Source organism: Hypanus sabinus, chromosome 18 (assembly GCF_030144855.1).
Source record: "Hypanus sabinus isolate sHypSab1 chromosome 18, sHypSab1.hap1, whole genome shotgun sequence".
NCBI lineage: Eukaryota > Metazoa > Chordata > Chondrichthyes > Myliobatiformes > Dasyatidae > Hypanus > Hypanus sabinus.
The window spans coordinates 30,363,824-30,435,912 of record NC_082723.1 but is presented as its reverse complement, the minus strand read 5'-3'; the positions used below and the strand labels follow the sequence as shown (position 1 = coordinate 30,435,912).

The 72,089-nt window shown below is 45.7% G+C and overlaps 1 protein-coding gene across 1 annotated transcript; it reads left to right on the top strand.

Annotated features, from left to right (window-relative positions):
• Window positions 1-19,937: 19,937 nt before the first annotated feature.
• si:ch211-243g18.2 (uncharacterized protein LOC559906 homolog) lies at window positions 19,938-38,477 on the top strand. Its single transcript, XM_059993964.1, has 8 exons — window positions 19,938-20,864; window positions 25,363-25,445; window positions 27,983-28,139; window positions 30,269-30,433; window positions 31,987-32,112; window positions 34,823-35,040; window positions 36,195-36,235; window positions 38,162-38,477. The coding sequence occupies exons 1-8, from the start codon at window positions 20,475-20,477 to the stop codon at window positions 38,275-38,277; spliced, it is 1,296 nt and encodes a 431-aa protein (XP_059849947.1). The 5' UTR covers window positions 19,938-20,474; the 3' UTR covers window positions 38,278-38,477.
• The last annotated feature ends 33,612 nt before the right edge of the window (window positions 38,478-72,089 follow it).

Here is a 72,089-nt window from a genome sequence, read left to right as displayed (position 1 = left end):
GAAGGTTTTAGGTGAAGCCAGCTGGGTGGGAAAGGTAAAGGGCTGGAGAGGAGAGTGGACCATGGGAGAAAGGACCATGTGGAGGTAATAGGCAGGTGAGAAGAGGTTCAGAGGCCAGAGTGGGGAGTAGAAGAAGTGTGGAGGGGGTGGGAGAATTTTGTTTTCTTTTACTGAAAGGAGAAATTGATATTCCTGCCATCAGGTTGGAGGATACCCAGATGGAATAAAAGGTGTTGCTCCATCACACTATGGGTGGCTTCATCTTGGCACAAGAAGAGACCATGGACCAACATGTCAGAATGGAAATGGGAACTTGACTTTTTTCTTTAGAAATGACTTGTAGGTGATTCCAGTATCATTGGCATTAGGTGAGTCAATGAAAGAACAATAAATGCTTGTCAACAAACAATAAATACTTCTATAGAAGTCTCTTTCTACCTGGAGGCACAAATCTGAAGTTAGTTACAGCCTCTATAAATCTGTCAGCATTGTACCCAGTGACAATATCCACAACATTCCTGATAAGCATATTCTTTTTTCTCAAGAAACAGAATCCTTTAATTTCCACTTCACAATAACTGGGCGTTATGTGTGGAATAGGGTGGGACTGGCATCAAATAACAGCTAACGTTGGAAGAAATTAATATTAAATCTGGCGCTTGGATGAGAAATATCAATTATATCTTGGGGCACTTACTTGGGCCAAATCAGTGTCACCAACATTATCACCAAAACAGAACCTGGGAATGCTGGGAAAGGCAGTAGATCTTACATCCTGAACTGGCTGGAGTGGAGCTTCTCACAGAATCTCACAGCACTTAGACAGGACCAGGTACAATTACAACTTAAAATCTTTCTGGGCAAAGAGGCATGGAGAGCGCGAGCTGGCTGATTGGAACTGGAACTGGAATTGGTTTATTATCGTCACGTGTACCAAGATACAGTGAAAACCCTGTCTTGCACGTGGTTCGTGCAGATCAGATCATTGCACAGAGTATTCGGGTACCCTTCATTGGTTGAGGTCAAGCACAGACGTTGCGTCCCAGATGTCTACATGGTGTGCACACCAGTACACAAGCCAGGGCAGTACGATGTGGAGTGAGCTACTGCCCAATGCAGCAGGCTTCCCCTCCCCCACGCAGCTGATGAATCCAAAGGAACAGCAAAGACCAATAAGGTTTGGCACCACCAGCGTCGCAGGAGTTGCCAGTCGGCGTTGAACTCAACACAGGATCGCCTCAGCTCCGGATTTTGCCTCAGTGCTTGCTCCCGGAGCCTTCCACATGAGTGGGTATGGCCTCTCGGTGGCGGAGGTTTGACGTCAGAGTTTTCCTTCTCCTAGATGAGCCGCCAGCTACAGCTGATAAATCCCATCTGCCCGGTGACTGGTTTCAAGGTGCCAGTAGCCCACCTTTGTCCCTGTCAGTAGAAACGGTTCCACCGGGCTTAGCAGCTAAGCCACACGTGAAGGTCAGGAGCTGGATTTGGTTGTCAGAGGCCACTTGAGATGCACTCCACTGGGAGCATCTCATTTAATAGGTAGTGGGGGCTTATCCCCACTACCACCCCTGACCATAACAACCTTAAAGAGCCACACTGAGGTAGAAAGGCTAAAACCATAACGTGTGTATGAATCTTCCACATTACCTTTGGTATTGGAGTTGGGTACTGGTTTGGTATTGTCACATGGACTGGGATACAGTGAAAAGCACATGCTGTTCTGGAGTACTTACATGCTGGTCATACAGATCAGATCATTACACAGTGCAGTGAGGTAGAGCAAGCTAAGACAATGACAGTGCAGAATAAAATATAACAGCCACAGAGTGCAGTGCAGGTAGATGGTAAGGTGCAGGATCATAATGAGGCAGATTGAGAGGTCAGGAGATCACATTATACTGGGGAACGATTTAACGGTCTTATAACACTGGGGTAGAAGCTGTCCATGAGCCTGGTGGTAAATGCTTTCAGGTCTTTGCGTCTTCTGTCCAATGGGAGAGAGGGAGCGTCTGGGATGAGTGGGGTCTGTGATTATTCTGGCTGTTTAACCAAGGCAGTGAGAAGTGTAGACAGCATCCATGGAGGGGAGGTGGCTTATCTGATGGACTGAGTTGTGTCCACAACTTTCTACAGCTCCTTGCGGTCACAGGCAGAGTAGTAAAATTCGGAGTTCATGCCCAAGTCTTTTAGCATGAAGAAGAAACATTGCTTGATTGATTGATTTTATCAGAGGGAGAAACCAGATGGAAGGGAAATGTGCAAAATCTTGTAAAGTTTAGCAAGCTTATTTCCGTAACCTGAAGCAATATGCCAAATGGTTTCTCTCTCTGAGAAACATTGATTAGTGGTCACTGACAAGATTCACAATCTTATCAATATAAATAATAATTAATTTATAGAGCACTTATCATACAGACGATGTAATTCAAAGTGATTTACAATAGGATAAAAGTACCATCATGAAAATAAAAAAATTAAATTAAAAAAACAAAAAGATCTTATTGAGCTGGTGTTTGGAAGCCTTAAAGCATGTGTACATCCAAGGACTGGCTGTGATGATTATTGTACGAGTGAGACTGGAGTGAGGTGCCGAAGATCTGGGAGTGGTGGTGAGCTGAGCCAACCTCCCAGTAACTGGGCAGCCCTTCCACACCACACCATCAGCCCCATTGATCCTGAATTCCGGTGCTGTCGGTGCGGAGTTTGCACGCTCCCCCTGTTACCCACCAGTCCGGGGATCAATACCGCAGATCGAAACCCGAAGACTGAAGACCGAAGACACTGAAGACGAGGCCCGACGGCCAAAGTCCTGGGACTGCAAGACCACTGGAGACCTGAGGCCTGTGGGTGGGCGGGAGGACAGTGGCCTGTTTTGCTGAACATTGTGGGCATGTTACACTGGCACTGGAATGTGTGGTGACACTTGTGGGCTGCCCCCAGCACATTCTCAGGTCGTGTTGGTTGTTGATAAATCAGGAACAGCTTCTTCCCCTCCACACTGTGAGATTTCAGAACGGACAGTGAACCCATGAACACCACCTCACTAGTTTCTACTGCACCCTCCCACTGGCAGACTAGGTGCTTGGTTAGGGTGCAGAATTGTTATTTTGCTTGTGTTTAACTTTCCTGTGTTGCTTATAACTTTACATAAGCACCTATCTACCTGTAGTTGTTCGGTAGATTGTTCTGAAAATCGTAGTACCAAATAGCTGATTCTTTTTTTCTAGAATCGTTTCAGTGTTTCTGCAACAGGTGTCATGCCTTTTAAACCTGGCTATTTTACAAGTCAATTGTTATCACTGATTGTGTGGCCGAGTGGAGGTACAACTCGGCCAAAGGGGGTGTAGGGCGCTCCTTCCCTCCGCTAGCCAGTCAGTCACCCTGGGCAAGGTGTAGCACCTGCTTAGCCCCCCGATCAGGGTCACGTGAAACCATGGGAGCAGGCGGTGGATGGTCGTACGAGCAGCTGGTGCAGATCACAAGTCCTGGTTATGCGACCACTGACACCAGGCAGGCAATCTCTGAAGAGTATTGACAATGGTTGGGGTCACCCGTCCTGTAAAGACCTGTCCAGGAGAAGGCAACGGCAAACCGCTTCTGTAGAAAGATTTGCTCAGGAGTGACCTCACAGCTACTTGTGTATTTACCGCCCCAGTCAGATTTATTATCACTGACGTATGTCATGAACTTCGTTGTTTTGCACCAGAAGTATAGTGCGAGACATAAACAATACTCTAAACTATAATAACTATATATATATGTATATGTGTGTATATATATATATGATAAAGAAATAAAGTGAGCAAAGATAATGAGGCAGTGTTCATGGATCATTCAGAAATCTGATGGCGGAGGGGAAGAATCATTGAGTGTGGGTGTTCAGGCTCCTGTATCTCCTCCCTGATGGTAGCAATGAATGAGTGTACATTCCAGATGGTAAAGGTCTTAGTGATGGATTCCTCTTCTCGAGGCACCTCCTCTTGGAGATGTCCTTGAAAATGGGGAGAGGTGTGTCTGTGATGGAACTAACTGAAGTTTACAACCCTCCACAGCCTTTTGCAATCCTGTGCACTGCACCCTTCATACCAGCCAGAATGTTATTCTCTGTACACCTCTGGAAACTTGCTGGAGAATTTGACGACATGCTAAATGGCCTTAAGCTCCTAATTAAGTCGAACCATCGGTGTACCTTCTTCATGATTCCACCCCAGAACAGAGTCTCTGAGATGTGGACGCTCAGGGGCTTGAAGCTGATCACCCTTTCTACTGCTCAGTCCTCAATAAGGATCCAGAATGGAGCAGCGATGAAGACTGGAAAAGTTGACAAGATGAGACACAAGAGGCTACTGATGTGTATAAAATGGAAACTCATGATTCTGTGCATTGGGAATTCTATACCAGGCTGGGATTTTACCAGCCAGAATCTTCACCATACACCTATGGAAATTTGTAAGACTCCTTGGAAGTATAAAGAAAATTAACTGTAAAAAAAAACAAAATTTCTGAAACATAGTAATACTTTAGTTTAATAACTCAGGTTGTACCTAACTTTAGTAATATACACAAAGGAAAAGCTTCTTCCTGTCCACCATCAGATTTCTGAATGTACAATGAACCCATGAACCCTACCTCAGTATTTTTTGCTCTTTTCACACTACCCTTAATTTATATATATATATATATGTATATTTCTTATTGCATAGTTTTTTTATGTATTGCAATGTACTGCTGCCACAAGACAATAAATTTCACAACATATGCCAGTGATATCAAACCTGATTCAGATTCTAACAACTCTAACATGGTAATTGTCAACAATGTTCAAAAAAAAATTGGCATCACTTGGATGAGAAAATCTGCAGATGCTGGAAATCCTGGCAACACACACAAAATGCTGGAGGAACTCAGCAGGCCAGGCAGTATCTACGTTGGGTCTCAACGATACACAGGAGGCCACACCAGAAGCACTGAACGCAGTAAATTACCTCAACAGACTCACAGGTGAAGTGTTGCCTCACCTGGAAGAACTGTTTGGGGCCCTAAATGGTAGTGAGGGAGAAGGTGTAGGGGCAGGTGCAGCACTTGTCCCACCTGCAAGGGTAAGTGCCAGGAGGGAGATCAGTGGGGAGGGATGAATGGACAGGGGAGTCACATAGGGAGCGATCCCTGCAAAAAGCGGTAAGTGGGGGGAAGGAGGGAAAGATGTGTTTGGTGGTGGGATCCTGTTGGAGATGGAGGAAGTTTGGGAGAATTATGTGCTGGATGTGGAAGCTGGTGGGGTGGTAGGTGAGGACAACAGGAACTCTATCCCCGGTGGGGCGGTGGGAGGAGGGGTGGAAGAGATACAGTTGAGATCGGAGTTGATGGTGGAAGAAGAAAAGTCCCTTTCTTTGAAGAAGGACATCTCACTATTTCTGGAATGTAAAGCCTCATCCTGAGAGCAGATTCAACAGAGAGAGAGGAACTGAGAAAACAATGGGAAGGGGTATAATCCAGATAGCTGTGAGAATCACAAACAAAAGATTCTGCAGATGCTGGAAGTCAAGACAAACACACACAAAATGCTGCAGAAAATCATCATGTCAGGCAGCATCTATGGAGAGGAATTAACAGTCAAGGTTTCAGGCCGAGACCCTGCTTTTCCATAGGTGCTGCCCGGCCTGCTGAGTTCCTCCAGCATTTTGTGTCTGTAGCTGTGGGAATCAGCTGGTTTATAAAACATACCAGTAGATGAACTGTCTCCAGAGATAGAGGCAGAGAGATCGAGAAAGAGGAGGGAGGTGTTGGAAATGGACCGGGTAAATTTGAGGAGAGTGTGGAAGTTGATTAAATCGACAAGCTCAGCACAGGTGCTGGAAGCACCACCAATGCAGTCGTCGATGTAGCGTAGGGAAAGCTGGGGAGAGATTCTGGTGTAGGCTAGGAACAAAGATAGATTGCTTCACGTAGCCAACAAGAAGGCAGGCGTAGTTGGGATCCATGCAAGCGCCCAAGGTGACAGCTCTGGGTACATTGTGTTCTTGTCTGGTTGAATGTGTTCATCTGTTCCAGTGAAAATTGGATCGCCTGACAGGTGTAATCTCTTTTGCATTTGCCTGAATTAATGTAATTAGGCTTCATTTCACCCTTCAGATTGCTGATGCTGGCATTACTCTGAGCATTTAATCTTAAACCCTCGAGTGGGTGATAATTGGAAGACATTCCTCTTGGTGTAAGCATCGGGTAGGGCTGACTCAAGGCAGAAACACATCTAACCAGTCCAACAGCGAACATCACTTTTTTGTGTGTTTTAATTCACAGTAATGAAGAACAGGGTTTTGTGTAACTAGGGACATGATCAAGTCAAGGTCAGTTTAATTTGAAGCTCTCTGCTGGTCGGGGTCGACCATGGGTGTTATGTCCTAGCTGTCTACAGGATACGCAAGCCAGGCAGCACGATATGGAGAGCAAGCTGTTGCCCCTGCAGCTGGCTCCCCCTCTCCACGTAGCTGATGAATTCAAAGAACAGCAGAAACCCAATGCAGTTCGGCACCAGTGTTGAACTCAACACAGGACTGCCCTAGGGCCTCCAGCTCTGGACTTCTCTTCGAGGTTTACTCTGAAGCCTTCTCTGTGAGTGGGTATAACTGCAATGTAACAGAGGTTCTGCGATCGCAGTTTTCCTTCTCTTGTATGAGCTAACCAACCACGGCTGATGAGCCCCATCTGCCCAAAATGACCAGCAACACGTCTTTGTTCTTTGTCTTGTCAGTAGAAACAGTTCTGCTGGGCTTAGCAGCTAAGTCAAACATGAAGGCTAGGAGCTGGGCTTGGTTGTCAGAAGCTGTTTGAAATCCTGCCGTTGGGACCATTTGATAGGCAGTGGGAGCTTATCCCCACTACCTCCCCCAGCCTTAAGGAACCACATTTTACTTCTGTTGATGAAATGCAGATGCTGAAAATCTAAGATAAAATCAGAAGATGCTGGGAAGACTCCGCGTCTGTGGAGGGAGAATCAGATCATGGTACTTCATCAGCTCTCTCAGTTCTCATCGGTTCCCATTACTTCTATTACACTGGATTCGGGTTAGTTGAGTCTTCTTTTAGTTTGGGGCAGCCACTTATTTGGGCCAAAATGTACTGGTCCCAATGTGTCCCAATTAACTGCATTTTTTCAGAGTTTAAAGGCATTAATTACCCATTCCAACTCTCCAGGAATTGCAAACGTGTGGAGCAAGAACGATGACAGGGCAGTACGATTTCACGGAGTTATGTCAGTCAGGGTGCATGCTGGGCAACTAAATTGAGCCCACCGAGACGAAAATGTGGACTCAAACAAAAATGCAAAGGCAGGGAGGGCCTCCTATGTGTAGTAGGCTCAATTAATTCACCCCGCGCTCAATCAGCCACATTCTCGCAATCAATCTGATATGGTTCATCAAGTATTGGTGGGTCTGGAGTCAAAACTAGATCAGTGCGGACTTCCGTACCTGAATACAAAGGTGAGACATAACCTTCAACCTCCTGATATCCTCACGCACCTCAACAGACTATAAGACTCACTTTCAAGGAATCTATAGGGTCTCAAGATTCTACAACTCATGTTCTCTGTATTATTGATTGAATTAAATATTTGTTATATTCTTTTGTATTTGCATAACTTGTCTTCCTTTACACTAAGTTCTTCTTCTGGGTAGACATGGCTGGATCTGAACAAAACCCTGGGGCAGTGCCCCAGCATGCTGACTGCTGATTGGTAATTTATCCACCCATATCCCACTCTCCCGGGGTAATGGAGAGAAGATATGTCCCTATCAAAGGAGGTGTAAAGTGCTCCTTCCCTCTGCTAACCTGCAGGTCACCGTTGGGCAAGGTGTAGCACCTGCTTAGTCCCCCTGATCAGGGTTATGTGAAGCCATGGGAGCAGGTGGTGGATGGTCCTACGAGCAGCTGGTGCAGATCACAAGTCCTGGTTATGTGACCACTGACGCCAGGCAGGCAATCTCTGAAGAGTATTGATAATGGCTGGGGGTCACCCGTCTTGTAAAGACACTGCCCAGAAGAAGGCAATGGCAAACCACTTGAGTAGAAAAAATTGCCAAGAACAGTCATGGTCATAGACCAGGATCACCCATGTCATACAATGCAGCACATAACGAACAAATGAATCCCACCCCCCCCCCACCAAGTCAGTCGGAGAATTACCAGGGCCACGTCATGGTTTATTGAACCCAGCAACCAGCAAACACGAAACTACACCTGTAGTTTAATTAACAGACACAGGCCCTTTGGCCCAATAATGAACCCAGGCCACCCAATTACACCATGTAATCACTAACGCATACGTCTCAGGAAGGTGGGAGGAGGCCAGCGCACAGTCACAGGGAGAATGTACAAACTCTTTACAGGCAGCGAGTCGAATTGAACCATAGTCGCTGGCGCTGTAAAGCATTGTGCTAACCCCCCCATTGAAGAGAGATGGCTCCTAGTTCGCAAGAATACTTCAGTCAACTCGTACTCTGAGGACCTGCCAGAGGTAAAGGCATTTTGTCACACCAGGACTGCAGTGAGGGGGAGCCAGGAGCTGGGGAAATGGGGAGGCAACAAACTGCATAGAAGTCTGAGGTGGTTAACAGCTGAGCCATGGGAGGACCAAGTAGAGTCATGGAGTCAAAAAGCTCTACAGGACTAAACAGGCCCTTCGACCCATCTAGTCCACGCTGATCTTTTTTTTGCCTAAACCCATCTACCTGCATCCTAACCATAGCCATCTACAACATTCCTGTCCATGTACCTATCCAAACTTCTGGAAAATATAGCGCTGCATAGGCCTTTCGGCCCATCTAGTGCATGCCTACCTGAACCACCCACACCACATAGCCCTCCCATCCATGTGCCGATCCAAATTTCTCCATTGTTCTGCATTTTAAGTTCCCAAACAGAACTTAGAACAGGGATGGGGAGGAAATCCTTTAACCAGAGAGTAGCGAATCTGTGGAATTCATTGCCCACAGTCATCAGTGGAAGTCGAGTCATTGAGTATATTTAAGGCAAACTTTGATAGGTTCTTGATTAGTCAGGGCATCGAAGGTTTCGCTGGGGTTGAGAAGGAAAATAAATCTGCCCTGATGGAATGGTGGGGAGACTCCGAAAGGCCCAAATCTGCTCCTTTCTCTCATGAACGTCTCAAAGGGTTAATCATCAGTGATGCAAGGCCAACCAGCATCAGTTAACACTTGTTAATATGATTTGAACATGTTGTGACTTGTCATGATGAAGTCAGACATTTCAAAGATGAGTCAGTCTTGGCCATGTGCATATCATTAATGTCATTAAAGGGAACCCTTGGGCACTCAAAGTAACCATACCACACCCCACCTGGCATCGTCAAAATATTTGCATATTTATTTGTTTAGAGGTACAGCGTGGAACAAGCCCTTGGGCCCAATGCTCAGTAACACAGGTTTATTTACAAAGACTAATTAACCTACATACCAAGAGATCTTTGGAATGTGGGAGGAAACCAGAGCACCTAGGGAGAGCCCACACAGTCATGGGAAAAGCATATTTACGGACGGGGCCAGAATTGAACACTGAACTGAACCCCCAAGGAGAGCTGCCGACAAGACCTGCACCGTGGTCATCTCCAAGGCTGAGGTATGTTTAACGTTCTAATGTATCAACAGCCGCAAGACAGCGTGGCTGGATGGCATCCCAGGGCGCATCCTCAAAAGTGTGTGCTGAACAGCTGTTGGCGTGTTTACCGACATTTTTAATCTCTCTTTCTCCCCATCTGCAGTGCCCTCCTGTTTCAAATTGTCCATCATTGTCCCTGTAGCGGAAAAAACCAAAGTAGCATGCCCGAACAATTGGCTCCCTGTCGCACTCACCTCAATTATAAGCAAATGCTTTGAGAGACTGGTTAAAGGCTACGACTGTAGCATGCTACTGCCCAAGCTGGATCCCTTACAATTCACCTACCAACGGAACTGGCCTACTGAAGATGCCACAGCCACAGCACTACATACTGTCCTTACACACCTGGAGAAGAGGGAAACATATGTTAGAATGCTGTTCCTGCACCACAGTTCAGCATTCAACACCATAGTTATCTCTAGACTTGACAGGAAGCTCAGAGATCTAGGCCTGCACCCCACTTTGTGCATCTGGAACCTAACTTCCTATTGGATTGCCAACAGGTGGTAAGGATGGACTCTCTCACCTCTGCCCCTCTGACCCTCAACACAGGTGCCCCCAGGGTTGTATTCTGAGTCCCTTTCTCTACTCCCTTTACACCCACGACTATGCTGCCACACTCAGCTCCAATCTGCTGATCAAATCTGCAGATGACACGACATTGATTGGCTTATTTCTAGCGGTGACGAGACAGCCTACAGAGGAGAGGTTGACACCCTGACACAGTGGTGCCAAGATAACAACCTCTCCTTCAATGTCCAAAATTCAAAAGAGCTGATTGTGGATTGCAGGAGGAATGGAGACAGGCTCACCTCGATCAATATCCATGGGACTGTAGTTGAGAGGGTGAGTAGTTTCAAGTTCTTCGGTGTACATATCAGCAAAGATCTCACCTGGACTGTACACACCGGCTTTGTGGCAAAAAACAAAGCACAGCAGCGTCTCTTCCACCACAGGTGACTCAAGGAGTTCAGCATGAGCCCCCAAATCCTCAAGATCTTCTACAGGGACACCATGGAGAGCATCCTGACTGGCTGTATCACTGCCTGGTATGGGACTGGCACCATCTTTGATCGCTGAGCACTGCAGAGAGTGCTACAGACAGTCCAGTGCATCTGTGGATGTGAACTTCCCTCCATTGAGGACACTTACAGCAGCAGGTGTGTAAAGAAGGCCTGGAAGATCATCGGGGACCAGTCACCCCAACCATAAACAGTTCCAGCTGCTTCCGTCTGGCAAATAGTACTGCAGCGTTAAAACCAGGACCAACAATCTACGGGACAGCTTCTTTCCACAAGCCATTAGGCTTATAAATTCACATGTCTGTACCTTGCAACAGAGTCATAATGCAAGATTTTTACTTCCTCATGTTGTGGGATGTAAGATTTAAATAAATTCTAATTCTGAATTCCAGAAGGCCCCAAGTTGTAATTGCATCATGCTAACAACTACACACCGAGCACCAATAGGCTCACAATCTCCTTGATACCGTATTTGACCCAGGAGTAAATGTTCTGATTGCTATTGTCACAATTCCATGCTTGATACTGCTTGGCTTGTTTTACATGAACTCTTTACAGTGTGGGCATCAGGGTGGAAACCAAGAGAGGGGTGAGCTGCTCCTTCCCTCCGCTAGCCTGCAGGTCACCCTCGGGCAAGGGGTGGCGCGTGCTCGGCAAACTTGATCCGGGTCACGTGAAGCCATGGGAGCAGGTGGTGGATGGTCGTACAAGCAGCTGGTGCATATCACAAGTCCTGGTTATGCCACCCCTGATGCCAGGCAGACAATCTCTGAAGAGAATTGATAATGGCTGCGGTCACCCATCTTGAGGGCGTTTTTGTCTCCGATTTTGCAGACATTCCCTCGGTACTGTCCCTTTGACACTGAGACACTCCCTGAGTACAGTCCCTCTGACAGTGTGATACACCCTCGGTACTGTCCGTCTGACAGTGTGACACTCCCTCAGTACAGACCCTCTGACTGTGTGGCATACCCTCAGCACTGTCCCTCCGATATTGCAGACTCTCCCTCGGTACTGTCCCTCTGACAGTGAGACACTCCCTCTGTACTGTCCGTCTGACAGTGTGACACTCCCTCAGTACAGACCCTCTGACTGTGTGACACTCCCTCATAACTGTCCCTCTGACCGTGAGGCACTCAGTCAGTAGGTGTCCCTCTGATATTGCAGATACTCCCTCAGTACTTTCCCTCTGACTGTGGGACACGCCCTCAGTACGGCCCAGAAGGCGGCAATGGCAAACCACTTCTGTAGCAACATCTGCCACGAACAAAAGTGAGCATGAGCCCATGATTGCCTATGCCATACAACACGGTACACAACGATGATGATCTCAAAGACTTTATGAAAAGCTTGAACATCAATTAAATTCCTGACTGTAAACATATCAGATGACCGGCACAAGGAAGCCATACCAGCGTTTTAACTTTTCTAGAGAGTAAAGGGGTGTGGAATTTCACAAAATACTCTAACAAACTTCTACTGGTTTCACTGGTTGCATCATGGTCTGGTACAGTTATTCAGATGCCCAGGTATATAAAAAGCTCTTATAAACAGCTGTAGTGGACTCAAACCAATATATCATAGGTATATCCCTCCCCACCATTGGTACTATCTGCAGGAGACACTGCCTCAAGAACATCTATCAACGAACCCCACCATCTGGCCTTGCCGTCTCTCACAGCTCCTCCCAGACAGGAGGTACAAAGAAGCTGGAAGTCCCACGCCATCAGGCTCAAGAACAGCTACTTCCCTTCAACTATTCAGCTCCCACACCAACTGGCACAACCCTTACCACTAGCAACTCTGTGACCACTGTAATCACTTTGCGTTAAAATGGACTTCCTTTGTGCTCAAATTCTGTTCTTTCGTGTAAAAATTATGTATAATTTGTTTAATATACGTAATTTAGTGAACGTTGCTTATCTGATAATGTACGCCTGTGCTGCTGCTGCAAGTATGTTTATGTTTCTTTCACCTGCCGTTACATGCATCTTTGTAGATAACTAAAATTCTCAGCCTCTTCTGTTTGCTGCAGCATTTGATAAGATCAAGTCTGATCTTAAGCTCCACTTTCTTCACCAGACCTGGTATCCAAAAATCTATCAATGTCTTCCACGAACTTAATCAGCAATTTGAGCCTCTTAAGGAGAGAATTCAAAAGATTCTCTACTTAAAGAAATTTCCTCGTATCTTCGTCCTGAATGAGAGACAGCTTACATTGAGAGTGTTCCCCTGGTTCAGGACACCGCCTCGACAGGCAGACTAAGTCAAGCGAGGGTAGCTGCCAGGCCTCGTACCCTGGTGAGCTAAGGACATGTCTGTCGGAGCCTGTGAAGTCAGTTCTGGCGAACTGGGTGGATGAGATCCAACGGCCAGGAACGTGGTTCTGCAATGCTCCGTGGAGAGCGAAGGGCATGACGAGGCACAGAAAGTCACGGTCATCCACTACGACCAAGGAAGACCCCAGCTGTGACGCTTATTCATAGCACCGGACCTGGACTTTGCAGGTCGAAAGAGCGGAACTGCCCCAGTGCAATGGCCTTCCCACACAGGTCATCCTTGGATGTGATGGACAACCAAGGCCAGGCCATCTCAGCACAACAAAGTCTCAATATTTTCACATCACACTGTGCGTTTGTGACTTCATATATGTTAATTAATACCAGTCGGTCTTGCATCACTGAAGATTAATTAAATTTCAATAATCAATCATTATTGCTTGCAAGCAGGGCGCAGAAAAATTGACAAGGATTTTGCTGGAACTATAGGGACTGAGTTAAGAGGAGAGACTCGGATCAGGTTTATTATCACTGACATATGCTCAGTGGCCACTTTATTAGGTATGGGCTGGAATGTGGTTTTCTGTTGCTAACGCCATCCACTTTAAAGTTCAGCATGTTATGGTCTTCTGCACACCACTGTTGTAATACATGATTATTTGAGTTACCATCACCCACAGAACTGCCACTCACTGGGTGTTTTCTGTTTTTTTGCACCATTTTCTGTAAATTCTAGAGAATGTGTGAAAATCCCAGTTTCTGAGATACCCCATGTAACACCAACAATCACTCCACGGTCAAAGTCTCTGAGATCACATTTCCTCCCCGTTCTGATGTTTGGTCTGAACAACAACTGAACCTCTTGACCATGTCTGTGTGCTTTTATGCATTGAGTTACTGCCACATGATTGGCTGATGAGGTACTTGCCTGAAAAAGCAGTTGTACAGGTTAATCTAATGAAATGGCCAATGAGTGAGCAAAGGTTGTTGTTTTGTGACAGCAGTATAACACAAAGACACTACGCATTGCAAAAATAGTGCCAGAAAGGAACAGTGAGGTCATGTCAATGTGCATTCAGAAATCCAATGTCAGAGGGGAAGAACCTGTTCCTGAAACATTGAGTGTGTGTCTTCAGGCTCCTGTACCTTCTCCTTGAAGTGGTACAGGAGCCTGGGATAAACTGGGATGGTTTTTCCTGTAGCAAGGGAAGCTGAGAGCTGATCTTACAGAGATTATAAAATGATGAGGGTCGGATGTAAGATTGATGGTCATGGTGTTTCTCCCCAGGGTAGGGAGGTCTGAAGTAAGAGACCAGAGTTTTCCAGTGAAAGGGGAGAGGTTTAAAGGGGACCTGAGGAACGTCTTCCATACAGAGGATGGGGGAATATAAAACAAGCAGCCAGAGGAGACAACAAATTACAGACTTTAAAAGACATTCAAACTCATACTTGCTAAGAGCAAGGGTTCCCAACCTGTGGACCATTGACCCTTCGGTTAATGGTAGGGGTCCATGGCATAAGAATGGTTGGGAACCCCCAGCTTAGAGGGATAGATGCCAATTGTGGGTAAATGCCACTAGCTTAGGAGGGCAGCTTGGCTGGCATGGTTGAGTTGGCTCAAAGGACCCATTTCCTTGCTGTATGGTTCTGCTACTAAGTTAGACCACAACACATAGAAGCAGAATTAGGCCATTCAGCCCATCAAGTCTGCTCTACCATTCCATCATGGCTGATTTATTATCCCTCTCAATCCTATTCACCCACCTTCTCCCTGTAATTTTTGATGCCCTGACTGATCAAGAACCTACCAACCTCCACTTTAAATATACCCAATGACATAGCCTTCAATGAATTCCTCCCAGGCAAAAGAAATTCTTCCTCATTTCTGTTCTAAAAGGATGACTCATATTATAATACTGTCCTCTTTGGTACTAGCCTCCCCCACTATTGGAAACATCTTCTGTATGTCTGCTGTTTCCAGGCCTTTCAATAATAAATGAGATCTGCCTAATTCTTCTAAACTCCAGCAAGAACAGGCTCAGAACCATTAAACGCCCCTCAAATGTTAATGTTACAAGGACGTGGCAGTGGAACAAACCCAAGTGCTGAACACGGCCACGGAGGCCGAGTCGGGAGGCGTTACGGTCGTAGCGAGCGCAGAATTGGTGCCAAGGGAGTCTTGATTTTAGTAGAGAATTCAGGACTGATGCTAGACTAGAACTGATAGTCCGAAGAACCATGGAACCAGGTTGCTCAAACACGAGTCAACCAACAAACTACCAGCTCCTGGGGCTGGTCGCAGGGTTTTTATCCTGCATTTGCTGATAGAAGGCAGGTGTTTGTAGTTAGTGGAACCTGGGAATGATTGGAAACTAAACGAGGTGATTGAGGCCCAATTCCTGAGGAAAATAGCCAGGTGGGGGATTGCCTGAAGGGACCGTGACAGTTAACCTTTTCATTCCTGGGATCATTCTCCTGAACCTCCGACGAACCTTCACCAATGTCAGCACATCACTTCTTAGACAAGGAGCCCGAAACTGCTCACAATACTCCAAAAACAATTTGCATTACATCTTTGCTTTGGTATTCTAGTCCTCTCAAAATGAATACTAACACTGCATTTGCCTTCCTCACCCCTGACTCAGCCTGTTCATTGAGGTTACCCTTCAGCTGCCTACAGTCAATATGGTTTTGGGTAAATCTGCTTCCTGCACTCCCTCTATCCCCAGGTTGTGCTCAGTAGATAGGGAGATAGGACCAGCACACAACATTCCAGTTGCCACTGTATTCCAGTGGGATGTCTCCACTCCTGTATCCAGACCTTCAGCATATTATTATTGTCTTTACTAATGTACAATGTACTTCAGTGACTTGTGTACAACTTGGCCTCTCCCACACCAACTCCTGTCAACTTTCTTCATGCAATAAGCACTGGATTGAATATCCCCGCATTTTTGACAACCACATTCCATGTCACATCCCTCGCCCGTTCATAGCATCACTTTGACATCTCTCCGCCACCCACACTACTTTGAATCTTAATGGTTACTGCATGCCTTCACGGACTCAAACGTGTACAGTTCTGACCAGCTCTTGCTAAAACCCAGGAGATTATCTGGGCTGAGGAATCAGTTAAGCAAGGTATTCACTTAAATGCAAATCTGGTGGTTTCCTGGCCTCCAGAACAATTTTGAAATAGCTTGACTCAACTCAGTTGTAAGATTAGAATACTTCTCTCATTACACATTTGTGGACAATCTAAATTTGCTTTTCAAGGAAGAAATACGCTCTCTGTGCATCTCAGTCTAGTTATTCCCCCAGTGAAAACGTGTGATAGTCAATTCATGCATAAAAAGACCCCCAGACATATCGGATTTATTCTTCTAGTGCTGCTTAAGAGATAATTATAATTATTATTAATTAGCTATTAACAATTATAAATAGTTAATAGTTAACCTGTGTTTTTCATAATTATTTATGAATAATTATAATTAATAGCTATTAATAATAGAATCAATAACAGGTTTATTGTCACTGACTTTAGTCCTGACGTGTTCTTTTGCGGCAGCGATATAGTGCGGGGTTAACAGATCACTATCAGCCACTAAATAAATAAATGGATTGATAAATCGATATCTCAATAGATAGACTGACAGGCAGAAAGATCTATTGATATCTAGGTAGATGGGCAAGGTAGAGTAACGGAGAGCACACCGCCATTACAGCTCAGGCGTCGGAGTTGGGAGTTCGATCCTTTGTGAGGAGCCCGTGTGTCCTCCCACAGTCCGGACATATCGGTCAGTAGGTGCAGTGGTCATTGTAAATTGCCCCGTTGTCCGATGATTAGGCTTGTGTTAGAATTGAGTGGTGTTGCTCTCAGAGCGCCGGAAAGGGCCTGTTTCACTGTATATTATTTAATTAATTAATAGGCAGAGCGCCAGACAAACAGGTACACACGTGGATGGACAGACGAACCATAAATAAATAACCCGATAGATAAACTGTGAGGTAATGTTCATGGGTCCATGCTGTTATTGATTAATTAATAATAGGTGATCATTATTACTAATCCGAGCGGCCAGCACTCCCTCGGCTCAGTGGTGGTTTGTTATGAGGGTTAGCCCCGGGTAAATGTGCTCCAGCTTGACAATCACCGGCAGGCTACCGTGTCGGACAAGATTCAGCAAACCAACACCGTCAGACACATGGAACATTTCAGGCTGGGCGATGTAGTCCTGATTGTGGCTTCGGCCCCAATTTCACAGATGCTGCTGCTGAGTTCCTCCTGCATGTTATGTGTGTTGCGCAAAATTCCCAGCATCGCAGAGACTCTTGTGTTTGTGCAGGGTTTGCAAATACCACACGCGCAGGGTACAAAAGGCACACATCGCCATTTAGAGGGGTGTATCGGAAGACAGGGTACAGCGGTGTGCAAGATTTCACAGCCGCAGCATGGTATTCCCGATTTTCGGTTCTGCGGGCTCTGGAAGAGACAGAGAAGGCAGCCCCGGAGCATCGGGGTGGAGGGGATGGTCCAACGTCTCCAACCGCGGGCGACGGCTTCGCAGCGGAGTAGTGAATGTTGTAGCATTTAGCGAACAACGGAACATTAGTTGGAGGCCTGAGCGCGGCTCCCGGGGCTTCGGGGTGGGGGAGACTGGATGTCATCGCAAGGGCACACACGGTTTGGGTCGACGTTAGGTTTAGCCGCAAACTTTCTTTGGCCGTGCGTACTGCATTCCATGCGCCATGCTGAGAGTTGAAGCTGATCCCCAACAGTATCAAAGTAACGCAGACAAAAATCAAACATTTAAGGCGATCGTCATAAAGGTTTTATCAAGAGAAATGGGAGACCCGGCAGCAACGTTACGTCCTCTATGAAGGCGACTTTAGTACAAATATTGTTTAATGTCACTCCCAGTAACACTTGGCACACGAGTGTCGGTGCATAAGGTGACTCTGAAGGGATAACGATAAAGTAGTGGTGGTTGGGGCTGTGGAGGGGAGGGTTATTGAGTGGAGGTGTCGATCAGCCTTACTGCTTGGGGAAATTAACTGTCCTGGTGTGGACGCTACGTAGCCTCCTCCCTGACGGGAGTAGGGAAGTCAATCCATGGGTGGGTGGGATCCATCATGATATTACTGGCCCTGTCCGAGCACCGTTTTTATACTTCATTTCCCCCAACTCATCCAAATCCCCTTTCTCAAATCTGCAGGGGCTGCTCCTTACCCTATTTATGGGGTGGCTGGGTGGAGATACGTCTCTACCAAGGAGATGGGGGACGCTTCTTCTCTCCACTGGCCTGCATGATGTAGGCCACCCTTGGGTAAGGTGTAGCGCCTGCCTAGCACTCGTCCCCACCCCCTCCCCCAGATCAGGGTCATGGGAGCAGGTGGTGGATGGTCGTACGAGGAGCTGGTGCCTATCACGTCCAGGTTATGTGACCACCGACACCAGGCAGACAATCTCTGATGAGTATTGATAATGGCTGGGGTCTCCCGTCTTGTAAAGACACCACCCAGCAGAAGGCAATGGCAAACTGCTTATGTAGAAAAAATAGCCAAGAGCAATCTTGATCATGGAGACCATGATTGCCCACATCATACGACACAGCGCATAATGATGTCATACGACATGCGACAGAATGACAATGACAATGATTTATAGGCTGTCATCCTGTAAGGAGGGGCACAAGGAGGGACAAGGATATCGAGCTCACGTTTAATTGACACTACCTATATTCCTGTACAAAGGTCAGTGAAACAGTGTTCCTCTGGGGCCAATGCAAAACATTGCACTGACAGTCACACTCAGCACACAAAATTACCATAGCAAAAAAAAACAGTTACAAAAACATACACATACAGCCCAAGTCCCTGAGTCTCATGGCCTGTAGACTGAAGGTGCATGGGATGTTGTCCTGGATCCTGGTAAACGTGTTCCTGCGGCTGGCAAAAGTAGCTACCCGTGGGTTCTGGAAGCAGGTAGTGGAGGGTCCCAACCAAGCCAACTACCTGGCGATGTTCTGGGTGTACGTCTGTGCCCAGATAACCATGGAGAGGGAACTTGTGGTGTCCATGAGTGCCATTGTGATGTTCCAGGATTTTTCAACACCACAGGAGATAAACTGACATGCTTGGTAGAGGTGGGAACATTTTAATTTAGTTCACAATATTGATTGCATTAAACACTGGTTTTGCTAGTGTTTATTGTAGTTTTGTTGAATGTAATTTGTAATAGACACATTTTTGTAAAGTGAAAACAAGGCACGTGGTGTTCAGACACAGATTCAGAGAGTTGGCATCTACGGTCCTAAACCCCATCCCAGACACATACCGTGATGACCAAATGGCATTGCTCTCTCGAGTAAATAGCGAGATGGGGATATTGGTCAGCATGGACCAGTTGGGCCAAAGGGCCAGTTTCTATGCTGTTTGACTCTGGGACCAGGATTTGCTTCAACCACAAGAGATTCTTCAGATGCTGTAAATCCAGAGAAATGTTCTCAGCAAATAAGGGGAATGAACAATTGATGTTTCCGGCCAAGATCCAGCCCTGATGAAGGGTCTCGGCCCACAATGTCAATTCTTTACACCCCTCCATGGATGTTGCTTCCCCCAGCACGTCCTCGGGCCTTCCCCCAGCACATCCTAGGACTGTGTTGCTCATTAACACAAACAGTGAACTTCACGGAATGATCCAATAATGTGTGACAACTGAAGTTAATCTTTAGTGAGAAGTGGCAGCATTTGAAGAAATCTCTGCCCAATTATCAACAACAGAAAACCAACAACCACTGTTATACCACAATCCGATCTCCTGTCACTTGATCCCTAGACCACATTCCAGGACATCTAATCTGGCTGCCCTCCTCTCGCCTACAATCAGAGGCTAAGGAGCAAGATTCCAGAGGTAAGGGCAACAAAGAGGTGGTTGCGGGAGCTGGCTTTGGGATTTGTTCCGAGTCAGTGGGCAGGGCCATGGTCAAGGATCTGAACAAATATGCCACAGTGGATGTACATGTGGCAAATACAGCTAATGGGTGCCATGATGGGGGTTAGTATAACACTCTTAAAGCTTGGGGCGTCGGAGTTCCGAGTTCACCTGCTCTGTCAGGTTATGATTGTACGCTCTAGTGTCAATTGTTCGGTGACAAAGTATAAAGGAGTCTGTATGTCCTGCCCGAAAAATACATGGGTTTCCCCCGAATGCTTCGCTTTCTCCCACAGTCCAAAGTTAGTCGGTTAATTGTAAATTGTCCCGCGATTAGGCTAGGGTTAAATTGGGCGTTACCGGGTGGCGCTACTCCTGGGACCTATTCCGTGCCGTATCTCTAAACAAACAAAGTTTGGCGGGGTGGTTACCGATGAATACGGGAGAGAGCCGAGGTGGAGCTACGCTCTCCCTTACTGTATATATACCCCACTGGGATGCACCTGGAGGTTGCGCTCAATCCACCGACTGTTCTGTTCTCCCGAATCTTCACTCGGTGCAAACATGCCCAGCATCACTGGCAGCGTCTCCCACCGCCGCAGCCGGCCCTCCTTCTCCAGCCGGTCGGTGCAGAGCGGCTCCTGGAGCCGGGCTTCCACCGGCGGGCGCTCGCTGGTGCTTGGCTCCGGTTCCAGCGCCGGTTCCGTCTACGGCGGCAACCTCAGCTCGTCCGCCGGCCTCCTGATGTCGGCGGCGATGGCCCAGCCCCAGGACGAGAAGGAGACCATGCAGCATCTGAACGAGCGGCTGGCCCGTTACCTGAACAAGGTGAATTCGCTGGAGACCGGCAACAGGGAGCTGGAGCTGCAGATCGCAGCCATACTGGAGGAGAGGAGACCGGTGGAGCGGGACATTAACCCCCTGCTGGCGCAGGTTCGCGACCTCAACAGACAGGTAAATAAATAACCTCCTTCCCCCTCATACCTCACGATGCGCCCCTTCCCACACTGTTCCACACCCCCGAATCGCCCACACATCCTCCGCACGGGAAATGAACCTCCTTCCCCCTCATACCTCACGATGCGCCCCCTCCCACACTGTTCCATACCCCCGAATCGCCCACACACCCTCCGCACGGGAAATGAACCTCCTTCCCCCTCATACCTCACGATGCGCCCCCTCCCACACTGTTCCACACCCCCGAATCGCCCACACATCCTCCGCACGGGAAATGAACCTCCTTCCCCCTCATACCTCACGATGCGCCCCCTCCCACACTGTTCCACACCCCCGAATCGCCCACACACCCTCCGCACGGGAAATGAACCTCCTTCCCCCTCATACCTCACGATGCGCCCCCTCCCACACTGTTCCACACCCCCGAATCGCCCACACATCCTCCGCACGGGAAATGAACCTCCTTCCCCCTCATACCTCACGATGCGCCCCCTCCCACACTGTTCCACACCCCCGAATCGCCCACACATCCTCCGCACGGGAAATGAACCTCCTTCCCCCTCATACCTCACGATGCGCCCCCTCCCACACTGTTCCACACCCCCGAATCGCCCACACACCCTCCGCACGGGAAATGAACCTCCTTCCCCCTCATACCTCACGATGCGCCCCCTCCCACACTGTTCCACACCCCCGAATCGCCCACACACCCTCCGCACGGGAAATGAACCCCCTTCCCCCTCATACCTCACGATGCGCCCCCTCCCACACTGTTCCATACCCCCGAATCGCCCACACATTCTCCGCACGGGAAATGAACCTCCTTCCCCCTCATACCTCACGATGCGCCCCCTCCCACAAACTGTTCCATACCCCCGAATCGCCCACACACCCTCCGCACGGGAAATGAACCCCCTTCCCCCTCATACCTCACGATGCGCCCCCTCCCACAAACTGTTCCATACCCCCGAATCGCCCACACACCCTCCGCACGGGAAATGAACCCCCTTCCCCCTCATACCTCACGATGCGCCCCCTCCCACAAACTGTTCCATACCCCCCCGAATCACCCACACACCCTCCGCACGGGAAATGAACCTCCTTCCCCCTCATACCTCACGATGCGCCCCCTCCCACAAACTGTTCCATACCCCCGAATCGCCCACACACCCTCCGCACGGGAAATGAACCCCCTTCCCCCTCATACCTCACGATGCGCCCCCTCCCACAAACTGTTCCATACCCCCCCGAATCACCCACACACCCTCCGCACGGGAAATGAACCTCCTTCCCCCTCATACCTCACGATGCGCCCCCTCCCACAAACTGTTCCATACCCCCGAATCGCCCACACACCCTCCGCACGGGAAATGAACCCCCTTCCCCCTCATACCTCACGATGCGCCCCCTCCCACAAACTGTTCCATACCCCCCCGAATCACCCACACACCCTCCGCACGGGAATTCACGCCTCTATATCAAATAGACTAATTACTGCAAAGCCTTTCTAATAGCCTCCCAAAGCAACCTATTGACAAACTTCAACTCATTGAGAATGTCGCTGCTGGACTTGTCACCAAAACCAGGCTGAAGGAAAATATCAGTCCCGTCTGCACTGGCTTCCTGTGTCTTTCAGAATTGTTCTTAAAGCTCTTAATTGTCTGGAACTAGCCTACCCGAGCTCTCGGGGGTTGCTTCTGCCAGTCCCTTAAATTTAGACAATCTCGCTCATAGGATCATTGGCAGATCAGCTTTTGTGAACTATGCCCCTAAACTGTGAACTTAATAACTAAAACTATAAGGGATACAGACTCGGGTGACAATTATAAACGCCAGTTCAAAACCCATTTATTTAACCTTGATTTTAACTAACACCTTTTTGTCGTTTTTTAAAATTTTTTAATCTTTATTACAATTTTTATTTTATTTTCAGTTATAAATCACTTTCAATCACATTGTCTGTATGGAAAGTGCTCGATTTAAAAAAAAAGTTATTATTATCCCAACCCAAACTCTCTGACACCCCCCCCCCCCATCCCCTCACTTCCTGCATGCCCACATACCAATACCCCAGACTCTTAAAACCCCTCCAATTCCCCCCACTCAGTCACCCACACACCAAAATCCCAGACCTCCCCAACCCCCACAGCTCCCCCACCCCAGGGTCACTAACACCCCAGATCCTTGAACATCCCCCAATCCCCCCACACCCCTGGATCACTCACTTACTAACACCTCAGATTCTTGAACACTCCCCCAATCTCCACACCTTCACCCCCATCCCAGGCCACCTATACACCAACCCCCCCCCAAAACCACCCCAATCCCCATATGTACCCCCAGAGACACCCACACACCAAACCCCAGACTGTCAAAGCTCCTCTAATCCCCACACCTCCCTCAGTCACCAACACCCCAGGACCCCCCCAAACCAATCCCGACAGGGTCACCCACACCTTCCTCCCCAGAGTCTCCCACACTGTCACCCCCAGACCCCCGAAATCCCTCATCAATCCCCACACATCTCCTAAGCCAGCAGCACACAACCTGTCTCCAATCCCTCATACCCCCATTCACCCTACATCCGCTACACTCCTCTGCCTTGCGCCCCTAGACCCTCTTGCACTTCTTCCTCCCCCGAACCGGCACTGAGCTCATCCGACAGATTAGTGTAACACGTTCCTGAGCTGACAGTGATGGGGAGGGCTGCGTGGGGAAGACACCAGCTTTGGCTGGGTGGAGTGAAAGAGGAGATGGGGTACTGTCTCTTGGAGCAAACCAGTAATACACAGAGATTCAAATGCCCTCAAGGTTGTAGGGAACCATTTAATAGACTTAAAACAGTGGTTTAGAAGCTGTCGTTGAGCCCAGTGATGCGTGCTTTCAGGGTTTTGTATATTCTGCACATATGTAGGGCAGGTGTTTCACTAAACCTTGGTTCTTATGACAATAATATTCTAATTCCTGATGTCTGTCCACATAGTGGCCCCAAGTGCATTGGGACACAAGTACAAGGAGTGTGTGTCTGTGTGTGCTCCTGGTTTGCTCCATGAGGTACCAACCCTTGGTTCACCCCGTCTCCTCTTACACTCCATCCAACCAGGCCTGGTGATCTTCTCCATCAGTTGGTTGGTCGTTGGCACAAACAGTGCGTTTCACTGTACATTTTGACGTGCATGTGACAAATAGAGCTAACTTCATCAGAGTGTGGACAACAATCTTTCAGCAGCTTTAATGAAAACTAAACAATCCCTTATCCAGCGCCACTTCAGTGTTGTGTTTTGTCCAGATGCCGAGTTCACTGGGCCATCTCGAGGATCAGCTTTACTTTCCGTGGATCAGGGATGTGCTGTGGTGTGTTGGTCGGGGTGCAACATGTAACAACAATTATAAAGAATTACATATAAAGTTAGAGGTTAAGATACGGATATGGAATAAAATGTGCATAGATATGTAAATCCCAGCATGCATTTCAATGTAAACAGTATTATAAATAGTGGTTTGAAGTGAAAACTATCTAGTGCTTTTGCAGTGTATATGATGAACCAGCTCTTGGGCTTCCATCTGGGTACAGGTATCGATTATAACAATGGTTTGATCACAAAGCCGGCCACCTTCTTCAGGAATGAAGTTTGGGCAGGTCTAGACCAGTGGTATTTATATCCCCACAGTCTGTTCCTCCTGATTGGTTAGATCTCCGCCCATCAGGTTTCCACTCCCCCAGCTTGTTGACAATTGAATTCTTTTCCTCTAGTTTTATTTCAATAGCTTCCTTTACCCAGGCAGTCCCAAAACCCATTGGCACAGCACAGTATTTTTGTGCCATTGAAGCTAATCCTATGGCCATTGCGAATGCAGTGTTTTGCTACCGCCAGCTTCTCTGGGTAACCAAACGGATGCACCTCCTGTGCTCCTGGATGCAGGTTTCCACTGTGCATCCTGTCTGGCCGATAAATACTACTTTGCGTTCACAGGGAGTCCTGTAAATGCCAGCTGACCAGAGTATCAGGGCATCTTTGACCTGCATAAGCTGTGGCCTGAGCTCCCTTAAGGGTCTGTGGATGGTATCAATCCCATATTACTTCAGGATGCTGGTGAACTTCCAGAACCCATGGAAATAGAGGGAAATTTATTCGGTTTGAAGTGTTTACACTGCAATGCAGTGATGTGAATAAATAGATGGAGAGGGATCTGCAGGAGCTAACTGGAATGATTGATCAAGTTAACTGCCTGGGGAAAGAAATATTTAAGAAGGCATGAATTTTCTGTTGATTAGCCCTAGAAGGGAGAATTTGGAAAAGGCAGTTTGCTGGGTAGGTAGTGTCTGCACTGATTTTTTTATCCTGGACACATTCAGTGATGGTAGACTGCAGCCAGTGACCTCGTCTGCTGACCAGTTTGCTGAAGTTTTTGTACATTGTGAGAGAATGCTGCACCGAACCAGACAGGAATCTGGTGCCAAGTTTGGTTCAATGTTGCTCCCTTTGCTTTTCAGATCCACGACCTCACCCTGGGTAACGCCGCCATCATGCTGCAGATCGACAATGCCAGGCTGAGTGCGGAGGACTTCAGGATGAAGTGCGTAGTAGAAATCCTTCCTCACGTCTGCACTTGGGGCTCGGTTCACAGGGCAAAGACACATATGTTCAGGCGGGATTGGGGCTTATCCATCATGTACACAGAGTTACCCTGTTAGCAGGGCTGGCATCAATATAGACTCAGATTGGAAAGGAGTTGTATCTCTGGCAGAAGTTTCTGTACATCAGATGGGTGTTTAGGACATAGATTGGGTGGCATGGTAGCGTACCATTACAGTGCCAGTGACCCGGGTTCAACTCCAGCCGCTGTCTGTGAGGAATCTCCCCAGGAGCACAAGCATTTCTTCCAAGAGTTCCCGTTTCCTCCCCCATTCCAAAGACCTGTGAGTTAGTAGGTTCATTGATCCCGTGAGTGTCATTGGACGTTGTGTGTTTGTTAGGCTTGACGAAGTTATTACTGTGCTGTATCTCGAAATAACAATAAAATAAAACACAACCCAGAACAAGGCCTTTGGCCTGTGATGTCTCAGCTGAAAAGGATGTTCGATCAAACTACTGTGTCCCTTCTGCCGGCACATGATCCACATCCCTCCATTCCCTGCACATTCACTTGCCCGTCTGTGGTGGTTGTCCACCACATTGCCCCACAATGATTAGAAACCTGCGCGGCAGGGTTTTTAAAGTGCAAAAGCCGTTACACCGGGGCATTTCCGTTCTCTCAACTTCAGAACTCCGGATCCAGAGGTACGAACAGGCGTCGCCATCTTCAAGCCTCAAACTCCGCCACCATGTCTGCTTCCACCACAATCCCCCAGTCCATTCCAGGCACCCAGCACTCAAACAACTTGCCCCGCATATCTCCTTTAAACCCTGCCCCTCAATTTCAATACAATTTATAATGATCCAGTAGCTAATCAGATTGCACTTAAAAACATCACAATTTTTTTAATTGCCTCAATTATATATGGTCCATATCCTGACATCTCCCTTACCCAGGTGGGGAATGTTGTTCACAGTCCCATCCTGTACACATTATGGTCCACTGTGACCTGTGAAATCTCACTTCTAGTTGTACAGGGTTGTCAGAGGTTACAGCAGGGACGTTGATAGGATGCAGAACTGGGCTGAGAAGTGTCAGATGGAGTTCAACCCAGATAAGTGTGAAATGATTCATTTTGATAGTTCAAATGTGAAATCAGAATATAATATTAATAGTAAAATTGTTGGCGGTGTGGAGGATCAGAGAGATCTTGGGGTCCGAGTCCACAGAACATTCAAAGGTGCTGTGCAGTTTGACAGTGTTGTTAAGAAGGCGTATGGTGTGTTGGCTTTCATCAACCATGGGATTGAGTTCGAGAGCTGTGAGGTAATGTTACAGCTATCTGAGACCTTAGTTAGACCCCACTTGGAGTACTGTCTTCTGTTCTGGTCGCCTCACTACAAGAAGGATGTGGACACTACGGAGAGAGTGCAGAGGAGTTTTACAAGGATGTTGCCTAAATTGAAGCAGGTGCTTTTGAGAATGGGTTGAGTGAACTTGGCTCTTTCTCCTTGGAGCAACAGAGGATGAGAGGTGACCTGTTAGAGGTGTACAAGATAATGAGGAGCAGTGATAGTGTAGATAGCCGAGGTTTCTTCCCAGGGCTGAAATGGCTAACACAAGGGGGCATAGTTTTAAGGTACTTGGAAGTAGGTACAGAGGGGACGTCAGGGGTAACTTTTTCAGTGGTGAGTGCGCGGAATGCACTGCTGGTGGTGGAGGCAGATACAATAGTGTCTTTTAGTACATGGAACTTTAAAAAAAAAATATAAAGGGCTATGTGGTAGGGTAATTCTTTGCAGTTTCTAGAGTAGGTCACATGGTCGGCACAACGTTGTGGGCCGAAGGGCCTGTAATACGCTGTAGATTCTATGTTTCTATGTAGATTGCTTATTGTCCTTCAGCCACATGCATGCAGATAAATGAAACAACATTCCTCTGGGGCCAAGGTGCACATAAAATAATATTAGTATGAAATAGCATTCAGTAGATGCACAAGCTGATGTAAGGAGCATTCACGAGATGTGGTTAAACATAGAACAACACTACTGTTACTGGCATTCTCATCGATAACGTGTCTGAGTGGTATCAGGGTGTTTAGAAGTCTCATGGCCCGGGGGAAGGAAGAAGCTGTCATTCGCTCCCAGTCCTTGTACTGCAATACCTTCTGCCTGACAGTGGGAGGTCAAAGAGATCGTGGGACGGATGGGAGGGGTCCTTGACCATGCCGGGGGCTCTGTGAATGCAGCAGTTCTGGTGTGTGCCCTCGGGGGGGGGGGGGGTGGAGTGGGGATGAGAGACCCCCACGATTCACTCAGTGCTCCTCACAACCCGTCAGGCACCTTCCAATTCCCAGACCCTCGTAATGGTGCTCCGTTAGAATGGAGGTGGGGAGATAATTTTAGTTGGCGGTGTGGCACCTGCCCACTATATGCTAATGTGTGCTGGTCACAGGGAAGAGGTGTGCTGTAAAGATTCAGCTCTTCCTGGGATGGACAGCACTGACTTCTGGATTCTGTGCCTCTGTCCCATTCCAGGCTGGAGACCGAGTCAGTTGTCTGTCAGGCTGTGGAGAACGACATTGACCGCCTCAGGCGCGTCAAGGAGGAATACGAGGCCAATGCCGCCTCCCTGAGGAATGAGACTGACCTGCTGACTGAAGAACTTCTGTTCCTGAAGAAGAACCATGGGGAGGTAAGGGCTGTCGCTCTTCAATCAGAGAGCGCGGGCCGCGGACAACACCCACTCCTGTTAGACACGATCTCTAGATCGATGGTCACCCACCATCCACGCCATGCTCTCTTCTTGCAACGACCTGGGGGTAGTAAGTCTAACAGCACCAGGTTCAGGAATGGTTATTATTCTACAACCAGTAAGTTCCTGAAACAGTGCGGATTCCTTCACTCACTTAAACCCTGAATAAACTGACTCCAAAGCCTATGGACTCCCTTTGCAACTCATGTTCTCAGTATTATTTGTTTTTTTTAGTTACACAATTTGTCATCTTTTGCACATTGGTTATTTGTCAGTCTTCATTTATGGCTTTCATAAATTCTGTTACACTGTGTATCTTTATTTTCCTATAAATACCTGCAAGAAAATTAATCTCAAGGTAGAGGGGGAGAGAGGGGGAGGGAGGGGGAGAGACTGCTTCTGCCTCTTCCAACGATTCTGAGTGAGGCACAGAGAGATCTGTATTTACTGACTGATGCACCATCAATAACTCACTCTGAGACGTAAGGTGAGATATCGGCTTTTATTGACTGGAAGAAGGAACCAGGAGTGAGTGACCATCATACTACGTCCTGGAGACTGTGAGAGAGCATAGGCCTCAGATCGCCTTTATACAGGGGTCTATGGGAGGAGCCACAGGAGCAGTCAGCAGGGGCATGTCCAGACAGGCACACGTCTGGCACACGTAATTCACCACTCTGACAATTACCTTTATTGTTCAAACAAACAAGTACGTGAATTCATACACTAAATACCCTGTGCGCACACCTGCTAAGTATCCCTGACTCTCCTGAATAGTCAAAGAATAGCAAAGGTATTACCCGGGCGGAGGAATTTAAGATGGTCAGGCGTTCCTTGTTCCTCGTGGTCCTGATTCACTCTCCACGTGCTTCATGCAGGGTTCTTCTCGCTTGTATCTGTGATGGTTATTCTTCGAAGTTACCGCCACCGGCACCCACAAAGCATCCACTTTTATATCCATTTCTTATCAATTCAAATGTCGCATTCCCATGTCATTGGCCGCAGGTCATGTGTCTGGCCTTTAACACCTGGTCATTGGCTCTGGTCCAAGCCAGCATCCATCTATTGTCCTCTTCCCATCAAGGGGCAGTTGCTGACTCATGGCTCTTTGTTCTCAGTCAGCAATGAGCTCAAATCGCATCAGGCCTTCACAATCCTGCATGTTATAGCCAACCAAAGAACACCTCACAAATAACTCCTTATTTGGAAATGACCTCCAGTCCAGCAGATTACCTGAAGAGTCTTTCTGCCTTCTTTAAAACACTAATCAAGTCCAGCATGTCAAGCTCACAAAATGAAGAATAGAGTGTCTTCACAAAATGGCAGCCTCCATCCCCCAAGCACACGGCAAGAACAAAGACCGCTTCCACTGTCCTTGATTCATTTGAATTCACTGATTTGAAGATTGTCATTCTTTCTGGCCAACAGTACCAACTTGCCTCATTGTTTCTTTGCCGTGAGCCTGATTTGACATCAAATTTGCACAATCCAATTCATTCTCCTTCATAAGGCACTGTATCATCATCCATCTCTCGAAACATGTGTCAGCTTCTATCCCACGGTTATCGGACTACTCAACAGTCCTCTAGTATTACAAGATGGATTTTTGACTTTGATTTTGTTAAGATGGATTTTGTTAAGACTTTGCATCTTATTGTTCATCTGCACCGCACATTGTCTGTGACTGTAACACTTCACTCTGCTTCCTATAATTGCTTTACCTTGTACTGCTTCAACATACTGTTGTAGTGAAATGATCTGTATGGATGGCATGAAAAACAAAGTACCTTTAATAAACCAATTTAAAATTTACCCATCTTTATTAATTGCCTCAAACACTGCTGAAGGGTGAATCCCACACTCTTAGCCCCCTTTGGCTCGCCAACTGAATTTCTGAACGGATTTATCTGTGACTATCTTGTACGGGAGCCGATTAGTTTTGGAGACGTTCAGTGTGCGTCATCTTGTAAAGAAAGCTGCCAGGACGGAGGTTAGGCGGTGGGGGAGGAACACTCTGAGACGGGAAGAGGTTGTTGCTCATCTGATCAGACTGTGTCATTGTGTGGCAGGAAATTAATGGACTGAAAGCACAGATGAAGACTGAGAAGGTTTCTGTGAATGTTTTTACGGGGAAGGAACCGGATATCTCTGACCTCGTGGCAAGCATCAGAACGGAGTATGAGGAGTTAATAGCAAAAAACAAAGCTGATTCTGAAGCCTGGTACCAGTCGCAGGTAAGGATTCTCAAAGCCAGCACTGTTGTTTAAAATTCTCTATCTTCTCACCTTTATCCTGTCACTCACTCAGGCCATTCTGCCCATCTACCCTGACCAAGTGCTGCCTTCCAATCTAGTCTGATTTGCCCACTTGTGACCTATAACCTTCAAGATTCAAGATGATCTATCAGGCGTACAGTGAGATTCGTAGCTTGCATTGACAGCCAATGCAGCGGAGGTGTGTGCAAGTCTTGCCACGCAGTCCAGTGCCAACAGAGCATTCCCACAAAGCTCAACAGAAATCTTCTAAACCTTTCCTATCCGCTTGCCTGTCCACCTGCATTTTAAATGCTGTTATTGTACCCGCCTTGGCCACTTGTTCCGGCAGCTCTTTCCCATTGTACCAACCACCATATAAATGTGAAAAAACAGAAGTTTCTGCTCAAGTCCCTGTTAAATCTCTTCCCCCCCCCCCCCCACCTTCATCCCATTCCCTTTGGTTCTCAATTTGCAAACTCTGAGAAAAAGACTGAAAGCGAAAGAGAGTTATGAGTATGACTCAAGAATCGGGTTTGCTGATGTTTATATTGTACAATGTACCTAAATGTGTTGTACTACCCCAGCGTCGGTTTGGGGTGGTAACATAAAACAGGGTATTGAATCACAGGACGGGCATTTCAGCCACCATATTGTGCCGACCTTTTAATATGGTAGGGGTATGGAGGGCTTGGTCCCGGTGCAGGTCGATGGGTGTAGGCAGTTTCAATCATTCAGCACACACTAGAGGTGTTTCTGTGCTGTACTTTTCTATGACTTGATAACCTACTCCGAGATCAATCTAAGCCTTCCTTCGTGCAGATTCCTCCATTTTCCTATCATCCATGTGCCTATCGAAAATGTTCCCTAATGTATCTGCTTCTACCACCACCCCTGGCAGGGTGTTCCACTCACTCATCTCCCTCTGAGTTTAAAAAAAAATCTTTGACATCACCCTGATACTTTTCTCCAATCACCTTAAAATTAAGCCCCCTCGTATTATTGATTTCTGCCCTGGGAAAAAGGTCTCTGACTGTCCACTTTAACCTCTAACCCTAACCTCTTATCATCTTGTATATCTCTGTCAAGTTGCCTCTCATCCTCCTTTGCTCCAAAGAGAAAATCTCTAGCTTGCTTAGCTTATCCTCATAAGACATGTTCTGTAATCCGGGTAGCATCCTGGTAAATCTCCACTGCACCCTCTAAAGTTTCCACATCCTTCCTATAAGGAGGTAACCAGACAATATTCCAAGTGTGGTCTAACCAGGGTTTTATAGATCTGCAACATTTCCTCATGGCTCTTGAACCCAACCCCCCCAACTAATGAAGGGCTGTACACCGAACACCTTCTCAACCACCCTATCAACTTGCGCGGCAGCTTTTGAGTTATCCCTCTGTTTCTCCATACCACTATACGGGCAAGACAATGTAAATTCCCAATGTTTTTGCAAGCTTGGAGTATTATTGCTGCATCGGTCTGTGGAGAGAGCATACACAAGGTATCAGAATTTGCGATGTTTCTATTCCCTGTGCAGATTCAGGTTGTGAGCATGGAATCTGAGCAAACTACAAAAGCACTGGACGATGCAAAAGCTGAAATCACCATTAAGCGGCAAACGATACAAAGTCTGGAGATGGAGCTGGAGACCCTGAAGGCACAGGTAGTGTGGCCAATATCACTGTTGCGATTCGACACAGGGAGCATCTTCCCATCAGCCATTACTGTCTGGTTTGGTGCGCCATCCTCTTACAATATACAAAATCTGTCAGGTCAGCATAGGTTGTTATTGGCAGCAGTCTACAGTCAGAGCAGTCTACAATCACAGCAGGAATTAGACCACAATCCAAAGGAGCAGATTTAGGGCATTTGGCCCACCGAGTCTGCTCTGCCATTCCATCATGGCTGCGTTATAATTCCTCAACCCCATTCTCCTGCCTTTTCCCCATAACCCAGGGCTTCCCAACCTTTTTTATGCCATGGGCCCCTACCATTAACTGAAGGGTCCATGGACCCCAGGTTGGGAACCCCTTCTGTAACCTTTGGCACCCTGATTAATCAAGAATCTATCAACCTCTGCATTAAATATACCCAATATTAGCCTGCACAATTGCCTGTGGCAATAAATTCCACAGTTTCACCACCCTCTGGCTAAAGAAATGTTTCCTCATCTCTGTTCACATGAATGACCCTCAATTCTGAGGTTGTGCCCTCTGGTCCTAGACTCCCCAATATAGAAAACTTCTGTATATCCACTTTATCCAGACTTTTCAATATTCATTGAGATCCACCCCCTCCCCATTTTTCTAAACTCCACGAGTATGGGTCCAGAACTGTTAAACGCTCCTTGTGTGCAAATCCTTTCATTTCTGGGGCCATTCTTATGACCCTCCTCTGGGCCCTCTCCAATGTCAACACATCTTTTCTTGGATACGGGGCCCAAAACTCCCCTCAGTACTCTTGTGCAGTTTTACCAGTGCCTTATAAAACCTCAGCCTTATAGTTTCAATTTTATATTCTATTCTTCTCAAAATGAATGCTAACATTGCAATTGTCTTCATTACCACTGACTTAACCTGCAAGTTAACCCTTAGGGAAACCTGCACCAGAACTCTCAAGTCACTCTGCATCTCTGATTTTTGAAATTTTTTCCCTTTTTAAAAAAAAATAACCCACACTGTTGTGTGTGTCCAGGGCAAAGAAGCAGGCAATAAAAATCATTACGGACAAAACTGCCTTTTCCAAAAGCTCCCTTCTGGAAAGCACTTTAGGACTATCAAAGAAAAACTTCACTCCATCTTCCCCCAGGCAGTTAATCTGATCAACTATTTGAGTTGGCTCCCTCATACCCCCAACCTCTACTACCCCCATCACTTCCCTGCTCTGTAAACACTGTTTATAATGCTGTTTATATTGTAAGTACATGCTGGTATTTATGCACATTTCATTCCATATACATACTTTAAACCCCTAACTTTACTTTTACTTAATTCTTTATTCTTTATAATTGTGCAGAGATGATCAGAAATTAACCAAAACTGCTAGAAACACTCAGCAGGTCAAGCAGCATCAGTGGAGAGGGAAAGAGGAGTCAAAGTTTCAGTTTGAAGTAGTGCCATGGATATAATCCCACTAAACTGCTTCTTCAACCTGAAACATTGCCTCACCTTCTCTCTCCAGCTGCCTGGCAGGCTGACCATTTCCAGATTTGTTTCAGATTTTCAACATCTGTGCTTTGTACTTAATTTTCATTTATGATTGATTGGCCTAATTGCTGACTCCAGTTCTTTATAGTCTTGCATAATATGTGCAAATTTCACTTCCAAATAAGGCAGTCATTTGAATGTGTAATACGATGTGTAATGTGCAGAGTAGGTAATTTAAAGCACGCACTTCCTCTGAAAGGAAGCAGTAGCTGGAATATTCAAATCATTTTATCAATTTTCAAGGTCTTGAAGTTCACTATGTAATAATCAATCACAAAGAATCATGTACCTTGCATTCATTTCCTCTAGAGCACCGGTTCCCAATCTAGGGTCCACAGACCCCTCATTTAATGGCATAAACAGGGTTGTGAACTCCTGCTCTAGAACAAAACACAGGTTGGAATATTCAAAGGACTTTGTCAAAGGTGAAGATGAAAGGAAAGCTCGCAGATACCCACAGACGCCGAGCAGATCGAATTTTCATAACTTTACATACTGATTGTTATGGATTTCCCTGTAGTGAAATATATGTTTATAATCAATTCTAATTTGTAATTCAATTTCAGAATCAGGTATATTATCACTGATATACATACATCACGACAAAAATGTTTTGTGGAAGCAGTATGGTGCAAAACATTTTTTTTAAAAAAAAAAGACAAATTACAAAAAGATGGTGAGTTTCGCGCTCATGGGTTGGTTCACTGTCCATTCAGGGGGAAGAAGCTGTTCCTAAAACATTAGGTGTGTGTAGCAATGAGAAGAGGACATGTCTCGGGTGAAGGGTGTCCTAAATGATGGATTTTGTCTTATTGCCTTTTGTGATGTCCTCTATGCCAGGGAGCTTAGTGTCCATGATGGATCTGGCGGAGTTTTCAACTTTCTGCAGCTTTTCCAAGACCCCCCCCACCCATACCAGACAGTGATACAGCCAGTCAGAACACTCTCCATGGTGCATCTGTAGGAATTTGAGAGAGTCTTTGGTGACATACCAAATCTCCTCAAACTCCAACTGATGTTCAGCCACTAGTGTGCCTTCCTCATGATTGCATCAATATGTTTGGCTCAGGATAGATCTTCAGATATTGAAACAACTCCCCCTGTCCACTGCTGATCCCTCAATGAGGACTTTTAGCTCACTGGAGTATCCTTTGTGGAATTTCACAGATCACAGGACTTGAAAATATATTGGGTGAAGCGGAGTCCGGATACGGAAGGGAGTTTGAAAAGCTGCAGCTAATTATCTCGCAACGTGAAGCCGAATTGACCAGTCTACGGAACGAAATGTATAGAAACAAAGAAAAATATGATGATCTGCTGAAAATCAAACTGACTTTGGAAGCAGAGATTGCTGAGTACAGGCGCTTGCTCAACGGTGATTTGAGGTAATGGGAAGACGTTGCTGGGAAGTGTAATTGTCAGGGTTTCGTATGGTGGAAATTGGGGGTTAAATATGAAATTTCTAATTGAGAAACTAAGATTGGTTTCATTTGTCACATGTACCATTGAAACATAGAATGAAATGTGTTGTATCAATGACCAACACTGTCTGAGGATGTGCTGGGGGCAGCCCACAAGTGTCACTGTGCCTTTGGCACCAACATAGTATGTCCACAACCTACTAACCTGTACATCTTTGGAAAGTGGGGTGAAACCAGAACACTTGGAGGAAACCCACTTGGTCATGGGGAGAACTCCTTACAGACAGCGGTAGGAATTGAACCCAGATCAGTGGTGCTGTAAAATGTTACACTAACTGCTACACTACCCTTCTGCCCACAGTAGGTGTTACAGTTTTGGTAATGAAAGATTCCCCAATGCAAGAGTGTGTAGTGGTGAACTTGTCAAACATGTCACGTGTGCACGTCTTTTGCGTGTGGCTTGACACGTGTACGTGTCTGTCACCTGTTGTGGCACATGTCAAATGCAGCCACTCTCTGGGTTGCCATTGTAGGCAGAGCTGGAACTCTGGAAGCGCCGTGTAAAGGCTTTCAGTGATACAAGGCCCTTCTGAAGGACGCAAGATGGGTAACAAACTCACTGCGGAACTGGGCCTTCCTTGTCAGTCGTTCGCTCTAGAGTTGACAATTCTGTCCTCCTGAGTTTGGACATGAGGCCAGGTGTTAGGCTCCACTCTCAGGTGCGTTGGGGGAGTGGGGAGCTGTATGTCATGTGGTACCTGATCACATGACCCCAGGGCACCCAGTGGTCATGCATTAATCCCATTGTAGTATTTCAGAAGGACTGTAGCATTAAACAAAGATTTAAAATCAGGGTAACTTGAGGGCAAAGTCCTCTGGATGGAAAATAACATGGGGAGAATAAATTGGGTTTAGAGCAGAAATGGTGCAAATGAATGATTGGTGGCTGATGGGCTGAAAGACCAGTTTTATTGTGAAAGGACTCTGAATGTTTCTTGTTTGAGGATTTTTAAATTGTCTAACAAAACTGTGACAATTTATCATGACTTTTGTTAAAATGTCCCTGAAGAATCTAGTGGGCCACTGTTGTCTCACCACTGTCTGTATTGTCTTTGCAGTGAGAAACCAGCCAGCCCTCCAGAAACTCCAGGTACTCCCAGTAAGTATCCATGCATGGAAGGTCAGTTGTATGCCTGATGTAGATGTATCATTCCCACCGTCCAGCCTACCACCCCACCAGGATTGAGAGCATAAAACTCACAGGAGCAGAATTCAAAAAGTAAACTTATTATCCAAGTACATATATGTCACCATATTCTACTCTCAGATTCATTTTCTTGTGGGCATTCAGAGTAAATAGAAGGCAACACAATAGAATCGATGGAAAAACCTCTCATGGCAGACGGACAAATAACCAATGGCAAGAGACAACAAACTACAAAAATAAAAGATGAGTAATAATAATAAATAAACAATAAATATCCAGAACACAGGTTGTGGAATCAGTTCAAGTTTGGGGTGAGTGATGTTATCCCCTCTGGTTCAAGAGCCCGATTGGTTGAGAGAAAATAACTGCTCCTGAACCTAGTGGTGTGAGTCCTGAGGCACTTGTACCTACTTCCTGGTGGCAGCAGCGAGAAGAGAGCATGGCCTGGGTGGTGGGAGTCCTTGATGATGAATACCGCTTTCCATTCGGCCCCCTGAGTCTGCCATACAAACATGGCTGATTTATTTTCCCTCTCAACGCCATTCTCCTGCCTTCTCCAAGTTAACTAATGCAGTTCCTGTGTGCTGCCTTGAGTAAGGTTGAGGATTTAGGAATGGAACTTTGAAAACAAGCAAACACCAAGTGCTATGTTCATCATTTTGATTGTACCGGTCATTATTCTTTTCCCCTGATCAATGAACAGAAGGAGGAATTCAGCCCAGTGTTTTCAATGCCATTTAATAGCTAATCATTTACCTCACTTCACCATCAGTGACGCTGCTTTTGGTGAGCTCTCCCTGAAGCTGACCAAGTACTAGCACTCTGAGGTAGTCAACCTTTGCACACACCCGGTTCTGCACAATCACCCAGAGCAGGTGATGGTTCTCATCCCAAATCTTTGACAGCCCATTTCATCCACAGACCCGCTGTTTCTCCAGATGCCAGTATCTTCAGTCTCTTGTCACCACTCTCTCCTCGCAGTCCATCAGTCGAGTGGTTTAATGAAAGAGCAATGCGATCATTGTTCGTGTGATTTAAATCCCATTGCATTGGTAATCTCAGTGGGAGATTTAAAAATCCTGCTCGGATCTCATCTGCCCATTCACCTCCCCCCTCACACCATTCAGGGCTCCAAACAGTCCTTCCAGGTGAGGCAACTCTTCACCTGTGTATCCGTTGGGGTTGACTACTGGACCCAATGCCTCTGTTGCAGCTTCGTCTACATTGGTGAGACCCAATGTAGATTGAGGGACTGCTTTGTTGAGCATCTCTGCTCCATCTGCAAATAAAAAAGGGATGTCCTGGTGGCCAACCCTATTCCCATTCCGCCATGTCAGTCCACGGCCTCTTTTGCCATGAGGCCAGTCTTGGGTTGGAGGAGCAACAACTCGTATTCTGTCTATGTAGCTTCTAATCTGATTGTAAAACATCAATTTTTTCAACTTTCTCTCCCCCTTTCCTCTTCATTTCCCCTTTCTGGCCTCTTGCCCCTACCTATCACCTTCTCCTGGTGTCCCTCCTCCTTCCCTTTCTCTCATGGTCCACTCCCCTTTCCAACCAGATTCCTTCTTCTCCAGCCCTTACTACTTCCACCTATCACTTCAGCTTCTCACGTCATCACCCTACCCCACCCTCCTGGCTGGCTTCGCCTATCACGTTCTAGCTTGTACACCTTCTCCCTCCCTCCTGCCTCCATATTCTGGCATTTTCACATTTCCTTTTCCTGTCTTGATGAAGGGTCTTGCCCCAGAACATTAACTGCTCATTCATTTTCATAGACGCTGCCTGACCCGCTGGGTTCCTCCAGCATTCCCTCGAGATTTTCAGCATCTGCAGAATCTCTGGTGTCTAACCTTGCCTTCCCTTCTTCCCATACAGCTGAGGTCACAATGAGGAAGATTGTCAAGGTCATCACAACAACTCTGGTTGATGGGAAGGTCGTGGATGAATCAAGTAAGGTGCAAGAATACACCGAAAATACTCAACTGGAATGAGTCTTCACCACTGTACCAACGGGGGTGTTTTGAAATGTTACGTGTCATCAGGAGTCTATGTACTGGGATATAATGGTGTTTATTGTGGTGTCTGAAGCAATGAATTGCAATCATAAACATGTATCATCATTTTCTCTTCTACCCACTCTGCAATGGCTTATCTTTTAATAAATACTGGAGTTCGTATCTCCATGATTCAAGATCAAGGTTCAGGTTTGTCACGTCCACCTCAAAACATAATGTGAAGTGCTCTGTTTCTGGTAACAACCAAGGTTCAATAAGCAAATTTATTACTCCTGTACATACAGGTCACCATATACAACCCTGAGATTCATTTTCTCATGGGCATTCATGGCAACTACAAGAAAAAGGGGGAAAGAAGTTAATAATAAATAAGCATTAATCTTCGAGAACATGTGATGAAGAGTCCTTGAAAGTGAGTCCATGGGTTGTTCAATGATGGGGTGTGTGAAGTTATCCCCTCTGGTGCATGAATGTGATGGTTGAGGGGTAATAACTGTACCTGAACCCCGTGGTGTGACCTGAGGCTCCTGTACTTGCTCCTCAATGGCAGCAGCAAGAAGAGAGCTGGCGAAACTCAGCAGGTCAGGCAGCATCTATGGAAACAAGTAAAGCATAGATGTTTTGGCTGATACCCTTCGTCAGGGCAGTAAAGGGGAACAATCAGAAAAAGAGGGTGAGGGTAGGAGCGGAAGAAGTACATGGTGATAGGTGAAATTGGAGGAGGGGATGAAGTAAAGAGATGGGAAGTTGATTGGTGCAAGATATGGGGCTGGAGAAGGGGAAATCTGATAGGAGAGGGCAGAAGACCATGGAAGAAAAGGAATGGGAAGGAGCACCAGAGGGAGGCAATGGGCAGGTAAGTAGATAAGGTGTGAGAGGGAAACAGGAATGGTGAAGGAGGTGAGGGTCATTACTGGAAGTTTGAGAAATCGATGTTCATGTCATAAGTTTGGAGGCTTCCCGGAATATAAGGTGATGCTCCTCCAACCTGAGTGTGGTCTCATCGTGACAGTAGTGGACTGACATGACGGAATGGGAAGTAAATTGAAATGGGTGGCAGACAGCGAGGTCTCCCAATCTATGTCAGGTCTCACTGATACACAAGAGGCCACAGCAGGAGTAATGGACACAGTATATGACCTCAACAGACTCACAGGTGAAGTGTCGCCTCAGCTGGAAGGACTGTTCAGGGCCCTGAATGGTAGTGAGGGAGGAGGTGTGGGGGCAGGTGTAGCAATCGTGTCACTTGCAAGGGTAAATGCTAGGAGGGAGATCAGTGGGGAGGGACTAGTGGACCAGGGATTCAAGTAGAGAGCAGTATCTGCGGAAAGTGTGGGAAAGGGAAAGATGTGCTTGGTGGTGGGATGCCACTGGAGATGGCAGAAGTTACAGAGAATTATGTGCTGGACACGGAGGTTGGCGGTGTGGCAGGTGAGGGCGAGAGGATGATCTGGGTGGTGGATGCTGCGATGGCGCTCCAGCTATGTGTGCTCAGTGGTGGAGAGGGCTGGGCTGTATCCAGGACTTTTTGGACGCCTTTCTGTTCTGTTGTGCTGAGGGGCAGCCCCCTGTACAATCCCATACCAGCGAAAGAATCCCGCAATGCAATGCAGCAAGTGATAAACAACATTGCTAAAACTCGTCCCGTCCCTCCCGCCCACTCATGCACATAAAAACTCCTTTAACCCCAAGACGAGCTGTTTTCTTCAGCTTCCAGCCAGGTCAGACTTGGGCTTGCAGGCACTGGCCTCAACTTCCCTTATGAGTATGTTTGCATACACACACACACTCATGGCCACTTCCCTGACTACCTCCTATATCCAATAACGTGGCCTCTGCATGTGTGTTCGTGGTCTTCTGCTGCTGTAGCCCGTCCACTTCAAGGTTCAACATGTGTGTTGAGAGATTCTCTTCTGCACACCACTGTTGTAACGTGTGGTTATTTGACTCACTGTCACCTTCCTGTCAGCGTGAACCAGTCTGGCCGTTCTCCTCCGACCTCTCTCATTAACAAGGCGTTTTTGCCCACAGACCTGCCACTCACTGGATGATTTTTTTTTTGCTTTTTCACACCGTTCTCATTAAACTCTAGAGACTGTTGTGTATGAAAATCCCAGGAGATCAGCAGTTTCTGAGATACTCAAACCACCCCATCTGGCACCAACAAGCATTCCACAGTCAAAGTCACTTAGATCACATTTCTTCCCCATTCTGATGTTTGGTCTAACAACAACTGAACCTCTTGACCATGTCTGCATGCCTTAATACATTGAGTTGCTGCCACATGATTGGCTGATTAGATATTTGCGTTAATGAGCAGGTGTACAGGTGTACCTAATAAAGTGGCCACTGATGTCATACGTTATTCCAGCCCGCAACGGTACAACACTGCTGCTAGAACTTCCGTTAGTCTTGCTTTAAATATCTCATCATCTCTGCTGATCTGGAGACGACAAGGTAGTTGTAAGACAGAACAAAGTCAAAGTATGCACAGGTGAGATAAGAAGCTTACAGCAGCTTCACAGGCACATTGCATGAGATAAGCAGCGTTCACACAAACATAAATAACATCCAAGGTGATCAGAGGCATGGGGTAAATGGATAGCCAAGGAACTGTTTCCCAGAGCGGAAATGGCTTTTATACGAGGGCAAATCTTTAAGGTGATTGGAGGGAAGTATGAGGGGGTGATGTCAGAAGTGAGGTACTTTTACACAGAGAGCATGTGGGTGCGTGGGACACCTGATCAGGATGGTGACAGAGACACATACAGCAGGTCCGTTTCAAGGAGAAAACTGGAGGGCTACGTTGGAGCGAAGGTTTCAATTGATCTTAGAGTAGGTTAAAAAGTCAGCACAACATAATGGGCTGAAGGGCCTGCACTGTGTTCTATGTTCTATTATACACATTTTTACAAGATATAACACAATGAAATAAAGTACTTTAACATGCAAAGTGATCAACGTGGTCATAGATCATAGAAATTTGTTGATTGGCTGTTTGAGGCCTTTCAGTATTCTGTAGGTCAATAAGTCAAGTCAACTTTTATTGTCATTTCGACCATAACTGCTGGTACAGTGCGTAGTAAAAATGAGACAACGTTTTTCAGGACCATGGTTTACATGACACAGTACAAAAAACTAGACTGAACTACGTAATAAAAAAAACACAGAGAAAGCTACACTAAACTACAGACCTACACTGGACTGCATAAAGTGCATAAAAACAGTGCGGGCATTACAATAAATAATAAACAGGACAGTAGGGCAAGGCGTCAGTCCAGGCTCTGGGTATTGAGGAGTCTGATAGCTTGGTGGAAGAAACTGTTACATAGTCTGGCTGTGAGAGCCCAAGTGCTTCGGAGCCTTTTCCCAGACGGCAGGAGGGAGAAGAGATTGTATGAGGAGTGCATGGGATCCTTCATAATGCTGCTTCCTTTGCTGATGCAGCGTGTAGTGTAAATGTCCATGATGGCAGGAAGAGAGACCCCGATGATCTTCTCAGCTGACCTCACTATCCACTGCTGTGTCTTGCGATCCGAGATGATGCAATTTCCGAACCAGGCAGTGATGCAGCTGCTCAGGATGCTCTCAATACAACCTCTGTAGAATGTGATGAGGATGGGGGGGGGGGGGGGGCGGGTGGGAGATGGACTTTCCTCAGCCTTCGCAGAAAGTAGAGACACTGCTGGGCTTTCTTTGCTACGGAGCTGGTGTTGAGGGACCAGAATTCAATTTTCATCTTCATTTTGAACATGACAGGTTAAAAAGGGGCAGTCAGTGTGGATTCATGAAGGGAAGGATGCCTCTGACTAATAACGTATTATGGAGATGTACCGGGAGATGAGCGAAGATGATCAACAAGACTTTTAGCAAATCATCTGACATAGTCCCTTACAGTGAACTGGCAAACAAAATCTGGGCCCCTGGGTTCCAAGTGAGAATAGCAAAATTGATCCAATTTGACTGTCAATGTTACTGTGACGCACAGAATCAGAATTACTGACTAATGTCAGGAATTCTGTTGTTTGTAACAACAGTGCAGTGCAAAACATAATAATAAAAACTGTACATTATAATCAGATATCTAGAGGGTGTGAATATGTGTATATATTTTTAAACATAAATGTACACACACAATATGAGAATATAATTAAACATTATATAATTGTTAACTATTATAAATATAATTAAATAATACAACACAGTGTTAAATTATATTAATATATTCAAAATATAAAATAAATATAATAAATGATTATATATATATATCTGCTGTAATTAATAAATAGTGCAAAAATAAATACAGAAAATACCAGAATTTTCTGATTACCAGGGTTATTATCATTGACGTATGTCATGAAATTTGTTGATTTTGTGGCAGCAGTTCAGTGTAATACATCAAAATTATAAATTACAATTAGAATATTGGATGGCTGGTTAGATGGATAGAGTGAAAACAAATGGGTGCAAAGCAGTGAGGAAGTGTTCACGGGTTCATCGTCCATTCAGAAATCTGACGGCAGAAGGAAAGGAGCCATTCCTGAATCATTGAATTGACTTTATTACTTACATCCTTGAGGAGTAAAAATCTTTACATTACGTCTCCATCTAAATGTGCAATGTGTAATTTATAATAAATACAATGTTCAACAGGATTGTCAATATAACTTAGAAATACAGTTGTGGCAGTTTGATGGCCTGGTGGAAGAAGCTGTCCTGGAGGCTGTTGGTCCTGGCTTTTATGCTGTGGTACTGTTTCCCGGATGGTAGCAGCTGGAACAGTTTGTCGTTGGGGTGACTCGGGTCCCCAATGATCCTTCAGGTCCTTTTTACACACCTGTCTCTGTAAGTGTCCTGAATAGTGGGAAGTTCACATCTGCAAACGTGCTGGGCTGTCCGCACCATTCCCTGCAGAGTCCTGCGATTGAGGAAAGTACTGTTCCCATACCAGGCAGTGATGCAGCCGGTCAGGATGCTCTCAATTGTGCCCCTGTGGAAAGTTCTTAGGATTTGGGGACTCATGCCAAACTCACTCAACCGTCTGAGGTGAAAGAGGCGCTGTGTGCCTTTTCCACCACACAGCCGGTATGTACAGAGATCCTTGGTGATCTCAACTTAAAGTTGCTCGCCAAGCAACTTAAAGCTGTTCACCCACTCAACCCCAGATCCACTGATGCCAATAGGGGCTAGCTGTCTCCATTCCTTCTGTAATCCACAACCAGCTCCTTTGTTTCTGTGACATTGAGGGAGAGGTTGTTTTCTTGACACCACTGTGTCAGGGTGATGACTTCTTCTCTGTAGGCAGCCTCATTATTATTTGAGATAAGGCCAATCAATGTAGTATCATGAACAAATTTAATTAGCAGATTGGAGTTGTGGGTGGCGACACAGACATGGGTAGACAGAGAGGCTTAGGACACAGCCCTGAGGGGCACCTGTGTTGAGGGTCAGAGGGGCAGAGGAGAGGGAGCCCACTCTTACCACCTGCCGGCAGTCTGACAGGAAGTCTGGGATCCAGCTGCACAAGACAGGGTGAAGGCCGAGGTCTCTGAGTTTCTTGCCGAGCCTGGAGGGAGTTATGGTGTTGAATGCTGAACTGTAGTCCAAGAACAGCAATCTCACATAAGCATCCCTCTTCTCCAGATGCGTAAGCCAGTATGGAGAGCTGAGGTTATTGCGTCATCCGTCAATCAGTTATGTCGGTTTGCAAATTGTAGGGGTCCAGTGTGGGTGGTAGCATGCTGCAAATGTAATCCTTGTCCAGCCTCTCAAAGCATTTGCTTATTATTGAGGTGAGTGTGACAGGACTCCAGTTGTTCAGGCATGTTACCTTGGTCTTTTTTGATACAAGGACAATGGGGATAATTTGAAGCAGGAGGGCACTTTACACTAGAAGAGAGAGAGATTAAAATTGTCTGTAAACACACCTGCCAGCTGGGCCCCGCACACTCTGGGTACCCGCCCTGGGATGCCGTCTGGTCCCGCAGGCTTGCGACAGTCCACTCGTTGGAAGCACCTGCATTCTTCTGCCTCAGAAATGGCCAAGCTGCCGGTCGCATCAGCTGGATGTCTCCTCAGGGGCTCAGTGTTGGCAGCATCGAATCGAGTATAAAAAAAGATTTTGCTTGTCCAGGAGAGAGGCAGCAATGTTGGAAACTCTACTGCGTTTGAAGTCTGCGATGGTGTGGGTCTTCAGGTGCCCCTACTACCTCCCTGGTAGTGGTAACAAGAAGAGGGCATGTCCAGGATGGTAAAGGTCCTCAGTGATGAATGCCACCTTCACAAAGCACCAGCTTTTGAAGAGGTCTCCAAGGCGGAGTGGGCTGAGTCTACAACCATCCGTCCACAGGGCAGAGCATGGTTAGACCACCACTGCACACAGCTCCCTGTGTTTGACTACATTTGCTAATGACGTAGGCATTAATGCAAGAGTCATGATGAAGAATTTGGTGGATCTTAATAAACTTTAGTCCCTTGGTTGAGAATGAGGAGGGAGGCTTTGGACTAGAGGAGGTCTGAGATGGTTGAGTTCACTGTACGGAAAGACGGTAAGTGGAATTTAATTCAGAGCAATGTGAGTTAATGCAATCAAGAGATTGGAGGAACTGAGAGATGTGGGGGAACAGAGGGACCTTGATGAACAGGAGAAACCAATCTGCTGGATCTGGATGTGGCTCCTGAACCTAATAAAACAGCCACTGAGTCAAGTTGAATGTGTTGTGCATTCAGAGATGCTCTTCTACACACCACTGTTGTAACACATGGTTATCTGAGTTACTGTCGCTTTCCTGTCCACTCGAACCAGTCTGGCCGTTCTCCGTTGACCTCTCTCATTAACAAGGCATTGTTGCCCACAGAACTGCCACTCACTGGTTTTTTTTTTTGCTTTCACACCATTCTCTGTAAATTCTAGAGACTTACCTGCATAAAAATCCCAGGAGATCAGCATTTTCTGAGATTCTCAAACCACCCTGTCTGGCACCAACAATCATTCCACAGTCAAGGTCACTTAGACCATATTTCTTCCCCATTCTGATGTTTGGTCTGAAAAGCGACTGAACCATGAGAACTGGTGTGTGTTCTGTCAACTTTCCCATTCTGTCTACAAACAATTTCTTGGTCTTACTATGATCTCACTCATTCTATCATGTCACCTGAGATTCTGCCAACAATGCTGTCATCAGAGTTGAATATCGCTTGTCCAAGCATGTGCAGCCAGTATTTGTCACGCAATATGAAGTTTTTCGAGGAACACTGTTGTAATCTTAAAACAAGTGAAACCTCACCCAGCATTACAGACACAATAATTATGACCCGCATCTCACATTGAGAGCTCACACCTCTCCCTCTGGCAATTCTGACATGAACATTAATTGTCTAATAAATCACTGGGCATTTTTGTCTGCTTACTTTTCGGAAACTTCTTTCTTTGTGTAAGTTTCTTAGAAGTACTTATCAATACAAGAGACGCAGCAGACACTGGAAATTCAGAATAATACACACAAAATGCTGGAGGAACTTATCAGATCAGGCAGCATCTATGGAAATGAACAAACAGTCATATTTCAGTCCAAGACCCTTCATCAGGACTCATGTTGTTTAAGTCACTACCATGGAGGGCTGGAATTACTGAGAGAGTTAACAGTTTATAAACACTTGATCCATAAGGTTCCCCTCTCATTAGAAATACACTATAACACGTACAGTGCCTATAAAAAGTATTCACCCCCCTCCCCCTTGGAAGCTTTGATGTATTATTGTTTTACAACTTTGAATCACAGTGGATTTAATTTGGCTTTTTTACATTGATCAACATAAAAGACTCCTTCATATCAAAATGAAAACAAATTTCTACGAATTGGTCTAAATGTATTACAATTAACTACAATACAATTGATTGCATAATTACTCACCCCCTTCAAGACAGTATTTAGTAGATGTACCTTTGGCAGCTATTACAGCCTTGAGTTTATGTGGATAGGTCTCTATCAGCTTTGCACATCTGGACACTGCAATCTTTCCCCATTCTTCTTTACAAAACTGCTCAAGCTCTGTCAGATTGCATGAAGATCGTGAGTGAACAGCTCTTTTCAATTCCAGCCACAAATTCTCAATTGGATTGAGGTCTGGACTCTGACTTGGCCGCTCCAGACTGCATCAGGTTTTCCTCCAGGATTTCTCTGTATTTTGCTACATTCATTTTACCCTTTACCTTCACAAACCTTCCAGGGCCTGTTGCAGTGAAGCATCCCCACAGCACGATGCAGCCACCACCATGCCTCACGGTAGGGATGGTGTGTTTTTGATGATGTGTGGTGTTTGGCTTATACCAAACACAGCATTTAGTCTAATGGCAAAAAAGCTTAACTTTGGTTTCATCAGACCATACAATCTTCTTCCAGCTGACTTCAGAGTCTCCCACATGCCTTCTGGCAAACTCTAACTGAGATTTCATGTGAGTTTTTTTCAACAATGATTTTCTCTTTGTCACTTTCCCATAAAGCCTTGAGTTGTGAAACAGATGGGTAACAGTTATTGTATGCACAGTCTCTCCCATCTCAGCCACTGGAGCTTGTAACTCCTCCAGAGTTGTCATAGGTCTCTTGGTGGCCTCCCTCACTAGTCCCCTTCTTGCACAGTCACTCAGTTTTTGAGGACGGCCTGCTCTAGGCAGATTTACAGCTGTGCCATATTCTTTCCATTTCTTGGTAATTGACTTAACTGTACTCCAAGGGATATTCAGTGACTTGGAAATTTTCTTGTATCCATCTCCTGAGCTGTGCTTTTCATTAACCATCTCATAGAGTTGTTTGGAGTGTTCTTTTGTCCTCATGGTGTAGTTTTTGCCAGGATACTGACTCACCAGCAGTTGGAACTTCCAGATACAGGTGTATTTTTACCACAATCAATTGAAACACCTTCACTGCACACAGGCCTCTGAAAACAGATCTCCATTTAACTAATTATGTGACTTCTGACATCAATTAACTGCACCAGTGATGAATTGGTGTGTTATATTAAAGGGGGTTAATACTTATGCAATCAATTATTTTGTGTCTTATATTTGTAATTAATTTAGATCACTTTGTAGAGATCTGTTTTCACTTTGGTATGTAAGAGTCTTTTTCTGTTGATCTGTGTCAAAAAAAATTAAATTCACTGTGTTTAAATGTCTTAAAACAATAAAACATGAAGACTTTCAGGGGGTGTGAGGTGAATTCTTTTTATAGGCTCTGTATTGACCACCTTTCCAAACTGAGTAATAAAGCTGAAAAGAGGGAGGTAGCAATATACACAGGAAATCCTGCAGATGCTGGAAATCTTGAGCTCCTCTCACAAAATGCTGGAGGAACTCGGCAGGTCAGGCAGCATCTATGGGGCAGAAGAAAGAAATCCCATAATTCCCTTTGGGGCACAGAACCTGATTAACTCAGACTTGAACAATCTCCAACATTTAAGCACACACCCAAAGCTCACTGAGAGATTAATTCTTAATTTTCTGAGTGAAGGCCATGGAATGATTGTTGCATTCCACAGATTCACTAGAGAGATTTCTCCTTATTTCTGTTCTAAAGGGACCTCTGTTCTGAGGCTCACCCACTATAGAAATCATCTTCTCCATATCCACTCTCAATGTTCCATTGTTTCAATGAGATCCCCCTCATTCTTCTAAACTCCAGTGAGTACAGGCCCAGAGCCATCAAACACTCCTCATATGTTAACCCTTTCATTCCTGGAATCACACTTGTGAACCTCCTCTGGATCGTCGCCAACACCAGCATCTCCTTTCAATGATAAGGTGCCCAAAACAACTCACACATGATAAATAATTCTGAATGTGAATGTAAAATTGCATGGCCTTCCTTTTTTTTTCTGTATTTCTTGAATAAAGTTTACTTGTGAAATATAAAAAGAAGCGGAATCATTGCTACTTTGCAGGTTGAAGCCGGTGAAGTGTGGACACTGAGGTCATGCACTATGTGCATTCATTTCATTCAGGAGGAGTTCAGCTGGAGGGAGCTTAGTTCAGAAATACCATGTTCATGATTTCATTCATAAAAGGTACTGTTGTGGCAACCGACTCTTGTGATTGCAAAACAAGTGTACAGCAGCCAGTTCTCGTGCTGTGGTCTGCTCAACACCAAAGGGAAGGATGTAGATTAGATGCCTGTTCAGAGAAACAAAGAACATTACAGTACAGTACGGGCCCTTCGGTCCACGATGCCATGCAACTTTTTAAACTGTTCGAGATCAGAATCAGGTTTATTATCACCGGCATGTGGGGTGAAATTTGTTAACTTTGCAGCAGCAATACAATGCAATGCATGATAAATATAGGGAAAAAACTGAATTACAGTATGTATATTAAATATTTAAAGTAATATAGGCAGTGCAAAAACAAATTTTAAAGATTAGTGAGGTAGTGTTCATGGGTTCAATGTCCATTCAGAAAGTGGATGGCAGGGGGGAAGAAGCTGTTCCTGAACTGTTGACTCTGTGTTTTCAGGCTTCTGTGCCTCCTTCCTGATGGTAATAAGGAAGAGGGAATGTTCTGGGTGATGGACCCTTCCCTTCTACATAGCCCTCCATTTATCTATCATCCACATGCCTGTCTAAGAGTTCTTTAAATGGCCCCAATGTATCTGATAGGGTGTCCGGGTGCATGAGGTCCAAAGTTCAAAGCCAACTTATTAGCCAAGTACGTATATGTCACCATTTACTATTTGAGCTTCATTTTCTTGCAGGCATTTACAAGAAAATAAAATACAATAGAGTTAATGAAAGACAGTGCATAATAAAGACTAGCCAATATCCAATGTGCAAAAGAGGACAAATTGTGTGAATAAAAATATTTTTAAAAATACTGAGAACATGTGTTGTTGAGCCTGTGAAAACGAGTCCATGGGTCGGGGAGTCACTTCAGCATTGAGGTGAGTGAAGTTATCCACGCCGGCTCAGGAGCCTGATGGTTGTAGAGTAATAACTGTTCCTGAACCTGGTAGTGAGGAGCCAAAGGCAGTAGTGAGAAGAGAGCATGACCTCGATGATGGGGGAGCAACATTCACCTTGTAAGGTGAAATCTGAAAGTCTTGGGCATCCTAACTATATAGATGTTGCACAGTGCTGTAGACAGGCAATCTACCTCATTACGATCTTGCACGTTATTCTTTACTTGCAGTGCACTCTCTCTGTGCCTGTGATGCTTCATTCTGTTATTGTTTTCCCTTGTGCTGCCTCTCAATACACTGTTGTGGCGAATTGATCTGTACGAACAGCACACAAGAAAAGCTTGTCACTCTATCTGAGAACCTGTGACAATTCGATAGAGGTAAACAAAATTGTGAGGGGTATAGATGGGGTAAATGCAAGCAGGCTTGTTCCACTGATGCTGGGTGGGACTACAACTCGAGGTCATGGGTTAAGGATGAAAGGTGAAATGTTTAAGGTTACCACAAACTCCTTCATCCAGAGGGTGGTGCAAGTATGGAATGAACCGCCAGCAGAGGTGGTGGGTGTGGGTTCAATTGCAACATTTAAGAGAAATTTGGATAAGTACATGAACAGGAGGGGTATGAGCGGCTATGGCCCAAGTTTAGGTCAATGGACTAGGCAAAATAATTGTTCAGCATGGACTAGATGGGCCAAAGGGCCTGCATCTGTGCTGTAGTGCTCTATGATTCTATAGTAAATTAATTCCAATTCTAGTTATACAGGAACCAAGCAACACAATATGATTTGCTTTACAGTTTGATGGATCACCAAATCATCGCAAGTTCCATCCTCCACCCAGCTTTTATCTGCGCCTTATCTCTGATGTGGCAGCAAGAATTTCTTTCCTTCAAATATTGACCATTCGATTGACTTGGAAGCTTTCCTCAAAGAGAATTAATCATGTAATAGAGATAATGTCATGCCATTGTGGGGAGCTTTCTCTGATGTAATCTCGGCACTCTCCCAAATTCCTGCATCTCTCTGACCTCATCATCACTACTAAGATTATGTTCCTTAATTGCAAGTTTATTTGATGTATACTTACTCAACGGATTACATCAGCCTTTCCTCAAAAATGCAAATATTTCACCCAAATGATGAGTCATGACCACACATTTGTACGCCTGGACCTAGTTTCCGTTGCGCGTAGCTATCAGAGGGGTGTATACACATATTTCAGCAGCACGCACAAACTCAACACTTCAAGCAGCATCTATGGAGGGGAGTAAGCAGTCAATGTTTCGGGTTGAGACTATTTCTGATGAAGGATCTCAGCCTGAATCATCGACTCCATTGCTGCCTGACCTGCTGAGTTCCTTCAGAACTTTGCTCAAGGTTTATAGCAGCTGCAGAATATCTTGCATTTATATCTATTGCAGACTTTTTGCCAATAATTTCCTCAGCATTCATGGAGAGAGAATCTGTGTTAACGGTTCAGCTTGAAAAGCCATTGAGCTGAAATCCAAACATTTGACTCTCTCCAGGGATGCTGCCTGACCTGTTGAGTGATTCCTGAACATCTTGTTTTCAGTGGCACGGATGGTAGAGTCACTGCCTCACAATGATGTGGGTTCAATCCTCACCGCGGCTGCTGTCTATGTGATTGGTTAATTGGTCAATGGTCTCATGGGCTTGTTGGGCCAGGAAGGTTGCTACTATGTCATATCTCTAAATAAGTAAAATTAAATTTGATACATGTGTGGGACTATAAACATAGTCACATCTCAGGGTCAAAATATTAATGATTTCCCTTCTCACGGATTTCCGGCTGATGGGACTCGTCAGCTGTGGTTGGCAGCTCATCTGGGAGGAGGAAATCTCTGACCTCAAAGCTCTGTTGCCTCGTGGCGAAGGCTTCAGGAGTAAACCCTGAGGAAAAATCCAGAGATGGATTCCCTAAACTGATCCTACATTGTGTTGAACGCTGACTAGCAACTCCTGCGACGCTGCTGGTGCCAAATCGTACCGGTCTCTGCCGTGTCTTTGGATTCAGCAGATGTGTGGAGTGGGAGAGCCTGCTGCATGGGCCACAGTTTGCTCTCCGGATCGCACTGCCCTGGCTTGCATAGCACCTAGACAGCCAGGGTCGAGCTTGACAAAGAAGGATGTCAAACTAGAATGACATTTATGTGATCATTTCCCTAGTTACATAAAAACTGTTCTTAATCACTGCAAGTCAAATCACAAAAGAAGCATGAGATGTTCGCTGTTGGACTGGTTAGATATGTTTATCTTGAGAGTCAGCCCCACCTGATGCTTAAACCAGAGACATGTCTTCCAGGTTCAATTATCACCCACATGAGGCTCAGAGAACAATTACTGAGTCTGCTGCCTGGGGAACAACATGCCTCTATATTGTACTGTCCTGCCTTGCATATAACATCTGGGATGCAATGCTGTTGGCCCTGATCAATGGAGGGCCTTCTCCCACAAGTGATGTCTAACCTGCTGAATTTTTCCAGCAATTTCTGTTTTTATTTTAGATTTCTAGCATCTGCATATTTTTTTGTTTTCAGTAAAATGTCAAGCTCTTTGTTAGGTCTGGAGTTACATACAGACCAAAGCAAACAGGCAGAAATTTGGGAGAGGACAGAGGCACGGCAGGCATGCTGGAACCTGGACTGGATTGGGAGCTGGCCCCTGCAGACCGACTCGCCTGTCAGTGCCGCACCCAGTGTTTGCTCCCTGGACGACAAGCTGGACTGCTTTCATCTGTGGCTGACCCAGCACGAGATGAGGAGCTGCTGTGTACTTGATAATGCAGAAACATGGCTCCAGGACAACTTTCCATGCACCATCAATCTTCAGGCCATGTCATTCAGGGATTTGTGCTAATATTTTTATGACTGTATGTGCTATTGTAATGACAGAGGATTTCCGTTAATTGGGCCATTGGTTAATCAGGGCAGCTATTTATTTGGAACAACTCTTAAAGAACAAAAACTAATAACAAAAATAGCTGAGTTCCCTTAGTTTCTTTGGGTCACTGTGCGGCTTAACTGGGACAGGAGACCATTGGCAAGTTGTCTAACTAGTGTCAGTCAACAACACTTGTGTGGTTGTCAGATACCATCCGGCTACTACTTGAGAATGAAGAGTTTTTAAATTGCATCAGTTGCATGTGTTTGCATTCAAAAAGTGGTGATTTTTGTCACTGATAGTTGGTGAGAAAGAAGCAATAAGACAATTCAGAACTTTTTTTGCTCAATGTGGTTTCAAGCATTCAGGCTTGGAGGTGCCAGAAGTTGCCATGAGTGAAAATCAAATGATTTTACTACTTCAATGAATTAAAAACTAGAAAGAAAGAAATCAAATGTATTGACAATTATCTTGAATATTACAATGAAAATAAAGATTTGGAGGAACCAAACATTGAAAGTATTGTTCTTAAATATTGATGTTAGTCCACTAGATGTCTGTATTGATTTTGTTCATTTATAGTCAATCAAAAGAACACAACAGTGTACATGGATGAACTCCTCTGTCGATAACTATTAGGAACTAATACATAGTTTTATAGTACTGTAGTAGCATTGGTGAGTTTCTGATTTGTTCTGTATTTCATTTAAATATGTAATTTGTTACTCAGTTAAAATTAGTTTGCCTTTTTTTATACTTTTTAACTATTTCATGAAACTTTGGCTAATTGGGCAGCCACTTGATTGAATGAAATTGTAGTGGTCCCAATGTAACTGGAATCCTGTGGACATGCACTGTATGCCGTGTGTGATTGTACGTGCTGTGTTTTGCATCTTGGACCCTGAGGAACATTGTTTTGTTTAGCTGTAAAAATGTGTATGGTTGAATGACAATTGAACTTGAAATGAATTTCCTTCCCTCAGCCACATGGGTTTTTACAACGATCTATACTGTTGGAGACGCAAGAGACAGCGGATCTAGAATCTGGAGCAACAAACAATTTGGTGGAAGCAAGCCCTCCTGGTCGATTACTCCATGACTACCAAGATATCCATCTGAGCTGGCCCTCTGTGCCTCCATCTTGCCAAGATGACTCCTAACTCTTAGCTGTCCTCGAAGTCCAGCCCCAAGAACAGTGTCAGGGATTGGCAAGAAGCAGCAGGGGAAGTGATAGGATGTTGGGAGAAGTCCATGAGTGGAATTTAGCTGAGCTAGAAGAAGAATCTCTCTGATCCCCCCGTAGCATTAGGACAAGGACTGTTAGGATGGGAAACAGGCTCTTCCCCCCAGGCTGTGAGACCACTGAACTCTCGGCCACCACCCAGGGCTCACCACGTCAGTGACATTTAACTGATAGCTTTTAAACTTGTGTTATCAATGTACATTATTATTTGTTCATTGATTTGTGGTAATATTACTCAGTGTTATTTGTAGGAGTTGCATGTACTGTTTTGTGCACCTCGGTCCAGAAGAATGTTGTCTCACTTGGCGGGTAACACATGCACAACTGAGTGACAATAAACTCGAACTTGAACTTGAGGTGGATTAGCCAAGCCACCGTAAGCACAAACAGTACCACACCCTCTGCCATTTCTGAGTAAACGCACAGGCTGATAAACAATACCATCCCTCAATTTATACCTTCAGGATCAGGTGGTGACTGAAAACAAAATAGATTTCATGTATTGTTCAAATCTGTCATTCTCCTCAAAGAGTAAAGCGTAATTAAGTCTGTCTCTGTCTCCCTGTAGATCACCAATGAACCAAATTCTCTTTCAGGTCATGCATGTTATGTGTGTAGTAATGAGTCTGGGTAACCTCACTTACGATGAGATCTAATCCTCTGTACCAAGGATCCACTCTGACCCACCACTGGCTGTGCCTCACTGTGGCTGAGGACCTGAGGACTCTGGAGGTCTGGCGACCATTGCCTGAGAAGTCAGTGCTCTACCTCCGGTGGACAAACCCAGCTTCAGCCCCTGCTCTCTGAGAAATAGGGAGCCCTGAAGGCAAATCTCCAAACTGCCTCTACCTACTCCTCGTCTGCATCTAGACTGTAGCTACTGGCCCGGAGAGAGCCGCTTGATTCCTATTGACAACTGGTGCGTAACTCAAAAAAAACTGCATAAATATTGAATTACTATAGTAGTATCAGCACTGGTGTGCCTGAAACAGGTTGGATTTTTGTTTAAAACCCAATCTGGTTGACTAATGGAGAAATATCCACTGACCTCAAACACTTGAGATACTGCAGATGCTGGAAATCTCGAGCAGCGCGCACAAAATGCTGGAGGAAGTTTTGACTGCAAGTTCGAGTTTAATTACTATTCAACCACACACGTGTATACAGATAAATGAAATAATGTTCCTCCAGTGCCAAGGTGCAAAGCACAGGACATACGGTCACACGCACCACGTAGGTACAGCAGCACCAACAGTCACCCTGAGCGGCTTGGCCTGAAGAGTGATCGTGCATGGGATGTTGGAACTCAGCAGGTCAGAGGGGAATACACAGTCGACATTCCAGGCTGAGAACCTTCATCAGGACTGGAAAGGCAGAGGGAATAAGAGGTGGGGAGGGAGTACAAGTTAACAGGTGAAAGGTGAATCCAGGTGGGTGGGAGAGGAGAAGCTGGTGGAAGAGGTAAAGGGCTGAAGAGAAGGAATTTGATAGGAGAGGGCAGTTGGCCATGGGAGAAAGGGGACCCAGAGGGAGTGATTTTTCCCCCTCCTTCCTTCTCTCTATTCTGTTCCTCATTCTGTTTGCCCTCTCACCACTTCTCTGGGGTCCACTGTCCTCTCCAATCAGGTTCCTACTTCTCCAGCTCTTCCACTACTCCCCTCCCTTCTTCATACTTCACTCCCCTCCCACCGCAAACACACTTCCTTAACCATCCCGTTAACTTGTTTGGCAACTTTGAGGAATCTGTGGACAAAGACCCCAAGATCCCTCTGTCCCTCCATCCTGCTAAGAATCCTACCGTTCAACTACACCTCTGTTGAAATGCGATATGCTAAGGCCCCTGTGAAAAGCTCTGGGGTGTTTTATTGGATTAAAGGCGCTATCTGAAAGCAATCTGTTGCTGTTGCCTGCATCAGGTTTCTCGTGTGTGTGGCATACGAGGGACATCAGGTCACTCCAGGACAGGAAGGATGTGGAGGCTTTGGAGAGGATGTCGAAGAGGTTCACCGGGATGATGCCTGGATTAGAGAGCTTTTGCTATAACTAGTGGTTGTTTTCTTGGCCGAGAAGAGATCTGATAGAGGTTTATACGATAATGAGTGACATAGACAGCCAGTCTTTTTCCCAGGGCTGAAATGTCTAATACCAGAGAGCACGCATTTAAGGTGAGAGAGGGCAATTTCAAAGCAGAGGTGAGGGTCATGTTATCTTTTTTTATACACAGAGAGTGATGGGTTCTGGGAATGCACTGCGTGGGTAGTGGTAGTGGTGGCAGAAACATGAGAAACATTAAGACAGACACATGACATTGAGGAAAATGGAAGGATATGGACATTGTGTAGGCAGAAGAGATTGGTTTGGTTGACCGTTTGATTACTAATTTAATTGAGTCAGCACAACATTGTGGGCCGAAGGGCCTGTTCCGGTGCTGTACTGGTCTGTGTTCTATGATTCTGACTCCGAACTAAGGGGATTCAGAGGAGAGGAACTCCTGGGATTTTCACACATTATGGTCTTTACAATTTACAGAGAATGGTGTGAGAAATAAAATGAAGCATCCAGCGAGCGGCAGTTCTGTGGGTGAAAAAGCCTTGTTAATGAGAGAGGTCGGAGGAGAATGGCCAGACTGGTTCAAGCTGACAGGAAGGCAACAGTAACTCAAATAACCGCGTGTTACAACAGTGGTTTGCAGAAGAGCATCGTTGAACACACAACACGTTGACCTTGAAGTGGATGAGCTACAGCAGCAGATGATCACCCGGGGGGGGGGGGGGGGGGGGTCCACTCTACACTTAAAAACGTGGCCACTCAGTGTATAGTGCCTTCGTGGTAAAATTATCAAGGCTCTTTTACAAGAACTGCAGCACAATTATAGACGTGAAAGGAACACTTCTTGCATTGATTGCACCTTCAGTAAGTGGGTGAACCTGTGAATGAGGCTACACTGAGTCAGACTGTAATGTTATTTTAGCTTTGGACCTGAACTGGGAGCGGTCCAATTCACTCAAATAACGCACAGAGCCAGCAACAAGCTCAATTAGGTCAAGGGAACAGAAGCCTAGTGGGAGAATAGCTTAACCATTTTCAATAGCTGAGTAAAGACACAATTACTTTGTGCTTGAATAATTTAATACAAGCCTGTTGACAGCTTTCATCAGTAGCGTTGGGTGGAATTAGTCTGTGCCGGTCTGGAAGGCTCAGGGTGGGAAATCAACAACAACCAGTTTACGGCATGGCAGGGGTGGGGTGGGGCAGGGTCAGGAGCTGGAGTCTGATGTCACAATCTGCACACGAATGTGGCTGGCTGAGATCTCAGAGGAGCTTCAACCCAACCAGCAGCCAGAACCCTCTGCACAACCCTCCCATCATTGAGGACATCTTCAAAATACAATGCCCCAGGAAGATGGCATCCATCATTGGCATCCTCACCACCCAGGACATGCCTTCCTCTCATTACTACCATCAGCGAGGAGGAACAGGAACCGCAGGACATACACACGATGTTTCCCCTCCACCATCAAATTTCTGAATGGTCCATGAAACTATAAACACCACCTCACTATTACCTCAGAGGTATGAGGATGTTGCCTGGATTGCGGAGCACACCTTATGAGAATAGGTTGAGTGAACTCGGCTTTTCTCCTTGGAGTGACGAAGGATGAGAGGTGACCTGATAGAGGTGTACAAGGTAATGTGAGGCATTGATCGTGTGGATAGTCAAAGGCTTTCATCCAGGGCTGAAATGGCTAACATATAACCATATAACAGTTACAGCATGGAAACAGGCCATCTTGGCCCTTCTAGTCCATGCCGAACGCTTACTCTCACCTAGTCCCACCTACCTGCTCTCAGCCCATAACCCTCCATTCCTTTCCTGTCTGTATACCTATCCAATTTTTTTTAATGAACCTGCCTCTACCACTTCTACTGGAAGCTCGTTCCACACAGCTCTCTGAGTAAAGAAATTCCCCCTCGTGTTACCCCAAACTTTTGTCCCTTAACACTCAACTCATGTCCTCTTATTTGAATCTCCCCTACTCTCAATGGAAAAAGCCCATCCATGTCAACTCTAACTATCCCCCTCATCATTTTAAATACCTCTATCAAGTCCCCCCTCAACCTTCTACGCTCCAAAGAATAAAGACCTAACTTGTTCAACTTTTCTCTGTCACTTAGGTGCTGAAACCCAGGTAACATGCTAGTAAATCTCCTCTGTACTCTCTCTATTTTGTTGACATCCTTCCTATAATTCGGTGACCAGAACTGTACACAATACTCCAAATTTGGCCTCACCAATGCCTTGTACAATTTTAACATTACATCCCAGCTCCTGTACTCAATGCTCTGATTTATAAAGGCCAGCATACCAAAAGCTTTCTTCACCACCCTATCCACATGAGATTCCACCTTCAGGGAATTATACACCACTATTCCTAGATCACTCTGTTCTACTGCATTCCTCAATGCCCTACCATTTACCATGTATGTCCTATTTTGATTAGTCCTACCAAAATGTAGCACCTCGCACTTATCAGCATTAAACTCCATCTGCCACCACTCAGCCCACTCTTCTAACTGGCCTAAATCTCTCTGCAAATGTTGAAAACCCTACTTCATTATTCACAACGCCACCTACCTTAGTATCATCTGCATATTTACTGTGGTAAACTATGTATACCTGTCTGGACACACCCCTCACTTACTAATCCAATTTACCACCCCATCATCCAGATCATTAATGTATATGACAAACAACATTGGACCCAGTACAGATCCCTGAGGCACACCACTAGTCACCGGCCTCCAACCTGAAAAACAGTTATCCACCACTACTCTCTGGCATCTCCCATCTATCCACTGTTGAATCCATTTTACTACTTCAATATTAATACCTAATGATTGAACTTTCCTAACTAACCTTCCATGTGGAATCTTGTCAAAAGCCTTACAGAAGTCCATATAGACAACAGCCACTGCTTTACCCTCGTCAACTTTCCTGGTAACCTCTTCAAAAAATTCAATAAGATTTGTCAGACATGACCTTCCACACACAAATCCATGTTGACAACATGAGAGGGCACTGTTTTAAGGTGGTTGGAAGTAGATGTCAGGGGTAAGTTACAAGCTTCAGTGGCTGAGATGGGAAAGACAGCACAAACAACAGTAACCGTTGCCCGGGTGCTCTACCTGTCACAGCTTTACGGGAGAGCGGCAAAGAGAAAGCCACTGTTGAACAAAACTCACATGAAATCTCGGCTGGAGTTTGCTAGAAGACATGTGGGAGACTCTGAAGTCAGTTGGAAGAAGGTTCTATGGTATGTTGAATTCAGCTTTTAAACCAAACACACCATCAAAAACACACCATCCCTACCGTGAAGCATGGTGGTGGCTACATCATGCTGTGGGGATGCTTCACTGCAGCAGACCCTGGAAGGCTTGTGAAGGTAAAGGGTAAAATGAATACAGCAAAATACAGGGAAATCCTGCAGGAAAATCTGATGCAGTCTGGAAGAGCACTATGACTTGGGAGAGGATTTGTTTTCCAGCAAGACAATGACCCCAAGCATAAAGCCAACACTGCACAGGAATGGTTTAAAAACAAGAAAGTTAATGTCCTGGAGTGACCAAGTTAGAGTCCAGACCTCAATCCAATTGAGAACTTATGGCTGGATTTGAAAAGGGCTGTTCACTTTCAATCCCCATGCAAGCTGAGAGAGCTTGAGCAGTTTTGTAAAGAAGAAAGGGGAAAAATTACAGTGTCCCGATGTACAAAGCTGGTAAGGCCTATCCACACAGACCCAAGGTCGTAATTGCTGCCAAAGGTGCATTTACTAAATACTGACTTGAAGGGGTAAATACTTATGCAATCAATTATTTTGTGTTTTATGTTTGTAATTGATTTAGATCACTTTGTAGAGATCTGTTTTGACTTTGACACAGGAGGGTCTTTTTCTCTTGATCAGTGTCAAAAAAAGCCAAGTTAAATCCACTGTGATTTAATGTTGTAAAACAATAAAACATGAACATTTCCAAGGGGGTTGAATACTTTTTATAGGCACTGAATATTTATATTGAATCTTTTTTAAAAAAAGTGCAGAAACAGAAATAATCTGCATTTTTTTTAAAGTGAGGCAGTGTTCACAGGATCAATGTCCATTTAGGAATCTGATGGCAGAAGGGAAGAAGCTGTTGCCGAATCGCAGAGTGTGTGTCTTCAGGCTTCTGTATCTCCTACCTGATGGTAGCAATGAGATGAGGGCATGTCCTGGGTGTTGGGGATCCTTAATAATGGACGTCGCCTTTCTGAGGCACCGTTACTTGAAGATACCTTGGGTACTACAGAAGGTAGTACTCAAGATGGAGCTGACTAACTTTACAACTCCTTCTGTAGCTCCTTTTGGTCCTGTGCAAGTAGCTATGCTAGAAAGGTGAGAATCCGATTACAGAGGGAGGTACGGAAGCCCAGGTTCTGTAGCTTATCGATCAGGACTGTGGGAATGATGGTGTAGAGTGCTGAGCTATAGTCAATGAACACAGCATCCTGACATAGCTGTTTACATTGTCCCGGTGATCTAAGGCTGTGTGAAGAGCCATTGAGATTGCGCCTGCCAGAATCAGAAACAGGTTTATTATCACCAGTACGTAACACGAAATTTGTTAACTTAGCAGCAGCAGTTCAATGCAATATATAACCTAAAGTTAAAGTCTGTCCTGAGCCTTATAGGCTCATCAGGCTGGTGATTATCCCAGTTTTTGTGGCGTGAAGCAACTGAGAGTACAGGATAGGACACCAGTCTATCGCAAGATTAACCCCCAGCATTTTGCCGGTACTCATTTTCAGCTGGGTGGACTGGAGCAATGTGAGTTTAAGTGCCTCTGACAATCCACACGATCAATGTCTCTCATCTTCAGAAGGAGATTCCTCAAGCAGACAACACCCATCATGAAGGACCCTCACCATCCATTTTCTCATTACTCCATCAAGGAGGTGGTACAGGAGCCTGCAGACACACACTCAACATTTTAGGAACAGCTTCTTCCCCCACCACCATCAGATTTCTGTATGGCCCATGGCCATGAACTCTACCTCACTATTTTTCTCTTTTTTCCACTTTTTTTAATACATTGTTATTGTAATTTATAGGGATTTTTATATATTGCACAGTACAGACATATATCAATGATAATAAATCTGATTCTACAAACCATTCCCTTTTTCTCTCATCTACCAGAAGGTTCAGGAGCTTGAAAGCCCAGATGACCAAACTCCTTCCTCACTGCTGTCAGACTTCTGAGGTAATCACCTCTTTCACATCCCCTTCATGGTGATGCTGCCATAATCTCGAACTCTTATCTCCACCTCTCACAGTAAATCCGCTCTCGTTACTGCACTAACCTTTTACACTGGGCCGGACTGCACCTCTCTGCTCTTTCACACTCATCATCATATCTATTATTACCACGTAGATTATTGACCCTGGAAGTTTTGTGTGAACAAAGGATTTCCTTACCCATGGGTATATCGGACAATAAAATAATCTAATCTACTCACCCCACACAGCCCTCTCCCCCGACACCCCAACCCCTTGCCCTGGATGATATCAACACAGTCTGATTAAAAGCATCTGAGGCCTGTCACACTGTTGTTTGTGGGGGCTTTTCATGTAAGATTTTAAAAAAGTGTGAATAAGCTCATAGACAGGAGGAGTATGGAGGACTATGATCCAGGTGCAGGTTGATGGGCCTAGGCAGGACTAGATGGGCTGAAGGGCCTGTTCCAGTGCTGTGGTGTTCTATGACCCTGTAACATTTGGCTTCTGGGGAAAGCTGACTGGACAGGTAAGACACTTCCCTCCCAGTCCACTCCTCCACAACAAGCAAAATAATCCAGCTGTGATCTGCAGCCATTTGCACTCGTCTCAGCTCTGAACTGGCTCTGTGGCCGTGACTCCTGAACCAACTTCACTTGTCTCAGCTCTGAACTGGCTCCATGGCTGTGGCTCCTGAACCAACTTCACTCGCCTCAGCTCTGAACTGGCTCCATGGCTGTGGCTCCTGAACCAACTTCACTCGCCTCAGCTCTGATCTGGCTCCATGGCTGTGGCTCCTGAACCAACTTCACTCGCCTCAGCTCTGATCTGGCTCCGTGGCTGTGGCCTCCAGCCATTGAGCTCCTGGACTGACTTCACTCGCCTCAGCTCTGAACTGGCTCCGTGGCTGTGGCCTCCAGCCATTGAGCTCCTGGACTGACTTGACTCGCATCAGCTCTGAACTGGCTCCGTGGCTGTGGCCTCCAGCCATTGAGCTCTTGGACTGACTTCGCTCGTCTCAGCTCTGATCTGGCTCCGTGGCTGTGGCCTCCAGCCATTGGCACTCGTCTGAGCTCTGAACTGGCTCTGTGGCCGTGGCTCCTGAACCAACTTCACTTGTCTCAGCTCTGAACTGGCTCCATGGCTGTGGCCTCCAGCCATTGGCACTCATCTCAGCTCTGAACTGGCTCTGTGGCCATGGCTCCTGAACCAACTTCACTTGTCTCAGCTCTGAACTGGCTCCATGGCTGTGGCCTCCAGCCATTGGCACTCATCTCAGCTCTGAACTGGCTCTGTGGCCATGGCTCCTGAACCAACTTCACTTGTCTCAGCTCTGATCTGGCTCCGTGGCTGTGGCCTCCAGCCATTGAGCTCCTGGACTGACTTCACTCACCTCAGCTCTGAACTGGCTCCGTGGATGTGGCTCCTGAACCAACTTCACTTGTCTCAGCTCTGAACTGGCTCCATGGCTGTGGCCTCCAGCCACTGGCACTCGTCTGAGCTCTGATCTGGCTCTGTGGCTGCGGCTCCTGAACCAACTTCACTCGCCTCAGCTCTGATCTGGCTCCATGGCTGTGGCTCCTGAACCAACTTCACTCGTCTGAGCTCTGATCTGGCTCTGTGGCTGCAGCTCCTGAACCAACTTCACTTGTCTCAGCTCTGAACTGGCTCCATGGCTGTGGCCTCCAGCCACTGGCACTCGTCTGAGCTCTGATCTGGCTCCGTGGATGTGGCTCCTGAACCAACTTCACTTGTCTCAGCTCTGAACTGGCTCCATGGCTGTGGCCTCCAGCCACTGGCACTCGTCTGAGCTCTGATCTGGCTCTGTGGCTGCGGCTCCTGAACCAACTTCACTTGTCTCAGCTCTGAACTGGCTCCATGGCTGTGGCCTCCAGCCACTGGCACTCGTCTGAGCTCTGATCTGGCTCTGTGGCTGCGGCTCCTGAACCAACTTCACTCGCCTCAGCTCTGATCTGGCTCCATGGCTGTGGCTCCTGAACCAACTTCACTCGTCTGAGCTCTGATCTGGCTCTGTGGCTGCAGCTCCTGAACCAACTTCACTTGTCTCAGCTCTGAACTGGCTCCATGGCTGTGGCCTCCAGCCACTGGCACTCGTCTGAGCTCTGATCTGGCTCCGTGGATGTGGCTCCTGAACCAACTTCACTTGTCTCAGCTCTGAACTGGCTCCATGGCTGTGGCCTCCAGCCACTGGCACTCGTCTGAGCTCTGATCTGGCTCTGTGGCTGCGGCTCCTGAACCAACTTCACTTGTCTCAGCTCTGAACTGGCTCCATGGCTGTGGCCTCCAGCCACTGGCACTCGTCTGAGCTCTGATCTGGCTCTGTGGCTGCGGCTCCTGAACCAACTTCACTTGTCTCAGCTCTGAACTGGCTCCATGGCTGTGGCCTCCAGCCACTGGCACTCGTCTGAGCTCTGAACTGGCTCCGTGGATGTGGCTCCTGAACCAACTTCACTCGCCTCAGCTCTGAACTGGCTCCATGGCTGTGGCTCCTGAACCAACTTCACTCGTCTCAGCTCTGAACTGGCTCCGTGGCTGTGAACTCACTTTCAGAGACTCTGCAGTTCATGTTCTGTTTACTTTTTTATCGTTTGCACCGTTTGCTCTGTTGTTTGGGTGTTTGACAGTTTCTGCTCTTTTTTAATGGTTCTATAGTGTTTTTGTGGCTGCCTGCAAGAAGATGAACCTCAAGGTTGTGTATAGTATACATACTTCGATAATAAATGTACTTCAGACTTTGACTTCAGTGAAATCTCAACATCTCAGTTTTGTTTATGCATCCACACCCAAAGAAACAAAAATCTTAAAACAATGGGGAAAATTAATACATAAACAAAAGTAAAATTAGCTTTAATTATCACATGTACATCGAAACATACAGTGAAATGCGCCATTTTCCATCAATGGCCAACACAGTTTGAGGACGTGCTGGTGGCAGCCTGCAAGTGTCACCCCACTTCTAGCAGCAGCATGGCATACCCACAACTTAGTTCAAGGTCAAGTTCATTGTCATTCAACCATATACAAGTATACAGCCAAACAAAACAATGTTTCTCCAGTCCAAGGTGTACATACAGAGTATATAACTCACCCGCATAACACAAGAAGTAATATTAACACAAATAAGTTAACAAATAATAAAATATATTCCAGAAGAATAGGTGATTGCATTGACTGCTACGCTAATATGCCAACTCACATGCTAATAGAAAGATTATTAAGAAATTGTTTTCAATTCTGGTTACCTCACTATAGAAAGGACGTAGAAGCTTTAGATTGGATACAGAGGATGCATACAAAACTGAGTACAGGATTAATGTTCAGTTACTTAAGAGTGTGGATGAACAAAGAGACCTTGGGGTTCAAATCCATACATCCCTCAAGGTCGCTGTGCAGGTTGATAGGGTAGTTAAGAAGGCCTATGGGATGCTAGGCTTCATTAACAAGGGGATTGAGTTCAAGAGTAGAGAGGTCATGTTGCAACTCTACAAATCTCTGGTGAGACCGCACTTGGAGTATTGTGTTCAGTTCTGGTCACCTCATTATAAGAAGGACATGGAAGCTATGGAGAGGGTGCAGAGGAGATTTACCAGGATGTTGCCTGGTTTAGAGAACAAGTCATATGAAGCAAGTTTAGCAGAGCTGGGACTTTTCTCTTTGGAGCGTAGAAGAATGAGAGGGAATTTGATAGAGTTCTATTTACCAGGATGCTGCCTGGATTAGAGAGCATAATTTATGAAGAGAGGTTGAGTGAGCTGGGGCTTTTCTCTTTGGAGTGAAGGAGGATGAGGGGTGAATTCATAAGAGTGTACAAGATTATGAGAGGCATAGATAGAGTGGACAGCCAGCACTTTTCCTAGGGCAGCAGTGGAATATCCATTTAAGTTGAGTCGAGGAACATTTAGGGGAGATGTTGGAAGTAGGGTTTTCTCCCCACGGAAAGGGGTGGTGGTAGAGGCAGATACATTAGGGATATTTAAGAGACTCGTGGATAGGAACATGGATGAAAGAAAAACTGGGAGTTATGGACTGTGTAGAAAGGATGGGTTAGGTTGATTGCAGAAAAGTTCAGCACCACATTATGGACCAAAGGGATGTGCTGTGCTGTACTGTTCTAGTTTCTAAATGAATCCAGGAAAGGGGCCAGACTATAAATAGTATAAATAGAAGTGCAGCCATGCCCACTGAGATAAAAGGAGCAATGCCAGATTTTTATACGTCAGCAAGCATTGCTAACTATTTTCACTGCCATTCTGTCCAGGACTCCACTCCCCTACCTATTGAAACCACTTCCCCAGAATTATCTGGGACAGAATGCCATTCCATTTTGTCTGGGGCAGCTGTACACAGGACAGTCCTCCTCATGCCACCCACTACCTGTGATAGTACTGGGTTCACTGTCCATAAAGTCCGAGATTCAAAAGGAGCCCCTAAGCCCTATCTGATATACCGTAGGTATATACCCCACATCTGGGTCACACAGCAGCACCTTTGGGGATGCCATGGTTGTGCAGCAAAGAGCACAATACTAGTACAGATCAGTGCAGCAGAAATCAGAGTTGAGTCTCTGCCTCCTCTGTAAGGAGTTTGCATGTTCTCCCTGTGAAATCTTCCAATAGCACCTCAACCTTGTCGTAGGATTTGGAGGTTTGCGAGCCTCAGTGACCCAGAGAGCTATGTTGGCTGGAGTCAGGGCTTTATGGTTTGCCAACCTGGTCAAAGAGTAGAGGCCAGACTAAGAGTGGCCCACTGGTCCTCCAAGTTCAGGGTTTCAGGTGAGGACTAACAACCCTGGCCGGGAAAGCAACATTGTTATGGAAACAACAATGGAGAATCCTTCTACATCAGAGTGTGATGGTGTTCCTGAGTCGCCAGCTGGGACTTGCATGGCTGACAGTAGTGAAGCTGCCAACACGACGAAGAAAGCCCTGAACTCCCCCAGAAATAGCAGACCTCCACGGCTGCCCTAAATGCCACTGGCATGACGGGCACTCCCTCCCAGTGGATTTCCTGTGGGTTTGCTGGTTTCCTTCCTCAGTCCAATGACATACCAGCTAATTGGTCATTGTAAATTGTCTGACGATTAGGCTAGGGTTAAATTGTTGGGTTGATGGCAGATGGCTCGAAGGGCCAAGAGGGTCTGTTCCATGCTGTATCTCTGTAAATAAATAAATCTACAACTACACTTACTATAGGGAGGATATGCTGTATCAGTGTATGCTTCAAGGACTCATCTTTATTCACTGTCTGGGCTAGCCGCCAATACCCTCAACCAGGGAGGAGAAACTTCCAGCTGACAAAGCTGTTTAAACACAGTTTCTTTAACTTTTCAATTATACACATATAAATTTAAGCAACTAATTCTTAACACACACTTGAAACTCGTAAGATTTCTAACTTAACAAAGTCTTGCAAATTACAAAGGATTTGTAAAATGAAAAAGATTGCCAGAGACAGGTACAGTTCTTACAAACTAAGAGGACTTAATTTCCACCATGAACGTTTCCAAGCCAGCTGCAAAAGGAGGAAGTTGAGATGTGAGAGGCAGGTTTTTTACACAGAGACATTGGTGGGTGCCTGGACTGGCAATGGAGGCAGATACGTTGGGGACCTTCAAGAGACTTTACATAAGCCCGTGAATTTGAGGAAAATGAAGGGATATGGACATTGTGTCGGCATAAGGGATTAGTTTAGTTTAGTCCTGATGAAGGGTTTTGTCCCGAAAAGTCAACTATTTAGTGATTCCATAGATACTGCCTGACCTGTTGAGTTCATCCAGCATTTTGTGTGTGTTGCTCTGGATTTACAGCATCTGCAGATTTTCTCTTGTTTGTAGTTTAGTTGGCCATTTGATCACAGATAAATTTGTTTCTGCACTCCATGGGCCAAAGGGCCGGTTCCTGTGTGTACCGTTCTATGTTCTATACTCTAGATCTGAACAGCTTGTGTTATTGGCAAGGACTGATCCTGCAAACTTTGTATTCAATTAAAGTTCAAAGTAAATTTATTATCAAAGTACATACTTGTTACTGTATATTTCCTTGACATTCATTTTCTTGCAGGTATTTATATTCATATAAAGATAAATGCATACAATAGAATCAATGAAACCCCCGTACATTATCAAAAACTTCAGAGTCTTCACAGCGGATCAGTTTCTGCAGGTGCTGGAAATCTTGAGCAACACACACAAAGTGCTGGAGGAGCTCAGCAGGTCAGTGTTTACCCCTCCATAGATGCAGCCTGACCTGCTGAGTTCCTCCAGCACTTTGTGTGTGCTGTGTGGGGTCACTTAGGTAGAGAAATCAGAAGACAGGCAAGCCCTGGAGTGATGAAACTTCTTCCTCAAGCTCATTCTCAACTCACAGGGCCCACCAGCTGTATGAGGGCTAAAGGGGACAACTTGCCAAAATGACCTCTTTGCCTTTCACTAACATATCTTCTACCCATCCACCTTCCCTCTCACCCAGTTTCACCTATCACCTGCCAGCCTGTACTCCTCCTTCTCCCCCAAATTCCTACTCTGGCTTCTTCCCCTTTCCTTCCCAGTCCTGATGAATGGTCTCGGACTGAAAAATTCCCCTCCATAGATGCTTCCTGACCTGCTGAGTCCCTCCACCATTCTGTGTGTGTTCGTCTGGATTTCCAGCATCTGCAGAATCTGTTGTGTTTGCCTTTTAGTTGTTATAGATGAGATTAAGTGGTGATTAAACATCACAAGGTGTTTGCTGTAAATAAGATTACAAAAATACAGCCAAGCCCATCAGTGTAACAAGGAGCAATGTCAACATCACAAAGCTCCCAGCTAAACCCAGGAGTAAGTTCAAAGTAAATTTATTAACAAAGTATGTATATATCACCATATACAACCCTGCGATTCACTTCCTTGTGGGCAAATACAGTAAATTCAAATTCAAGATCCATTTCAGTTTATTGTGGAGTCCCTCTGTCGGTCAGTTAACCATGTCCGAGTTGTCCAGATACACAAGCCAGGGCAGTTCAATATGGAGAGCAAGCTTTTGCCCCTGTAGCAAGCTCCCCCCACTCCATGCATTAGATGAACCTAAAGGAACGGCAGAGACCCATACAGTTTGGTACCAGCAACACAGCAGGAGTTGCCAGTCAGCTTTGAACTCAATGTAGGACTGACTGCCTTAGGGACTCCAACTCCAGATCTTTCCTTCGGAGTTTTACTCCCAAAGCCTCCCCCCATGAGTGGGCATAGCTGTAAGCCAGTGGAGATTTGAGACTATCAGAGTTTTCTCTCTCCTGGATGAGCTGCCAACCGTGGCTGATGAGCCCCATCTGCCTGAAGTGACTGGTTTTAAGGCACCAGGAACCCGCCTTTGCCCCTTCTCCTCTCAGTAGAAATGGTTTCACTGGGCTTAAAAGCTAAACCAGACATGAATGCCAGGAGCTGGACTTGGTTGTCAAAGTACATAGTACACAGGTATACCAGCAAACAAGACAATATTTCATCGGAACAAGGTGCACAACACAGTGCATATAACTCCCACACTGAATACATATAGTAATATTATCACAAATAAATTAACAAATAATATGGTGCATTTACAACACGTCAAAAAGTAAACCATATAACACAAGAAGAACAAAAGAACATTAGAATCAGTGAATGACTACACATAACACAATGGACAAATAACTAATGTGAAAAAGACAACAAACTGTGCAAATGCAAAAAGAAATAAAAGAAAAACTATGTAGTAATAATAATAATAATAAATAAACAATAAATAGTGAGAACATGGCATGTTAACATGGTTCAAAAGTATGTTACTTAAAGGGAAATTACAGGCTGTAGATTGTAGTGAGAGTAATTCAGAAGCGATATATTTAGAAGTTTTGTAAGCCGCCTGCAGAGCATCACCATGTTTCACCAGAGCCATTTCGGGCAATGCTGGCGTCTCCTCAACCAGGTCCTCATACGTCGGCATCGGCAGGTCCTGGGGTCAATACCAAAGGTTGAAGCCCAGTGCTTGAATGGTAGTCAAGGTCTGCCAGTGAAGTTGAAACACAATGTCGGTGAATTTGAGTCTGGAGGCTGGAGGGAGCCTGTCCTGGGGTTGTAGGACTGCATGTGTGTGTGTGGGTAGTGGGTGGAAGGGAGGACCTGTTGCTGTTTTGTTGCTTGTTGTGCTCTGTATAACTCTGCAGAGCATTATGTGCTATATTGCACTCTGCGCTGTCTCTAGCACACCCTTGGGTGTGTTGGCTATTAATGCAAACAACATATTTTACTGTGTGTTTCGAAGTATGCACGATAAACAAATTAATCTGAAATTTATCAAAATCTGGTTTATTGTCACTGGCATACAGTAAATCATGAAATCTATTGTTTTGTGGCAGCAGTACATTGCAAAACAGAATAATAAAATATATAAATTATAATATGCTTCTTTGAAAGATTAAATAAGTAATGTAAAAACAGAGCAAAAAAGAAAAGAAAAAAAATACTGAGGTAGAGTTCATGGGCTCAATGTCCATTCGGAAATCTGATGGTGCAGGGGAAGAAGCTGTTCCTGAAACATTGAGAGTGTGTCTTCAGGCTCCTGTACCTCCTCCCTGACGGTAGCAATGAGAAGAGGGTGTCCCGGATGACGTGGGTCCTCAATCCCCACTTGTTTCTGCAGACTTGTTGATATGGGAGTGAAGGGAAGTGAAGGGACACAGAGGGGAGGCAAAGGGGTCGCTTTGATTTGAACAGTGGTCAACAGCAACCTGTTTATTATATGACCATAAGACATTGGAGCAGAGTTGGACCATTTGGCCCATCGAGTCTGCACTGACATTCCATCATAAATGATGGAATCTCAATCCCATTCTTCCGCCTTCTCCCCATAACCTTTACCGTTCTAGAATCAAGAACCCGTCATCCTCCACTTCAATTCTGCCCGATGACTCAGTCTCCACAGCTGTCTGAGGCAACAAATTCCACAGATTCACCACCCTCGCTGGAGAATTCCTTCTCACCTCTGTCTTGCTCTCTATGATGAGATTGTGCCCTCTGGTCAATAGACAATAGGTGCAGAAGTAGACCATTCGGCCCTTCGAGCCTGCACCGCCATTCTGAGATCATGGCTGATCATCTACTATCAATGCCCGGTTCCTGTCTTGTCCCCATATCCTTTGATTCCCCTATCCATAAGATACCTACCTTCTTGAAAGCATCCAGAGAATTGGCCTCCACTGCCTTCTGAGACAGTGCATTCTGGACCCCCACAACTCTCTGGGAGAAGAAGTTTTTCCTTAACTCTGTCCTAAATGACCTACCGCTTATTCTCAAACCATGCCCTCTGGTACTGGACTCTCCCAGCATCTGGAACATATTTCCTGCCTTTATTTTGTCCAATCCCTTAATAATCTTATATGTTGCAATCAGATCCCCTCTCAATCTCCTAAAGTCCAGCGTGTACAAGCCCAGTCTCTCTAACCTCTCTGCGTAAGACAGTCCAGACATCCTAGGAATTAACCTCGTGAATCTACACTGCACTTCCTCTACAGCCAGGATGTCCTTCCTTAACCCTGGAGACCAAAACTGTACACAATACTCCAGGTGTGGTCTCACCAGGGCCCTGTACAAATGCAAGAGGATTTCCTTGCTCTTGTACTCAATTCCCTTTGTAATAAAGGCCAAAATTCCATTAGCCTTCTTCACTGCCTGCTGCGCTTGCTCATTCACCTTCAGTGACTGATGAACAAGGACTCCTAGATCTCTTTGTATTTCTCCCTTACCCAACTCTACACCGTTCAGATAATAATCTGACTTCCTGTTCTTACTCCCAAAGTGGATAACCTCACACTTATTCACATTAAACATCATCTGCCAAGTATCTGCCCACTCACCCAGCCTATCCAAGTCACCCTGAATTCTCCTAACATCCTCATCACAGGTCACACTGCCACCCAGCTTAGTATCATCAGCAAACTTTCTGATGTTATTCTCAATGCCTTCATCTAAATCATTGATGTAAATCGTAAACAGCTGTGGTCTCAATATCGAGCCCTGTGGCACCCCACTAGTCACCACCTGCCATTCCGAGAAACACCCATTCACCGTTACCCTTTGCTTTCTATCTGCCAACCAGTTTACTATCCATGTCAATATCTTCCCCCCGATGCCATGAGCTCTGATTTTACCCACCAATCTCCTATGTGGGACCTTATCAAATGCCTTCTGAAAATCGAGGTACACTACATCCACTGGATCTCCCCCATCTAACTTCCTGGTTACATCCTCGAAAAACTCCAATAGATTAGTCAAGCATGATTTGCCCTTGGTAAATCCATGCTGACTCCTCCCAATCCTATCACTGCTATCTAGATATGCCACTATTTCATCTTTAATAATGGACTCTAGCATCTTCCCCACTACTGACGTTAGGCTGACAGGACGATAGTTCTCTGTTTTCTCCCTCCCTCCTTTCTTAAAAAGTGGGATAACAATCCTCAGGAACTGATCCTGAATCTAAGGAACATTGGAAAATGATTACCAATGCATCCGCAATTTCCAGAGCCACCTCCTTTAGTACCCTAGGATGCAGACCATCTGGACCTGGGGATTTGTCAGCCTTCAGTCCCATCAGCCTACTCATCACCGTTTCCTTCCTAATGTCAATCTGTTTCATTTCCTCTGTTACCCTATGTCCTTGGCCCATCCATACATCTGGGAGATTGCTTGTGTCTTCCTTAGTGAAAACAGATCTAAAGTACTCATTAAATTCTTCTGCCATTTCTCTGTTTCCCATAACAATTTCACCCAATTCATTCTTCAAGGGACCAACATTGTTCTTAACTATCTTCTTTCCCTTCACATACCTAAAAAAGCTTTTGCTATCCTCCTTTATATTCCTGGCTAGCTTGCGTTCGTACCTCATTTTTTCTCCCCATATTGCCTTTTTAGTTAAGTTCTGTTGTTCCTTAAAAATTTCCCAATCATCTGTCCTCCCACTCACCTTAGCTCTGTCATACTTCCTTTTTTTTAATGCTATGCAATCTCTGACTTCCTTTGTCAACCACTGTGGCCCCTTTCCCCCCTTTGAATCTTTCCTTCTCCGGGGCATGAACTGATTTTGCACCTTGAGCATTATTCCCAAGAATACCTGCCATTGCTGTTTCACTGTCTTTTCTGCTAGGATATCAGTCCAGTTAACTTTGGCCAGCTCCTCCCTCATGGCCCCAATAGTCTCCTTTGTTCAACTGCAACACTGACACCTCCGAGCTGCCCTTATCCTGCTCAAATTGCAGATAAAAGCTTATCATATTATGGTCACTACCTCCTAATGGCTCTTTTACTTCAAGATCGCTTATCAAATCCTGTTCATTACATAACACTAAATCCAGAA

Excerpts from the sequence above, each read along its gene's own strand:
- si:ch211-243g18.2 (XM_059993964.1), top strand. The coding sequence starts at position 20,475 with ATGCCCAGCATCACTGGCAGCGTCTCCCACCGCCGCAGCCGGCCCTCC. Across the intron at positions 20,865-25,362 it reads TTCGCGACCTCAACAGACAG|ATCCACGACCTCACCCTGGG; the intron begins GTAAATAAATAA and ends TTTGCTTTTCAG. Across the intron at positions 28,140-30,268 it reads TGAAGAAGAACCATGGGGAG|GAAATTAATGGACTGAAAGC; the intron begins GTAAGGGCTGTC and ends ATTGTGTGGCAG.